The sequence below is a fragment of the Coturnix japonica genome, chromosome 20, assembly GCF_054131305.1.
Source record: "Coturnix japonica strain WE chromosome 20, WE-NBRP24, whole genome shotgun sequence".
NCBI lineage: Eukaryota > Metazoa > Chordata > Aves > Galliformes > Phasianidae > Coturnix > Coturnix japonica.
Window position 1 is genome coordinate 10,394,736 of NC_140682.1, and position 72,089 is coordinate 10,466,824.

Here is a 72,089-nt window from a genome sequence, read left to right on the forward strand (position 1 = left end):
CAAATGTAGGCTCCTGCCCCACAACTGCCAATTCCTGCCCCACATGTGCCAGCTCATGCTTCACAAGTGCCAACTCCTGCACCACATCATCCACTTCCTGCCCACAAGTGCCAATTCCTGCCCCACAAGTGCCAGTTCATGCCCCACAAGTGCCAGCTCCTGCCCCACAAGTGCCACATCCTGCCCCACAAGAGCCACTTCCTTCACCACAGGTACCCCATCCCACCCCACAAGTTTCAATTCCTGCAATACAAGTGACACCTCCTTCCCCACAAGTGCCACCTCCTTCCCCACAAGTGCCACCTCCTGCCCCACAACTGACACCTCCTGCCCCACAAGTGTCACCTCCTGCCCAACAAGTTCCACCTCTTGACCCACAAGTGCCACCTCCTGCCCCATAAGTTTCACCTCTCGCCCAACAAATTCCACCACCTCCCCCAAAAGCGCCACCTCCTGCCCCACAGGTGCCATTTCCTGCCCCACAACATCCACCTCCCACGCACAAGTGCAACCTACCGCCCCACAACTTCCACCTCCTGCCCCACAAGTGCCAACACCTGCCCCACAAGTGCCACCTCCCGCCCCGCCAGTGCCACCTGTCACCCTGCAAGTCCAGCTCCTGCCCCACAAGTGCCAGCTCATGCTTCACAAGTGCCAGCTCCTGCCCCACATCATCAACTACCTGCCCCGCAAGTGCCACCTCCAACCCCACAAAGACAGCCTCCTGCCCCACATCATCCACATCCCGCCCCACAAGTGCCACCTCCTGCCAAACTAGTGCAACCTCCTGCCCCACAAGTGCCATATCTCGCCAGACAATTTACAGCTCCTGCCCCACAAGTGCTACATCCTGCACCACAACTTCAACCTCCTGCCCCACAAGTGCCACGTTCTGCCCCACAAGTGTAGGCTCCTGCCCCACAAGTGCCAATTCCTGCCCCACATGTGCCAGCTCATGCTTCACAAGTGCCAGCTCCTGCACCACATCATCCACTTCCTGCCCACAAGTGCCAATTCCTGCCCCACAAGTGCCAGTTCATGCCCCACATGTGCCAGCTCCTGCCCCACAAGTGCCAGCTCCTTCACCACAGGTACCCCATCCCACCCCACAAGTTTCAATTCCTGCCATACAAGTGCCACCTCCTGCCCCACAAGTGCCACCTCCTGCCCCACAAGTCCCACCTCCTGCACCACATCATCAACTTCCTGCCCCACAAGTGCCACCTCCAACCCCACAAAGACAGCCTCCTGCCCCACATCATCTACCTCCTGCCCCACAAGTGCCAATTCCTGCCCCACAAGTGCCAATTCCTGCCCCACAAGTGCCACCTCATGCCCCACAAGTGCCACCTCTTGCCCAACAGGTGCCACCTCCTGCCCCACAAGTGCCAATTCCTGCCCCACAAGTGCCAGCACCTGCCCCACAAGTGCCACCTCTTGCCCAACAGGTGCCACCTCCTGCCCCACAAATGCCAAATCCAGCCCTGCAACTTCCACCTCCTGCCCCACAAGTGCCAATTCCTGCCTCACAAGTGCCAGCTCATGCTTCACAAGTGCCAGCTCCTGCCCCACATCATCCACTTCCTGCTCACATGTGCCACCTCCTGTCCGACAAAGACCACCTCCTGCCCCACATCATCCACCCCCTGCACCACAAGTGCCAATTCCTGCCCTACAAGTGCCAGCTCATTCCCCTGAAGTGCCAGCTCCTACCCCACAAGTGCCACAGTTTGACACACCACTGCCACCTTCCCCCCAAATAATCCACCTCCTGCCCCACAAGTGTCACTGACTGCCCAACTTCCTCCTCCTGACACACAAGTGCAACCTCCTGCCCTACAAGTGCCAGCTCCTGCCCGACAAGAGCCACTTCCTGCCCCACAAGTACCTCTTCCCTCCCAACAAGTTCCAATTTCCGCCCCACAAGTGCCACCTCCTGCCCCACAAGTGCAATCTCCTGCCCCACAAGTGCCACATTTCACCCCACAAATGCCACCTCCCGCTCCACAACTTCCACCTCCTGCCCCACAAGTGCCACCTCCCACCCCACAAGTGCCACCTCCTGCCCAACATCTACCACCTCCCACCCCACAAGTGCCACCTCCCGCCCTACAACTTCCATCTCCTGGCCCACAAGTGCCACTTCCTGCCTCAAAAGAGCCACCTCCTGCCCCACAACTTCCACGTAACGCCCCATAAGTTCCACCTCCTGCCCCACAAGTGCCACCTCCTTCCCCACAAGTGCCAGCTGCTGCTCCACATCATCCAACTCCCGCCCCACAAGTGCCATGTCCAGCCCCACAACTTCCGCCTCCTGCCCCAAAAGTGTCAACTCCTGCCCCATAAGTTCCATATCCCGCCCCACAAGTGCCACTACCTGCCCCACTAGTGCCATCTCCATTTCCACAAGTGCCACCTCCCGCCCCACAAGTTCCAACTCTCGTCTAACAAGTGCCACCTCCCGCCCAACATTTACCACCTCCCGCTCCACAAGTGTCACCTCCTGCCCAACAAGTGCCATTTCTTACCCCACAGGTTCCAACTCCTGCCCCACAGGTGCCATTTCCTGCCCCACAAGTACCACCTCCTGTCCCACATTTACCAACTCCTGCCCCACAAGTGCCATTTCCTGCCCCACATCTGGTGCATACCACCCCACAAATTCCACCTCCTGCCCCACAAGTGCCACCTCTGGCCCCACAACTTCAACCTCCCGCCACACAAGTGCCAACTCTTGCCCAACGTGTGCCACATCCTGCCCCACAAGTTCCAACTACCTCCAAACAAATTCTACCTCCTGCCCCACAAGTGCCACCTCCCGCTTCACAACTTCCACATCCTGCCATACAAGTGCCACCTCCCGCCATAAAATGCCACCTCCCGTCCCTCTATCACCACCTCCTGCCCCACAAGTTACACCGCCTGCCCCACAAGTTACACCCCCACCCCACAGGTACCACCACCTGCCCCACAAGTACCACCTCCTGCAAACAAATGCCGTTTCTTAAACCACAGGTCCAAACTCCTGCCCCACAGGTGCCATTTCCTGCCCCACAAGTGCCACCTCCTGCCCCACAACTTCAACCTCCCGTCAAACAAGTGCCAACTCCTGCCCAATGTGTGCCACATCCTGCCCCACAAGTGCCAACTCCTGCCCCACAAGTTCTACCTACCACCCAACAAATTCCACTTCCTGCCCCACAAGTGCCACCTCCCACCCCACAACTGCCATCTCCCGCTTCACAACTTCCACATCCTGCCCCAGAAGTGCCACTACCCGCCCCACAAGTGCCAATTCCTGCCCCAAAAGTGCCAGCTCATGCTTCACAATTGCCAGCTCACGTTTCACAACTGCCACCTCCCGCCCCACAAGTGCCACCTCCCGCCCCACAAGTGCCACCACCTGCCCAACAAGTGCCATTTCTTACCCCACAGGTTCCAACTCCTGCCCCACAGGTGCCATTTCCTGCCCCATAAGTGCCACCTCCTGTGCCACATGTGCCAACTCCTGCCCCACAAGTGCCATTTCCTGCCCCACATTAGCCACCTACCACCCCACAAATTCAACCTCCTGCCCCACAAGTGCCAAACCCTGACCCGCAACATCCACCTCCTGCTCCACAATTGCCACCTCCTGCCCCACATCATCCACCTCCCACCCAACAAGTGCCAACTGCTGCCCCACATCATCCACCTCCTGCCCCACAAGTGCCAATTTCTGCCCCACAAGTGCCAGTTCATGCCCCACAAGTGCCACATTTTGCCACACAACTGCCACATTTTGCCACACAACTGCCACCTCCCGCCCCAAATCATCCACCTCCCGCCCCACAAGTGTCATTAACTGCCCAACTTCCTCCTCATGACCCACAAGTGCCACCTCCTGCTCCACAAGTGCCACCTCCTGCCCCACAAGTGCCACCTCCTGCCCCACAAGTGCAACCTCCTGTTTTACAAATGCCACCTCCCGACCCACAACTTCAACCTCCAGCCCCACAAGTGCTACAACCAGCCCCACATCATCCACATCCTGCTCCACAAGTGCCACATCCCACCCCACTATTACCAGCTCCCACCCCACAAGTGCCACCTCCTGCCCCACATCATCCACCTCCCGGCCCACAAGTGCCACCTCCTGCCATACAAGTGCCACCTCCCGCTCCACAAGTGCCACCACCAGCCCCACAAGTACCATCTCCTGCCCCACCAGTTCCACATCCCGCACTGCAATGCCAATTCCTGCCCCACATCTTCCACCTCCTGCCCCTCAAGTGCCACCTCCTGCCCCACAAGTGCCACCTCCCTCCACACAAGTGTCCCACCTCCTGCCACACAAGTGCCGCCTCCCACCCCACAAGTGCTATTTCCCGCCTTACAACTTCCACCTCCCGCCCCACAACTTCCACCTCCCGCCCCACAAGTGCCACCTCATGCCCCACACGTGCCTCCTCCTTCCCCCAACTTTTACCTCCCACCTCACAACTTCCACCTCCTGACCCACAAATGCCACCTCCTGTTCCACAACTGCCATTTCCTGCTCAAGAACTTCCACATCCTACCCCACAAGTGCCACCTCCTGCTTCACAAGTGCCACCCCCTGCCCCACAACTTCCATTTTCCTCCCCACAAGTGCCACCTTGACCTGCTTCCAGAGAAGGAGACTCTACCACTTCCCTGTGCAGCCTGTTCCAGTGCTCCATCACCCTCATTCGTGTGGAACTTCCTATGCTGTACTTTCATCCCATTACCCCTAGTCCTGTCCCCATGCACTACTGAAAAGAGACCAGCCTCACCACTATGGCTCCCACACCTCAGGTATTTATAAACCTGGATCAAATCCCCTCTCAGCCTTCTTTTCTCAAGGCTAAACAGACCCAGTTCCCTAAGTCTCTCCTCATAGGGGAGATGCTCCAGGACCTTCACCATCTTTGTGGCCCTCTGCTGGACTCTTTCCAAGAGATCCCTGTCTTTTTTGTACTGGGGAGCCCAGAACTGGACACTATTCCAGATGAGGCCTCACCAGGGCAGAGTAGAGGGGGAGGATCACCTCCTTCTACCTGCTGGACACGCTCTTTTTAATACACCCCAGTATTCCATCGGCTTTTTTGGCTACAAGGGCACACTGCTGGCTCATGGTCAATCTGTCGTCCACCAGGACACCCAGGTTCCTCTCTTCAGAGCTCCTCTCCAGCAGCTCTTCCCCCAGCCTGTACTGGTGCATGCAATTACTGCTCCCTAGGTGCAAGACTCTACACTTGCTTTTGTTAAACCTCATCCGGTTTCTTGCTGCCCAGCTCTCCAGCCTGTCCAGGTCTCGCTGAATGGCAGCACAGCCTTCAGGCGTGTCAGCCAGTCCTCCCAACTTCGTGTCATCACAAACTTGCTGAGGGTGGTCACTATCTCCTCATCAAGGTCATTGATGAAGATATTGAACAAGACCGGACCCAGCACTGACCCCTGGGGGACGCTGCTAGTTACAGGTCTCCACCTGGATTCTGCACTGCCAACAACGTCTCTCTGTGCTCTGCCAGTCAGCCACTTCTCAACCCACCTCTCTGTCCACTCATCTATCCCACGCTTGCTCAGCTTGTTATAAGGATGTCCTGGGAGACAGTACCAGATGCCTTGCTGAAATCATGGTAAACTACATCCACCGCCCTATCCAAAACTATCTTGCAGGTTCTTAGTTCTTTACCACTGTTTCCTTTCCCACGCCTTACAACTACAAGCAGCTAGAACAATGTTCTCTGAAGATATCCAGGACAGAAGAGTCCCGGTAGATCAGTATCAAGCCCAGCTCACGGGAGGCCAATGCCCACTGTTTCCTGCCTGATAAACGCAGATCTCTGGCAGCATTCAATTGTCTTCCCTGTACAACCACCCAGCCCCCCTCGTCGTCATCAAAACCAGTATCATTTTAAAGTCAATGAATCTTGCCTGTAAAAGCACATCTAGCCTCCTACAGAAATTCATTGGTTTGGGGGACTGAAATTGAGAACACATCTGTAGGCAAACACTCCCATCAACTTCCATATGTCTGAATGTGCAGCCCCTCCTCATGCAGTGACCCTCCTTCCACAATTGCAGACGGTTTCATTCCCCACAGCAACTTCACAGTGGCAGAAGGGACGGACACCTCCCTGTAACCAGAAGGAAACAACAAAGGAAAATAAAGGGACGCCCGCAACCTCTCCAGCCTGTCCCGGTCCCTCTGGTTGGCTTCCCTCCCCTACAATATATTGACTGCACTGCTCAGTTTGTATCGTCTGCAAACCTGCCATCATCTATGTCACTGACGAAGGAAGATGCTGAAGAGCAACGGTTTATATGGGTTAATACCTTGGGAGCCCCTCTCTTCAAGGAGCTAGTTCTGCAAGTCTGAGTCCCACAAAGGGTGGTCTCCATAGACGTTCAAATTCGTGCTGCACAACCCTACTTAATTTTCTGTATTCATTTCTGTATTGATCTCATGTGGATCAAAATAACACAGTCAGTATCTGCAACGAGTCTAGGCCGAGCAAAACTTTTGATGGAGGGAGCAAAGAGATCAAGACAAGATGATGTAGTGCAATGCAGTCAAAGCAGCTGGCCAAGCAAAAGCTATGTGCATGCATTTCCAAGCTGAGCACGCACCTGGAGCTGGGACTGTATCACTCATTGTCAGAAGAATTCCTGAGTACCCTCATAAAGAAAGCTATACACCAGTGTGACTGGAGTCCATTTACACCAATTAGACCTCTTTACATTTTAATAAGCACCATTTACTACTCCAAAGTTGCACTTCCCTTTGCCTTTCAAGTACAAGTACAAGCACAAGTGCCAACACCTGCCCCACAAGTGCCACCTCCTGCCCCACAAGTGCCAACACCTGCCCCACAAGTGACACCTACTGCCTCACAAGTGTCAACTCATGCTCCACAAATGCCACCTCTTGCCCCACAAGTGCCAAATACTTCCCCACAACTTCCACCTTCTGTCCCACTAGTGCCAACTCCAATTCCACAAGTGCCACCTCCAGCCCTACAACTGCCACTTCCAGCCCCACAAGTGCCACCTCCCGCCCAACAACTTCAACATCCCACCACACAAGTGCCAACTCCTGCCCGTGTGCCACATCCTGCCCCACAAGTGCCAACTCCTGCTGCCCAACTGACAATTCCTGCCCCAAAAGTGACAGCTCATGCTTCACAATTGCCAGCTCCTGCCCCACATCATCCACCTTCTGCCCCACAAGTGCCACCTCTCGCCCAACAAGTGCCACATCCCGCCCGACAAGTGCCACCTCCTTCCAAACTAGTGCAACCTCCTGCGCCACAAGTGCCATATCTCGCCAGACAATTTACAGCTCCTGCCCCACAAGTGCTACATCCTGCACCACAACTTCAACCTCCTGCCCCACAAGTGCCAATTCCTGCCCCACATGTGCCAGCTCATGCTTCACAAGTGCCAGCTCCTGCACCACATCATCCACTTCCTGCCCACAAGTGCCAGTTCATGCCCCACAAGTGCCAGTTCATGCCCCACAAGTGCCAGCTCCTGCCCCACAAGAGCCACTTCCTTCACCACAGGTACCCCATCCCACCCCACAAGTTTCAATTCCTGCCATACAAGTGCCACCTCCTTCCCCACAAGTGCCACCTCCGGCCCCACAAGTGCCACCTCCTGCTCCACAAGTTCCACCTCTTGCCCCACAAGTGCCAAATACTTCCCCACAACTTCCACATTCTGCCCCACTAGTGCCAACTCCAATTCCACAAGTGCCACCTCCAGCCCTACAACTGCCACTTCCAGCCCCACAAGTGCCACCTCCCGCCCAACAACTTCAACATCCCACCACACAAGTGCCAACTCCTGCCCGTGTGCCACATCCTGCCCCACAAGTGCCAACTCCTGCTGCACAACTGACAATTCCTGCCCCAAAAGTGACAGCTCATGCTTCACAATTGCCAGCTCCTGCCCCACATCATCCACCTTCTGCCCCACAAGTGCCACCTCTCGCCCAACAAGTGCCACATCCCGCCCCACAAGTGCCACCTCCTTCCAAACTAGTGCAACCTCCTGCCCCACAAGTGCCATATCTCGCCAGACAATTTACAGCTCCTGCCCCACAAGTGCTACATCCTGCACCACAACTTCAACCTCCTGCCCCACAAGTGCCAATTCCTGCCCCACATGTGCCAGCTCATGCTTCACAAGTGCCAGCTCCTGCACCACATCATCCACTTCCTGCCCACAAGTGCCAGTTCATGCCCCACAAGTGCCAGTTCATGCCCCACAAGTGCCAGCTCCTGCCCCACAAGAGCCACTTCCTTCACCACAGGTACCCCATCCCACCCCACAAGTTTCAATTCCTGCCATACAAGTGCCACCTCCTTCCCCACAAGTGCCACCTCCTTCCCCACAAGTGCCACCTCCTGCCCCACAAGTGCCACCTCCTGCTCCACAAGTTCCACCTCTTGCCCCACAAGTGCCAAATACTTCCCCACAACTTCCACCTTCTGCCCCACTAGTGCCAACTCCAATTCCACAAGTGCCACCTCCAGCCCTACAGCTGCCACTTCCAGCCCCACAAGTGCCACCTCCCGCCCAACAACTTCAACATCCCACCACACAAGTGCCAACTCCTGCCCGTGTGCCACATCCTGCCCCACAAGTGCCAACTCCTGCCGCACAACTGACAATTCCTGCCCCAAAAGTGACAGCTCATGCTTCACAATTGCCAGCTCCTGCCCCACATCATCCACCTTCTGCCCCACAAGTGCCACCTCCTGCCCCACATCATCCACCATCTGCTCCACAAGTGCCACTTCCTGCCCCACAAGTGCCTTATCTCGCCAGACAATTTACAGCTCCTGCCCCACAAGTGCTATATCCTGCACCACAACTTCAACCTACTGCCCAACAAGTGCCACGTTCTGCCCCACAAGTGTAGGCTCCTGCCCCACAAGTGCCAATTCCTGCCCCACATGTGCCAGCTCATGCTTCACAAGTGCCAGCTCCTGCACCACATCATCCACTTCCTGCCCACAAGTGCCAATTCCTGCCCCACAAGTGCCAGTTCATGCCCCACAAGTGCCAGCTCCTGCCCCACAAGTGCCACATCCTGCCCCACAAGTGCCACATCCTGCCCCACAGGTACCCCATCCCACCCCACAAGTTTCAATTCCTGCCCCACAAGTGCCACCTCCTTCCCCACAAGTGCCACCTCCTGCCCCACAAGTGCCACCTCCCGACCAACAAATGCCACCTCCCGCCAAACAACTGACACTTCCTGCCCCACAAGTGCCACCTCCTGCCCTACAAGTGCCACCTCCCGCTAAACAACTGACACGTCCTGCCCCACAAGTGTCACCTCCTGCCCCACAAGTTCCACCTCTTGACCTACAAGTGCCACTTCCTGCCTCAAAAGAGCCACCTCCCGCCCCACAACTTCCACGTAACGCCCCATAAGTTCGTCCTCCCGCCCAACAAGGGCCACCTCTCGTCCCACAAGGACCACCTCCTGCCCCACAAGTGCCACCTCCTGCCCCACAAGTGCCACCTCCTGCCCCACAAGTGTCAACTCATGCTCCACAAATGCCACCTCCTGCCCCACAAGTTCCACCTCTTGCCCCACAAGTGCCAAATACTTCCCCACAACTTCCACCTTCTGCCCCACTAGTGCCAACTCCAATTCCACAAGTGCCACCTCCAGCCCTACAACTGCCACTTCCAGCCCCACAAGTGCCACCTCCCGCCCAACAACTTCAACATCCCACCACACAAGTGCCAACTCCTGCCCGTGTGCCACATCCTGCCCCACAAGTGCCAACTCCTGCCGCACAACTGACAATTCCTGCCCCAAAAGTGACAGCTCATGCTTCACAATTGCCAGCTCCTGCCCCACATCATCCACCTTCTGCCCCACAAGTGCCACCTCCTGCCCCACAAGTGCCACATCCCGCCCCACAAGTGCCACCTCCTTCCAAACTAGTGCAACCTCCTGCCCCACAAGTGCCATATCTCGCCAGACAATTTACAGCTCCTGCCCCACAAGTGCTACATCCTGCACCACAACTTCAACCTCCTGCCCAACAAGTGCCACGTTCTGCCCCACAAGTGTAGGCTCCTGCCCCACAAGTGCCAATTCCTGCCCCACATGTGCCAGCTCATGCTTCACAAGTGCCAGCTCCTGCACCACATCATCCACTTCCTGCCCACAAGTGCCAGTTCATGCCCCACAAGTGCCAGCTCCTTCCCCACAAGTGCCAGCTCCTGCCCCACAAGAGCCACTTCATTCATCACAGATACCCCATCCCACCCCACAAGTTTCAATTCCTGCCATACAAGTGCCACCTCCTTCCCCACAAGTGCCACCTCCTGCCCAACAAGTGCCAGTTCATGCCCCACAAGTGCAAGGTCATGTCCCATATCATCCATCTTCTGCCCCACAAGTGCCACCTCCTGCCCCAAAACGACCACCTCCTGCCCCACAACGACCAACCCCTGCACCACAAGTGCCAATTCCTGCCCTACAAGTGCCAGCTCCTGCCCCACAAGTGCCACATTTTGCCACACCACTGCCACCTCCCCCCCAAAATAATCCACCTCCTGCCCCACAAGTGTCACTGACCGCCCAGCTTCCTCCTCCTGACACACAACTGCAACCTCCTGCCCCACAAGTGCCAGATCCTGCCCGACAAGAGCCACTTCCTGCCCCACAAGTACCTCTTCCCTCCCAACAAGTTCCAATTTCCGCCCCACAAGTGCCACCTCCTGCCCCACAAGTGCAACCTCCTGCCACACAAGTGTCACCTTTCGCCCCACAAATTCCACCTCCCGACCCACAAGTGCCACCTCACGCCCAACATATACCACCTCCCACCCCACAAGTGCCACCTCCCACCCTACAACTTCCATCTCCTGGCCCACAAGTGCCACCTCCTGCCTCAAAAGAGCCACCTCCTGCCCCACAACTTCCACGTAACGCCCCATAAGTTCCACCTCCTGCCCCACAAGTGCCACCTCTCGTCCCACAAGGACCACCTCCTGCCCAACAAGTGCCACCACCCTCCCCAAAATGCCAGCTCCCGCCCCACAAGTGCCACGTCCAGCCCCACAACTTCCACCTCCTGCCCCAAAAGTGTCAACTCCTGCCCCATAAGTTCCATATCCCGCCCCACAAGTGCCACTACCTGCCCCACTAGTGCCATCTCCATTTCCACAGGTGCCACCTCCCGCCCCACAACTTCCACGTAACGCCCCATAAGTTCCACCTCCTGCCCAACAACTGCCACCTCTCGTCCCACAAGGACCACCTCCTGCCCCACAAGTTCCACCTCTTGCCCCACAAGTGCCAAATACTTCCCCACAACTTCCACCTTCTGCCGCACTAGTGCCAACTCCAATTCCACAAGTGCCACCTCCCACACCACAAGTGCCACCACCTGACCCACAAGTGCCATTTCTTGCCCCACAAGTGCCACCTCCTGCCCCACAAGTGCCATTTCCTGCCCTACAACTTCCGCCTCCTGCCCTCAAGAGCCAGTTCCAGCCCCACAAATGCCACCTCCCGCCCCACAACTTCAACATCCCTCCATACAAGTGCCACATCATGCCCCACAAGTACCACATCCCTCCCCAAAAGTGCCACCTCCTGCCCCACAAGTGCCACCTCCCGCCCAACAATTCTGGCCACATGACAAACAAGTTCCACTTCCTGCCCCACAAATTCCACCTCCTGCCCAGCAAGTGCCATTTCCTGTCCCACATGTGCCAACTCCTGCCCCACAGGTGCCATTTCCTACCCCACAACTTCCACCTCCCACCCTACAAGTGCCAATTCCTGCCCCACAAGTGCCAGCTCATGCTTCACAAGTGCCAGCTCCTGCCCCTCATCATCCACCTCCTGCCCCACAAGTGCCACTTCCTGCCAAACAAGTGTTACCTCCCGCCCCAAAAGTGCCACTTCCTGCCCCTCTATCGCCACCTCCTGCCCCAGAAGTTCCACTTCCTGCACCACAAGTTACACCTACAGCCCCACAATTTCCACTTCCTGTTTTACAAGTTCCACTTCCGCCCCACAAGTGCCACCTCCTGCCCAACAAGTGCCAGTTCATGCCCCACAAGTGCAAGGTCCTGTCCTTCAACTTCCACCTCCTGCCCCACAAGTGCCACCTCCTGCCCCACAACGACCACCTCCTGCCCCACATCATCCACCTCCCGCCCCACAATTGCCACCTCCTGCCCCACAAGTGCCACCTTCCGCCTAACAATTGTGGCCACATGACAAACAAGTTCCACTTCCACCCCACAAGTGCCACCTCCTGCCCCACAAGTGCCATTTCTTACCCCACAGGTTCCAAATCCTACCCCACTGGTGCCATTTCCTGCCCCACAAGTGCCATTTCCCCCCCCACATGTGCCAACTCCTGCCTTACAAGTTTCACCTCCCACCCCGCAAATTCCACCTCCCACCGCACAAGTTCCACCTCCTGCCCCAAAAGTGCCAATTCCTGCTTCACAAGTGCCAGCTCATGCTTCACAAATGCCAGCTCCTGCCCCACATCATCAACTTCCTGCCCCACAAGTGCCACCTCTAACCCCACAAAGACAGCCTCCTGCCCCACATCATCCACCTCCTGCCCCACAAGTGCCAATTCCTGCCCCACAAGTGCCAGCTCATGCCCCACAGGTGCCACCTCCTACCCCACATCATCCACCTCCTCCCCCACAAGTGACAATACCTGTTCCACAAGTGCCACCTCCCGCCCCACAACTTCAACATCCCGCCACACAAGTGCCGACTCCTGGCAACGTGTGCCACATCCTGCCCCACAAGTGCCAGCTCCTGCCCCACATGTTCCACCTACCACCCCACAAATTCCACCTCATGCCCCACAAGTGCCAACTCCCAACCCACAAATGCCAAATCCTGCAATGCAACTTCCACCTCCTGCTCCACAAGTGCCACCTCCTGCCCCACATCGTCCACCTCCCACCCAACAAGTGCCACCACCTGCCCCATAAGTGCCAATTCCTGCCCCACAAGTGCCAGTTCATGCCCCACAAGTGCCACATTTGTCCACACCACTGCCTCCTCCCCCCCAAATAATCCACCTCCTGCCCCACAAGTGTAACTGACTGACCAACGTCCTCCTCCTGACCCACAAGTGCAACCTCCTGCCCCACAAGAGCCACTTCCTGCCCCACAAGTACCTCTTCCCTCCCAACAAGTTCCAATTTCCGCCCAACAAGTACCACGTCCTTCTGCACAAGTTCCACCTCCTGCCCTAAAAGCTCCATTTCCTGCCCCACAAGTGCCACCTCCCGCCCCACAAGTGCCATCTCCCGCCCTACAACTTCCACCTCCTGCCCCACAAGTGCCACCTCCAGCCCTACAACTGCCAAACCCTGCCCCAAAACTTCCACCTCCTGCCCAACAATTTCCAACTCGTGCCCCACAATTGCCACCTCCTGCCACACAAATGCCACCTTCTGCCTCAAAATGCCACCTCCTGCCCAACAACTCCAACCTCCCGCCCCACAAGTACCACCTCCTGCTCCAAAAGTTCCACCTCCTGCCCCATAAGTTCCACCTTACGCCCCACAAGTGCCATCTCCTGCCCCAAAAGCTCAATTTCCTGCCCCATCAGTGCCACCTCCCGCACCACAAGTGCCACCTCCTGCCCCATAAGTGCAAATTTCTGCCCCACAAGTGCCACTTCCCGCCTTACAAATGCCACCTCCTGCCCCACAACTTTCACCTCCTGCCCCACAAGTGAAAACCTCCCTGCCCACGAGTGACACAATCTGCCCAAGTGCCACCTCCTGCCTCACAACTTCCACCTCCCGCCCCACAAGTGCCACCTCCTGCTCCACAAGTGCCAACTCCTGCCCCACATCGTTCACCTCCCACCCAACAAGTGCCACCACCTGCCCCACAAATGCCAATTCCTGCCCCACAAGTGCCACTTCCTGCCCCACAAGTGCCACCTCCTGACCGACAAAGACATCCTCCTGCCCCATAAGTGCCAATTTCTGCCCCACAAGTGCCAGCTCATTCCCCTGAAGTGCCACATTTGTCCACACCACTGCCTCCTCCCCCCCAAATAATCTACCTCCTGCCCCACAAGTGTCACTGACTGACCAACTTCCTCCTCCTGACCCACAAGTGCCAGCTCCTGCCCCACAAGAGCCACCTCCTGCCCCACAAGTACCTCTTCCCTCCCAACAAGTTCCAATTTCTGCCCCACAAGTGCAACCTCCTGCCCCACAAGTGCAACCTCCTGCCCCACATCGTCCACCTCCCACCCAACAAGTGCCACCACCTGCCCCACAAGTGCCAATTCCTGCCCCACATATTCCAGCTCATGCTTTACAAGTGCCAGCTCCTGCACTACGTCATCCACTTCCTGCCCCACAAGTGCCACCTCCTGACCGACAAAGACATCCTCCTGCCCCATAAGTGCCAATTTCTGCCCCACAAGTGCCAGTTCATTCCCCTGAAGTGCCACATTTGTCCACACCACTGCCTCCTCCCCCCCAAATAATCCACCTCCTGCCCCACAAGTGTCACTGACTGACCAACTTCCTCCTCCTGACCCACAAGTGCCAGCTCCTGCCCCACAAGAGCCACCTCCTGCCCCACAAGTACCTATTCCCTCCCAACAAGTTCCAATTTCTGCCCCACAAGTGCCACCTCCTGCCCCACAAGTGCCACCTCCTGCCCCACAAGTGCAACCTCCTGCCCCACAAGTGCAACCTCCTTCCCCACATCGTCCACCTCCCACCCAACAAGTGCCACCACCTGCCCCACAAGTGCCAATTCCTGCCCCACATGTTCCAGCTCATGCTTCACAAGTGCCAGCTCCTGCACTACGCCATCCACTTCCTGCCCCACAAGTGCCACCTCCTGACCGACAAAGACATCCTCCTGCCCCATAAGTGCCAATTTCTGCCCCACAAGTGCCAGCTCATTCCCCTGAAGTGCCACATTTGTCCACACCACTGCCTCCTCCCCCCCAAATAATCTACCTCCTGCCCCACAAGTGTCACTGACTGACCAACTTCCTCCTCCTGCCCCACAAGTGCCAGCTCATGCCCCACAAGTGCCACCTCCTGTCCCACATGTGCCACCTCCTGCCCCACAAGTGCCACCTCCCGCCAAACATCTGACACCTCCTGCCCCACAAGAGCCACCTCCTGCCCAACTAGTTCCACCTCTTGACCTACAAGTGCCACCTCCTGCCCCATAAGTTTCACCTCCCGCCCCACAAGTGCCACCTCCTGCTCCACAAGTGCCAACTCCTGCCCCACATCGTTCACCTCCCACCCAACAAGTGCCTCCACCTGCCCCACAAATGCCAATTCCTGCCCCACAAGTGCCAGTTCATGCCCCACAAGTGCCACATTTGTCCACACCACTGCCACCTCCCCCTCCAAATAATCCACCTCCTGCCCCACAAGTGTCACTGACTGACCAACTTCCTCCTCCTGACCCACAAGTGCCAGCTCCTGCCCCACAAGAGCCACCTCCTGCCCCACAAGTACCTCTTCCCTCCCAACAAGTTCCAATTTCTGCCCCACAAGTGCCACCTCCTGCCCCACAAGTGCAACCTCCTGCCCCACAAGTGCAACCTCCTGCCCCACATCGTCCACCTCCCACCCAACAAGTGCCACCACCTGCCCCACAAGTGCCAATTCCTGCCCCACATGTGCCAGCTCATGCTTCACAAGTGCCAGCTCCTGCACTACGTCATCCACTTCCTGCCCCACAAGTGCCACCTCCTGACCGACAAAGACATCCTCCTGCCCCATAAGTGCCAATTTCTGCCCCACAAGTGCCAGCTCATTCCCCTGAAGTGCCACATTTGTCCACACCACTGCCTCCTCCCCCCCAAATAATCTACCTCCTGCCCCACAAGTGTCACTGACTGACCAACTTCCTCCTCCTGCCCCACAAGTGCCAGCTCATGCCCCACAAGTGCCAGCTCCTGCCCCACAAGAGCCACTTCCTTCACCACAGGCACCCCATCCCACCCCACAAGTTTCAATTCCTGCCCCACAAGTGCCACCTCCTTCCCCACAAGTGCCACCTCCTGTCCCACATGTGCCACCTCCTGCCCCACAAGTGCCACCTCCTGCCCCACAAGTGCCACCTCCCGCCAAACATCTGACACCTCCTGCCCCACAAGAGCCACCTCCTGCCCAACTAGTTCCACCTCTTGACCTACAAGTGCCACCTCCTGCCCCATAAGTTTCACCTCTCACCCAACAAATTCCACCACCTCCCACAAAATCGCCACCTCCTGCCCCACAAGTGCCATTTCCTGCCCCACAACATCCACCTCCCACGCACAAGTGCAACCTACCGCCCCACAACTTCCACCTCCTGCCCCACAAGCGCCAACACCTGCCCCACAAGTGCCAGCTCCTGCCCCACAAGTGCCAACACCTGCCCCACAAGTGCCACCTCCTGCCCCGCAAGTTCCACCTGTCACCCTGCAAGTCCAGCTCCTGCCCCACAAGTCCCAGCTCATGCTTCACAAGTGCCAGCTCCTGCCCCACAAAGACAGCCTCCTGCCCCACATCATCCACCTCCTGCCCCACAAAGACCACCTCCTGCCCCACATCATCCACCTCCTCCCCCACAAGTGACAATACTTGTTCCACAAGTGCCACCTCCCGCCCCACAAATGACAAATCCTGCCCTGCAACTTCCACCTCCTGCCCCACAAGTGCCAATTCCTGCCCCACAAGTTCCAGCTCATGCTTCACAAGTGCCAGCTCCTGCCCCACATCATCCACTTCCTGCTCACATGTGCCACCTCCTGTCCGACAAAGACCACCTCCTGCCCCACATCATCCACTCCCTGCCCCACAAGTGCCACCTCCTGCCCCACATCATCCACCCCTGCCCCACAAGTGCCACCTCCTGCCCCACAACGACCACCCCCTGCACCACAAGTGCCAATTCCTGCCCTACAAGTGCCACCTCCTGCCCCACAAGTGCCAGCTCCTGCCCCACAAGTGCCACAGTTTGACACACCACTGCCACCTCCCCCCCAAATAATCCACCTCCTGCCCCACAAGTGTCACTGACCGCCCAACTTCATCCTCCTGACACACAACTGCAACCTCCTCCCCCACAAGAGCCAGCTCCTGCCCGACAAGTGCCACCTCCTGACCCACAAGTGCCACCTCCTGCCCCACAAGTGCCAGCTCCTGCCCGACAAGAGCCACTTCCTGCCCCACAAGTACCTCTTCCCTCCCAACAAGTTCCAATTTCCGCCCCACAAGTGCCACCTCCTGCCCCACAAATGCCACCTTTCGCCCCACAAATGCCACCTCCCGCTCCACAACTTCCACCTCCTGCCCCACAAGTGCCACCTCCTGACCCACAAGTGCCACCTAACGCCCAACATCTACCAACTCCTGCCCCACAAGTGCCACCTCCCGCCCTACAACTTCCACCTCCTGCCCCACAAGTGTCAACTCATGCTCCACAAATGCCACCTCCTGCTCCACAAGTTCCACCTCTTGCCCCACAAGTGCCAAATACTTCCCCACAACTTCCACCTTCTGCCCCACTAGTGCCAACTCCAATTCCACAAGTGCCACCTCCAGCCCTACAGCTGCCACTTCCAGCCCCACAAGTGCCACCTCCCGCCCAACAACTTCAACATCCCACCACACAAGTGCCAACTCCTGCCCGTGTGCCACATCCTGCCCCACAAGTGCCAACTCCTGCCGCACAACTGACAATTCCTGCCCCAAAAGTGACAGCTCATGCTTCACAATTGCCAGCTCCTGCCCCACATCATCCACCTTCTGCCCCACAAGTGCCACCTCTCGCCCAACAAGTGCCACATCCCGCCCCACAAGTGCCACCTCCTTCCAAACTAGTGCAACCTCCTGCCCCACAAGTGCCATATCTCGCCAGACAATTTACAGCTCCTGCCCCACAAGTGCTACATCCTGCACCACAACTTCAACCTCCTGCCCAACAAGTGCCACGTTCTGCCCCACAAGTGTAGGCTCCTGCCCCACAAGTGCCAACTCCTGCCGCACAACTGACAATTCCTGCCCCAAAAGTGACAGCTCATGCTTCACAATTGCCACCTCCTGCCCCACAAGTGCCACCTTCTGCCCCACAAGTGCCACCTCCTGCCCCACAACTTTCACCTCCCGCCCCACAATTGCCACCTCCTGCCCCACAACTTCCACCTCCCGCCCCACAATTGTGGCCACATGACAAACAAGTTCCACTTCCGCCCCACAAGTGCCACCTCCTGCCCAACAAGTGCCATTTCTTACCCCACAGGTTCCAAATCCTACCCCACTGGTGCCATTTCCTGCCCCACAAGTGCCATTTCCCCCCCCACATGTGCCAACTCCTGCCTTACAAGTTTCACCTACCACCCCACAAATTCCACCTCCCACCCACAAGTTCCACCTCCTGCCCCAAAAGTGCCAATTCCTGCTTCACAAGTGCCAGCTCATGCTTCACAAATGCCAGCTCATGCCCCACATCATCAACTTCCTGCCCCACAAGTGCCAGCTCATGCCCCACAAGTGCCACCTCTTGCCCCACAGGTGCCACCTCCTACCCCACAAAGACCACCTCCTGCCCCACATCATCCACCTCCTCCCCCACAAGTGACAATACCTGTTCCACAAGTGCCACCTCCCGCCCCACAACTTCAACATCCCGCCACACAAGTGCCGACTCCTGGCAACGTGTGCCACATCCTGCCCCACAAGTGCCAGCTCCTGCCCCACATGTTCCACCTACCACCCCACAAATTCCACCTCATGCCCCACAAGTGCCAACTCCCAACCCACAAATGCCAAATCCTGCAATGCAACTTCCACCTCCTGCTCCACAAGTGCCACCTCCTGCCCCACATCGTCCACCTCCCACCCAACAAGTGCCACCACCTGCCCCACAAGTGCCATTTCCTGCCCCACATGTGCCAGCTCATTCCCCTGAAGTGCCACATTTGTCCACACCACTGCCTCCTCCCCCCCAAATAATCCACCTCCTGCCCCACAAGTGTCACTTGTGACTTGTGACTGACCAACTTCCTCCTCCTGCCCCACAAGTGCCAGCTCATGCCCCACAAGTGCCAGCTCCTGCCCCACAAGAGCCACTTCCCTCCCAACAAGTTCCAATTTCCGCCCAACAAGTACCACCTCCTGCCCTAAAAGCTCCATTTCCTGCCCCATCAGTGCCACCTCCCGCACCACAAGTGCCACCTCCTGCCCCATAAGTGCCAATTTCTGCCCCACAAGTGCCACTTCCCGCCTTACAAATTCCACCTCCCACCCCACAAGTTCCACCTCCTGCCCCAAAAGTGCCAATTCCTGCTTCACAAGTGCCAGCTCATGCTTCACAAATGCCAGCTCATGCCCCACATCATCAACTTCCTGCCCCACAAGTGCCACCTCTAACCCCACAAAGACAGCCTCCTGCCCCACATCATCCACCTCCTGCCCCACAAGTGCCAATTCCTGCCCCACAAGTGCCAGCTCATGCCCCACAAGTGCCACCTCCTACCCCACAAAGACCACCTCCTGCCCCACATCATCCACCTCCTCCCCCACAAGTGACAATACCTGTTAGACAAGTGCAACCTCCAGCCCCACAACTTCAACATCCCGCCACACAAGTGACGACTCCTGGCAACGTGTGCCACATCCTGCCCCACAAGTGTCAACTCCTGCCCCACATCGTCCACCACCCATCCAACAAGTGCCACATCCTGCCCCACAAGTGTCACCTACTGCCCACACGTGCCACCTCGAACCGCACAATTGCCACCTCCTTCCCCATATCAATCACCTCCTGCCCACAAGTGCCACCTTCCGCCCCACAACTTCCACATCCCGCCCGACAAGTGCCCCACCTGACCCACAAGTGCCAACTCCTGCCCCACTAATGCAACTACCTGCCCCACAAGTGCCAACTCGCGCCCCACAAGTGCCAACTCCTGCCCCACAAGTTCTACCTCCTGCCTTACAAGTGCCACCCCCTGCCTCACAACTTCCACCTCCCGCCCCACAAATGCCACCTCCTGCCCTACAAGTGCCACCTCCTGCCCCACAAGTGCCCCCTCCCGCTCCACAAGTGCCACGTCCTGCCCCACAAGTGCCACCTCCCGCCCCTCTATGGCCACCTCCTGCCCCACAAGTTACACATCTTGCCCCACAACGTCGACCCCCGCCCCACATGTGCCACCACCTGACCCACAAGTGCCAACTCCTGCCTTACAAGTGCCATTTCCTGCACCACATTTGTCGCGTCCTGCCCCACAAGTGCCGGCTCCTGCCCCACAAGTGCCAACTCCTGCCCCACAAGTGTTACCTCTCGCCCCACAGCTTCAACCTCCCGCCCCACAAGTGCCACCTCCTGCCCCACAAGTGCCACCTCCCGCCCCACTACTTCCACGTCACACCCCAAATCTTCTTACCTTCCACCCCACAAGTGCCACCTCCTGCCCCAAACCTTCAACCTACTGCCCCACAACTGCCACTTCCCACCCTGCAATTGCCACCCCCCGCCCCACAAGTGCCTCCTCCCACCCCACAAGTGCCAACCCTTACCCCACAAGTGCTAACTCCTGCCCCACATCATCCACCAACCGCCCCACTATTGTCACCTCCTGCCCCACAACTTCCATCTCCCACTCCACAAGTGCCACCTACTGCACAACAAATACCATCTCCTGCCCCATAAGTGCCACCTCCTGCCCCACAACCGCTACCTCCTGCCTCATATCATTCACCTCCCGCCCCACAATTTCCACCTCCTGCTCAAGTAGTGCCACGTGCTGCCCCACAAGTTCCATTTCCCGCCCCACAAGTGCCACCTCCCGCCCCACAAGAGCCGCCTCCAGCCACACAAGTGCTAAATCGTGCCGCACAACTTCCACCTCCCGCCCCACAACTGCCACCTCCCGCCTTAAAAGTGCCACCTCCCGACCCACAAGTGCCTCCTCCTGTCCCACAGTTGTCACCTCCCACTCCACAAGTTACACCTCACCCCCCACAAGTTCTACCACCCACCCCACAAGTGCCACCTGCAGCCCCAGAAGTGTCAAATCCTGCCACACAACTTCCACATCCAGCCTCACAAGTGCCACCTCCCACCCCACAACTTCCACTTCCCGCTGAACAACGGCCTCCTCCTGCCCCACAAGTGCCACCTCCTGCCCCACAAGTGCCACTTCCTGCTCCACAAGTGCCTTCTCCTGCCCCACAAGTGCCTCCTCCTGCCACACAAGTGCCTCCTCCTGCCCCACAAGTGCCTCCTCCTGCCCCACAAGTGCCACCTCCTGCCGCACAAGTGCCACCTCCTGCCCCACATCATCCACCTCCTGCCTCACAAATGCCTCCTCCTGACCCACAATTGCCACCTGCCGCCCCACAACTTCCACCTCACGCCCCACAAGTGCCACCTCCCGCCCCACAAGTGCCACAACCCGCCCCACAAATCCAACTCCTGACCCACAAGTGCCACCTCCCGCACCACAAGTTCCACCTCCCGCCCCACAAGTTTCACCTCCTGCCCCACAAGTGCCACCTCCCGACCCACATGTGCCAACTTCTGCCCCACAAGTGCCAGCTCCTGCCCCTCAAGTGTCACCTCTTCCCCACAAGTGCCACCTTCTGCTCCACAAGTGCCACTTCCTGCCGCACAAGTGATACCTCCAGCCCCACAACTGCCGCCACCCGCCCCACAACTTCCACCTCCCGCCTCACAAGTGCAACCTCCAGGCCCACAAGTGCCACCTCCTGTTCCACAAGAATTAACTCCTGCCCCACAAGTGCCACCTCCTGCCCTTCAAGAGCCACTTCTTGCCCCACAAGTAACATTTCCAGCCCTAAAAGTGCCAGCTCATGCTTCACAATTGCCAGCTCCTGCCCCACATCATCCACCTCCTGCCCCACAAGTGCCACCTCCTATCCCACATGTGCCAACTCCTGCCCCACAAGTGCCATTTCCTGCACCATATTTGCCACCTCCTGCCCCACATTTGCCACCTCCCACCCCACAAGTTTAACCTCCAGACACACAAGTGCCATCTCCCGCCCCAGAAGTGCCAGCTCCTGCCCCACAAGAGCCACTTCCTGCCCCACAAGTACCTCTTCCCTCCCAACAAGTTCCAATTTCCGCCCAACAAGTGCCACCTCCTGCCCTTCAAGAGCCACTTCTTGCCCCACAAGTAACATTTCCTGCCCCACAAGTGCCAACCCCTGCCCAACAAGTGCGATGACCCAGCCCACAAGTGCCAACTCTTGCCCCACTAGTGCCACCTCCCGCCCCACAAGTGCCACCACCCTCCCCACAACTTCAACCTCCTTCCCCAAAACATTCACCTCCCGCCCCACAGGTGTCATCATCTGCCCCACAACTGCCACATCCCGCCCCACAAGTGCCACCTCCTGCCCCACAAGTGCCACCTCCCGCCCCTCAAGTGCCACACACTGCCCCACAAGTGCCGCCCCCAGCCCCGCAACTGCCACCCCTTGCCCCACAAGTGCCACATCCCACCCCACAATTTCCACCTCTTGTTACACAAGTCCCACCTCCCGCCCAACAACAGCCACCCCCTGCACCACAAGTGCCAATTCCTGCCCTACAAGTGCCAGCTCATTCCCCTGAAGTGCCAGCTCCTGCCCCACAAGTTCCACATTTGTCCACACCACTGCCACCTCCCCGCCAAAATAATCCACCTCCTGCCCCACAAGTGTCACTGACCGCCCAACTTCCTCCTCCTGACACACAACTGCAACCTCCTGCCCCACAAGTGCCAGCTCCTGCCCGACAAGAGCCACTTCCTGCCCCACAAGTACCTCTTCCCTCCCAACAAGTTCCAATTTCCGCCCCACAAGTGCCACCTCCCGCTCCACAACTTCCACCTCCCACTCCACAACTTCCACCTCCTGCCCCAGTAGTGCCACTTCCCGTTCCACAAGTGCCACCTCCCGCCCCACAAGAGCCACCTCCTGGCTCAAAAGAGCCACCTCCCGCCCCACAACTTCCACGTAACGCCCCATAATTTCCACCTCCTGCCCAACAAGTGCCACCTCTCATCCCACAAGGACCACCTCCTGCCCCACAAGTGCCACCTCCTGCCCAACAAGTGCCACCACCCTCCCCAAAATGCCAACTCCCGCCCCACAAGAGCCACGTCCAGCCCCACAACTTCCACCTCCTGCCCCAAAAGTATCAACTCCTGCCCCATAAGTTCCATATCCCGCCCCACAAGTGCCACTACCTGCCCCACTAGTGACATCTCCATTTCCACAGGTGCCACCTCCCGCCCCACAACTTCCACGTAACGCCCCATAAGTTCCACCTCCTGCCCAACAAGTGCCACCTCTCGTCCCACAAGGACCACCTCCTGCCCCACAAGTGCCAAATACTTCCCCACAACTTCCACCTTCTGCCGCACTAGTGCCAACTCCAATTCCACAAGTGCCACCTCCCACACCACAAGTGCCACCACCTGACCCACAAGTGCCAACTCCTGCCCCACAAGTGCCATTTCTTGCCCCACAAGTGCCACCTCCTGCCCCACAAGTGCCATTTCCTGCCCTACAACTTCCACCTCCTGCCCCACAAGAGCCAGTTCCAGCCCCACAAAGGCCACCTCCTGCCCCACAACTTCAACATCCCGCCATACAAGTGGCACCTCCTGCCCAACGTGTGCCACATCCTGCCCCACAAGTGTCAAATCCTGCCCCGCAACTTTTACCTCCTGCTCCACAAGTGCCAACTCCTGCCCCACATCATCCACCTCCTGCCCCACAAGTGCCACCTCCAGCCCCACAAGTGCCACATCCCTCCCCACAAGTGCCACCTCCTGCCCCACAAGTGCCACCTCCCGCCCCACAACTTCCACCCCCTCCCCTCAAGTTACATCTCCTGCCCCACAAGTGCCAACACCTGACCCACAAGTGCCACCTCCTGCCCCACAACTTTACATTCCGCCCCACAATTTCCACCTCCTGTCTTACAAGTTCCACTTCCTGCCCCACAAGTGCCAGCTCAGGCTTCACAAGTGCCAGCTCCTGCACCACATCATCCACTTCCCGCCCCACAAGTGCCACCTCCTGCCCAACAATTGCCATTTCTTACCCCACAGGTTCCAACTCCTGCCCCACAGGTGCCATTTCCTGCCCCACAAGTGCCACCTCCTGTCCCACATGTGCCAACTCCTGCCCCACAACTGCCATTTCCTGCCCCACAACTTCCACCTCCCGCCCCAGAAGTGCCAGTTCCTGTCCCACAAGTGCCACCTACCACGCCACAAATTCCACCTCCTGCCCCACAAGTGCCACCTCCTGCCCCACAACGACCACCCCCTGCACCACAAGTGCCAATTCCTGCCCTACAAATGCCAGCTCATTCCCCTGAAGTGCCAGCTCCTGCCCGACAAGTGCCACATTTTGCCACACCACTGCCACCTCCCCCCCAAATAATCCACCTCCTGCCCCACAAGTGTCACTGACCGCCCAACTTCCTCCTCCTGACCCACAAGTGCAACCTCCCGCCCCACAACTTCAACATCCCGCCACACAAGGGCCGACTCCTGCCCAACGTGTGCCACATCCTGCTTCACAAGTGCCAACTCCTGCCCCACATCGTCCACCTCCCACCCAACAAGTGCCACCTCCTGCCCCACAAGTGCCAATTCCTGCCCCACAAGTGCCATCTCCTGTCCCACATGTGCTAACTCCTGCCCCACAAGTGCCATTTTCTGCCCCACAACTTCTACCTCACGGCCCACAAGAGCCAGTTCCAGCCCCACAAGTGCCACCTCCCGCCCCACAACTTCCACCTCCCGCCCCACAATTGCCACCTCCTGCCCCATAAGTGCCACCTCCCGCCCAACAATTGTGGCCACATGACAAACAAGTTCCACTTCCGCCCCACAAGTGTCACCTCCTGCCCAACAAGTGCCATTTCTTACCCCACAGGTTCCAAATCCTACCCCACTGGTGCAATTTCCTGCCCCACAAGTGCCATTTCCCCCCCCACAAGTGCCACCGCCTGCCCCACATCATCCACCTCCTCCCACACAATTGACAATACCTGTTCCACAAGTGCTACCTCCCGCCCCACAACTTCAACATCCCGCCACACAAGCGCTGACTCCTGGCAACGTGTGCCACATCCTGCCCCACAAGTGCCAGCTCCTGCCCAACAAGAGCCACTTCCTGCCCCACAAGTACCTCTTCCCTCCCAACAAGTTCCAATTTCCACCCCACAAGTGCCACCTCCTGCCCCACAAGTGCAACCTTCTGCCCCACATCGTCCACCTCCCACCCAACAATTGCCACCACCTGCCCCACAAGTGCCACCACCTGCCCCACAAGTGCCACCACCTGCCCCACAAGTGCCACATTTGTCCACACCACTGCCACCTCCCCCCCCAAATAATCCACCTCCTGACCCACAAGTGTCACTGACTGACCAACTTCCTCTACCTGACCCACAAGTGACATTTCCCCCCCCACATGTGCCAACTCCTGCCTTACAAGTTTCACCTACCACCCCACAAATTCCACCTCCCACCCCACAAGTTCCACCTCCTGCCCCAAAAGTGCCAATTCCTGCTTCACAAGTGCCAGCTCATGCTTCACAAATGCCAGCTCATGCCCCACATCATCAACTTCCTGCCCCACAAGTGCCACCTCTAACCCCACAAAGACAGCCTCCTGCCCCACATCATCCACCTCCTGCCCCACAAGTGCCAATTCCTGCCCCACAAGTGCCAGCTCATGCCCCACAAGTGCCACCTCTTGCCCCACAGGTGCCACCTCCTACCCCACATCATCCACCTCCTCCCCCACAAGTGACAATACCTGTTCCACAAGTGCCACCTCCCGCCCCACAACTTCAACATCCCGCCACACAAGCGCTGACTCCTGGCAACGTGTGCCACATCCTGCCCCACAAGTGCCAGCTCCTGCCCCACATGTTCCACCTACCACCCCACAAATTCCACCTCATGCCCCACAAGTGCCAACTCCCAACCCACAAATGCCAAATCCTGCAATGCAACTTCCACCTCCTGCTCCACAAGTGCCACCTCCTGCCCCACATCGTCCACCTCCCACCCAACAAGTGCCACCACCTGCCCCACAAGTGCCACCTCCTGCCCCACAAGTGCCACCTCCCGCCCCACATAATCCACCTCCCGCCCCACAATTGCCACCTCCTGCACCACAAGTGCCACCTCCCGCCCAACAATTGTGGCCACATGTCAAACAAGTTCCACTTCCGCCCCACAAGTGCCACCTCCTGCCCAACAAGTGCCATTTCTTACCCCACAGGTTCCAAATCCTACCCCACTGGTGCCATTTCCTGCCCCACAAGTGCCATTTCCCCCCCCACATGTGCCAACTCCTGCCTTACAAGTTTCACCTACCACCCCACAAATTCCACCTCCCACCCACAAGTTCCACCTCCTGCCCCAAAAGTGCCAATTCCTGCTTCACAAGTGCCAGCTCATGCTTCACAAATGCCAGCTCATGCCCCACATCATCAACTTCCTGCCCCACAAGTGCCACCTCTAACCCCACAAAGACAGCCTCCTGCCCCACATCATCCACCTCCTGCCCCACAAGTGCCAATTCCTGCCCCACAAGTGCCAGCTCATGCCCCACAAGTGCCACCTCCTACCCCACATCATCCACCTCCTCCCCCACAAGTGACAATACCTGTTAGAAAAGCGCAGCCTCCAGCCCCACAACTTCAACATCCCGCCACACAAGTACCGACTCCTGGCAACGTGTGCCACATCCTGCCCCACAAGTGTCAACTCCTGCCCCACATCGTCCACCTCCCATCCAACAAGTGCCACCTCCTGCCCCACAAGTGCCAGCTCATGCTTCAGAAGTGCCAGTTCCTGCCCCTCATCATCCACCTCCTGCCCCACAAGTGCCACCTCCTGACCCACAACATCAATCTCCAGCCCCACAAGAGCCGCCTCCTGCCCGACAAGTTACACCTGCTACAAGTTCCACAAGTGCCACCTCCCTGCTCACGAGTGCCACATCCCGCCCCACATGTACCACCTCCTGCATCACAACTTCCACCTCCCGCCCCACATGTAGAACCTCCTGCATCACAACTTCCACCTCCCGCCCCACATCTACCACCTCCTGCATCACAACTTCCACCTCCCGCCCCACATGTACCACCTCCTGCATCACAACTTCCACCTCCCGCCCCACATGTACCACCTCCTGCATCACAACTTCCACCTCCCGCCCCACAAGTTCCACCTCCTCCCCACAAGTGCCACCTCCCGCCCCACAAGTGCCACCGCCCCACACAAGTGCCACCTCCCGCCCCACAAGTGCCACCTCCCACGCACAAGTGCCACATCCTGCCCCACAAGTGCCACCTCCCACGCACAAGTGCCACATCCTGCCCCACAAGTGCCACCTCCCACGCACAAGTGCCACTACCTGCCCCACAAGTGCCAACTCGTGCCCCACAAGTTCTATGTGCCTCTGTGGGGTCTCTTATGGGTATCTCTGGACCCAAATGTATTTCCATGGGTACCTATGGGTTTCAATGTGGTACCTATGTGCCTCTATGGGGTCTCTTATGGGTCTCAGCAGTTTCCCTATGTGTCTCTATGGGTCTCACTGTCCCCCACTGTAATCCATGGGATCCCTATGTGTCCCAATGTCCCCCTATGGGTTGCTATGTGCCACTATGGGGTCTCTATGGGGTCTCATGGATATCTCTGGGCCCAAATGTCTTCCTATGGGTATCTATGGGCTTCAATGCAGTCCCTATGTGCCTCTATGGGGTCTCTTATGGGTCTCACCGAGGTCCCTATGTGTCTCTATGGGTCTCACTGTCCCTCACTGAAATCCATGGGGTCCCTATGTGTCCCAATGTCCCCCTATTTGTCCCAGTGTCAGCCTATGGGTCACAATGTGTCCCTATGTGTCCCAATGTCCCTCCTATGTGTTGCTAAGTGTCTCCATGGGGTCTCTTATGAGTATCTCTGGGCCAAAATATCTACCTATTGGTATCCATGGGTTACATTAGGTCCCTATGTGCCTCTATGGGGTCTCTTAAAAGTTACAGCGGAGTCCCTATGTGTTTCTATGGGTCTCACTGTCCCCCACTATGTTCCATGGGGTCCCTAGGTGTCCCAATATACCCCTATGGGTCCCAGTGTCTCCCAATTGGTCACTATGTGTTCCTAAGTGCCGAATGTCCCCCCTATGTGTCCCAATCGCCCCCTTTGGGGTTTCTATGGGGACTCTTATTGGTATCTCTTGGCCCAAATGTCTTCCTATGGGTATCTATGGGTTTCAATGAGGTCCCTATGTGCCTCTATGGGGTCTCTTATGGGTATCAGTGGAACCCCTATGTTTGTCTACGGGTCTCACTGTTCCCCACTGTAATCCATGGGGTCCCTCTGTGTCCCAATGTCCACACTATGGGTTGCTATGTACCTCTATGGGGTCTCTATGTGGTCTCTTATTTGTATCTATGGGCTTAAATGTCCTCCTATGGGTATCTATGGGTTTCAATGTGGTCCCTATGTGCCTCTATGGGGTCTCTTATGGGTCTCAGCAGAGTCTCTATGTGTCTCTACGGGTATCACTGTCTTCCACTGTAATCCATGGTGTCCCTATGTGTCCCAGTGTCACCCTATGGGTCACTATGTGTCCCTATGTGTCCCAATGTCCCCCCTATGGGTTGCTATGTGCCTCTATGGGTTCTCTATGGGGCTCTATGGGGTGCCTATGGAGCTCTATGAGGTTCTATGGGGCGTTCTGAGGTTTCTATGGGGTGTCTATGGAACGCTATGGTGTGTCTATGTGGCAAAATGAGTTTCTATGGGTGGCTATGGGAGCTCTATGGGGCACAATGGGTTGCCTACGGGGCTCTATGGGATGTCTATGTGGCTCTATGGCGCGGCTATATGTCCTTATGTGGTGTCTATGTGGCAGTATGTTGTGCTATGGGGTGCTGTGAGGCACTATGGGGTGCTATGAGCCTCTATGGAGCAGTATAGGGTGTCTATGGGTCCCTATGGGGTGCAATGGGGCGCTGTGGGGCACAAGGGAGTGTCTATGAGGCTCCATGGGCTGCTATGTTGCACTATGGAGTAGCTATGGGGTGCTATGGGGTCTCTTTGGGCCCCTATGAGTCACTATGGGGTGTCTATGGGGCTCTATGGGGTATCTTTGTGTTCCTATGGGGCGCTATGGGTGACTATGGGGTCGCTATGGATTTCTTTGAGGCACTATGGGTCTCAATGGGGTCTCTATGGGTCTCAATTTATCCTTATGGCTCCCAATGTCTGTCTATGGGTCTCTATGTGTCCCTATGGGTCCCAGTGTCTCTCTATGTGTCCCTATGGGTCCCAATGTCTTCCTCTGGATCTCTATGGGTCCCTATGGGTCCCAGCGTCTCTCTATGTCCCCCTGTCTAGGTGGTAACTATACAGATGGTAACAAAGATGGTAACAAATGTACAGAGGTTCTAAGCGAGAGAGAAACTCACCAGTGGTGATGCCTTCGCTGAGGAAGCTGGGGCGGTCTTCACTGCAGAGCGATGTCCAAGAGATGCTGCCTCACAGAATCACAGAATTCTCAAGGTTGGAAAAGGGCTGCCAGCTTTTGTAGGAGAATAGCATGGGAGACAGTTGTGAAGGCTTTGCTGAAGTCCAAGTAGAGCACATCAACAGCCTTTCTTTCCTTCATCCATCAGATGGGTCACAGGATCGTAGAAGGAGATCAGATTGGTCAAGCAGGAGCTGCCCTTCACGAACCCATGCTGGCTAGGTCTGATCTCCTGCTCATCCCACACCTGCCGCATCTGTCATCTCCCTCAAGACAATTTGTTCCATTCCCTTCCCTGGCACCGAGGTCAGGCTAACAAGCCTGGAGTTGCCCGGATCCTCCTGACAACCTTGCTTGGAAATGGGAGTCACGTTGGCAAGCCTCCAGTCTTCTGGGACCTCACCCGGTAACAGGGAGCTCGGAAAGATAATGGAAAGCGGCTCGAGTGAGGGTCAGCCTTTAAATGAGGTCTCAGAGGAGGTGGAGTCGAGCTCCAGCCCTCCCAGGAGCACAGCTCCATGACTCTCACCTGTGCTCCCGCAGCTGACCCCACACTTGCCTCAGCTGATTAATCAGAGGTTCAGGCTGTGATTACCAATCTCCCATACAGCCCCTATGGGTCCCAATGTTTCCCTATGGGTCTCTAGATGTCCCTATAGGTCTCTATGGGGTTATTATGCCTCTAAATGGGTCCCTATGTGTCTCTATGTCTCTCTATGGGGTCCCTATGTGTGCCAATGCCCCTCTATGGAAATCTATGTATCCATATGGGTCCCAGTGACTCCCTTTGGGTCACTAATGAGTCACTATGTGTCCCAACGTCTCCCCTATGGGTTGCTATGTGCCTCTGTGGGGTCTCTTATGGGTATCTCTGGACCAAAATGTATTCCTATGGGTACCTATGGGTTTCAATGTGGTCCCTATGTGCCTCTATGGGGTCTCTTATGGGTCTCAGCAGTGTCCCTATGTGTCTCTATGGGTCTCACTGTCCCCCACTGTAATCCGTGGGATCCCTATGTGTCCCAATGTCCCCCTATGGGTCCCAGTGTCTCCCTATGGGTCACTATGTGTCCCTATGTGTCCCAATATCCCCCCTATGGGTAGCTATGTGCCTCTATGGGGTCTCTTATTTGTATCTATGGGCTTAAATGTCCTCCTATGGGTATCTATGGGCTTCAATGTGGTCCCTATGTGCCTCTATGGGGTCTCTTATGGGTCTCAGCAGAGTCTCTATGTGTCTCTACGGGTATCACTGTCCCCCACTGTAATCCAGGGTGTCCCTATGTGTCCCAGTGTCTCCCTATGGGTCACTATGTGTCCCTATGTTTCCCAATGTCCCCCCTATGGGTTACTATGTGCCACTATGGGGTCTCTATGGGGTCTCATGGAAATCTCTGGGCCCAAATGTCTTCCTATGGGTATCTATGGGCTTCAATGCAGTCCCTATGTGCCTCTATGGGGTCTCTTATGGGTCTCAGCAGAGTCTCTATGTGTCTCTACGGGTATCACTGTCCCCCACTGTAATCCAGGGTGTCCCTATGTGTCCCAGTGTCTCCCTATGGGTCACTATGTGTCCCTATGTTTCCCAATGTCCCCCCTATGGGTTACTATGTGCCACTACGCGGTCTCTATGGGGTCTCATGGAAATCTCTGGGCCCAAATGTCTTCCTATGGGTATCTATGTTTAAATGAGGTCTCAGAGGAGGTGGAGTCGAGCTCCAGCCCTCCCAGGAGCACAGCTCCATGACTCTCACCTGTGCTCCCGCAGCTGACCCCACACTTGCCTCAGCTGATTAATCAGAGGTTCAGGCTGTGATTACCAATCTCCCATACAGCCCCTATGGGTCCCAATGTTTCCCTATGGGTCTCTAGATGTCCCTATAGGTCTCTATGGGGTTATTATGCCTCTAAATGGGTCCCTATGTGTCTCTATGTCTCTCTATGGGGTCCCTATGTGTGCCAATGCCCCTCTATGGAAATCTATGTATCCATATGGGTCCCAGTGACTCCCTTTGGGTCACTAATGAGTCACTATGTGTCCCAACGTCTCCCCTATGGGTTGCTATGTGCCTCTGTGGGGTCTCTTATGGGTATCTCTGGACCAATAGATACCCATAGATGGGTATCTATGGGCTTCAATGTGGTCCCTATGTGCCTCTATGGGGTCTCTTATGGGTCTCAGCAGAGTCTCTATGTTTCTCTACGGGTATCACTGTCCCCCACTGTAATCCAGGGTGTCCCTATGTGTCCCAGTGTCTCCCTATGGGTCACTATGTGTCCCTATGTTTCCCAATGTCCCCCCTATGGGTTACTATGTGCCACTATGGGGTCTCTATGGGGTCTCATGGAAATCTCTGGGCCCAAATGTCTTCCTATGGGTATCTATGGGCTTCAATGCAGTCCCTATGTGCCTCTATGGGGTCTCTTATGGGTCTCAGCAGAGTCTCTATGTGTCTCTACGGGTATCACTGTCATCCACTGTAATCCATGGTGTCCCTATGTGTCCAAATGTCACCCTATGGGTCCCAGTGTCTCCCTATGGGTCACTATGTGTCACTATGTGTGACACATAGTGAGGGTCAGCCTTTAAATGAGGTCTCAGAGGAGGTGGAGTCGAGCTCCAGCCCTCCCAGGAGCACAGCTCCATGACTCTCACCTGTGCTCCCGCAGCTGACCCCACACTTGCCTCAGCTGATTAATCAGAGGTTCAGGCTGTGATTACCAATCTCCCATACAGCCCCTATGGGTCCCAATGTTTCCCTATGGGTCTCTAGATGTCCCTATAGGTCTCTATGGGGTTATTATGCCTCTAAATGGGTCCCTATGTGTCTCTATGTCTCTCTATGGGGTCCCTATGTGTGCCAATGCCCCTCTATGGAAATCTATGTATCCATATGGGTCCCAGTGACTCCCTTTGGGTCACTAATGAGTCACTATGTGTCCCAACGTCTCCCCTATGGGTTGCTATGTGCCTCTGTGGGGTCTCTTATGGGTATCTCTGGACCAAAATGTATTCCTATGGGTACCTATGGGTTTCAATGTGGTCCCTATGTGCCTCTATGGGGTCTCTTATGGGTCTCAGCAGTGTCCCTATGTGTCTCTATGGGTCTCACTGTCCCCCACTGTAATCCGTGGGATCCCTATGTGTCCCAATGTCCCCCTATGGGTCCCAGTGTCTCCCTATGGGTCACTATGTGTCCCTATGTGTCCCAATATCCCCCCTATGGGTAGCTATGTGCCTCTATGGGGTCTCTTATTTGTATCTATGGGCTTAAATGTCCTCCTATGGGTATCTATGGGCTTCAATGTGGTCCCTATGTGCCTCTATGGGGTCTCCTATGGGTCTCAGCAGAGTCTCTATGTGTCTCTACGGGTATCACTGTCATCCACTGTAATCCATGGTGTCCCTATGTGTCCCAGTGTCTCCCTATGGGTCACTATGTGTCCCTATGTTTCCCAATGTCCCCCCTATGGGTTACTATGTGCCACTATGCGGTCTCTATGGGGTCTCATGGAAATCTCTGGGCCCAAATGTCTTCCTATGGGTATCTATGTGTTTCAATGCAGTCCCTATGTGCCTCTATGGGGTCTCTTATGGGTCTCAGCAGAGTCTCTATGTGTCTCTACGGGTATCACTGTCATCCACTGTAATCCATGGTGTCCCTATGTGTCCAAATGTCACCCTATGGGTCCCAGTGTCTCCCTATGGGTCACTATGTGTCACTATGTGTCCCAATATCCCACCTATGTGTAGCTATGTGCCTCTATGGGGTCTCTATGATGCTCTATGGGGTGCCTATGGAGCTCTATGAGGTTCTATGGGGCTTTCTGAGGTTTCTTAGGGGTTGTCTATGGAACGCTATGGTGTGTCTATGTGGCAAAATGAGTTTCTATGGGTGGCTATGGGAGCTCTATTGGGCACAATGGGTTGCCTACGGGGCTCTATGGGATGTCTATGTGGCTCTATGGCGCGACTAAATGTCCTTATGTGGTGTCTATGTGGCACTATGTTGTGCTATGGGGTGCTGTGAGGCACTATGGGGTGCTATGGGGCTCTATGGAGCAGTATAGGGTGTCTATGGGTCCCTATGGGGTGCAATGGGGCGCTGTGGGGCACAAGGGAGTGTCTATGAGGCTCCATGGGCTGCTATGGGGCACTGTGGAGTAGCTATGGGATGATTTGGGGTCTCTTTGTGCCCCTATGGGGCGCTATGTGTCACTATGTGGTGTCTATGGGGCTCTATGGGGTGGCTATGCGGTGCTGTAGGGTGGCTATTGGGTGCATTGGGGTATCCTTGGGTTCCTATGGGGCGCTATGGGTGACTATGGGGTGCTATGGTTTGCTATGGGGCTCTATGCGGAAGAATGGGGTCTCTATGGGGCGCTATGGGGTCCCTATGGGGCTCTATGGGGAGTCTATGGGGTGTCTTTGGGGATCTATGGGGTGTCTGTGGGGCTCTATGAGGTCTGCATGGGGTCTGTATGGGGTTCAGTGGGTCTCTATGGGGCTCTATGGGGTGTCTACAGGCACTATGGGGCGATATGGGGTGTCTATGTGGTTCAAATGGGCTCTATGGTGTGGCTGTAGGGCCTTATGTGGTGTCTATGGGGCACTGTGGGCTGCTATGGGGTGCTGTGGGGAACTATGGGGTGTCTATGGGGCTCTATGGGGTATCTTTGTGTTCCTATAGGGCGCTATGGGTGACTATGGGGTCGCTATGGGTGACTATGGGGTCGCTATGGGTTTCTTTGAGGCACTATGGGTCTCAATGGGGTCTCTATGGGTCTCAATTTATCCTTATGGCTCCCAATGTCTGTCTATGGGTCTCTATGTGTCCCTATGGGTCCCAGTGTCTCTCTATGTGTCCCTAAGTGTACCACTGTCTCTCTATGGGTCCCAATGTCTTCCTCTGGATCTCTATGGGTCCCTATGGGTCCCAGCGTCTCTCTATGTCCCCCTGTCTAGGTGGTAACTATACAGATGGTAACAAAGATGGTAACAAATGTACAGAGGTTCTAAGCGAGAGAGAAACTCACCAGTGGTGATGCCTTCGCTGAGGAAGCTGGGGCGGTCTTCACTGCAGAGCGATGTCCAAGAGATGCTGCCTCACAGAATCACAGAATTCTCAAGGTTGGAAAAGGGCTGCCAGCTTTTGTAGGAGAATAGCATGGGAGACAGTTGTGAAGGCTTTGCTGAAGTCCAAGTAGAGCACATCAACAGCCTTTCTTTCCTTCATCCATCAGATGGGTCACAGGATCGTAGAAGGAGATCAGATTGGTCAAGCAGGAGCTGCCCTTCACGAACCCATGCTGGCTAGGTCTGATCTCCTGCTCATCCCACACCTGCCGCATCTGTCATCTCCCTCAAGACAATTTGTTCCATTCCCTTCCCTGGCACCGAGGTCAGGCTAACAGGCCTGGAGTTGCCCGGATCCTCCTGACAACCTTGCTTGGAAATGGGAGTCACGTTGGCAAGCCTCCAGTCTTCTGGGACCTCACCCGGTAACAGGGAGCTCGGAAAGATAATGGAAAGCGGCTCGAGTGAGGGTCAGCCCTTAAATGAGGTCTCAGAGGAGGTGGAGTCGAGCTCCAGCCCTCCCGGGAGCACAGCTCCATTACTCTCACCTGTGCTCCCGCAGCTGACCCCACACTTGCCTCAGCTGATTAATCAGAGGTTCAGGCTGTGATTACCAATCTCCCATACAGCCCCTGTGGGTCCCAATGTTTCCCTATGGATCTCTGGGTGTCCCTATAGGACTCTATGGGGTTATTATGCCTCTAAATGGGTCCCTATATGTCTCTATGTCTCTCTATGGGGTCCCTATGTGTCCCAATGTCCCCCTATGGATCTGTATGTATCCATATGGGTCCCAGTGACTCCCTTTGGGTCACTAATGAGTCACTATGTGTCCCAACGTCTCCCCTATGGGTTGCTATGTGCCTCTGTGGGGTCTCTTATGGGTATCTCTGGACCCAAATGTATTCCTATGGGTACCTATGGGTTTCAATGTGGTCCCTATGTGCCTCTATGGGTCTCAGCAGTGTCCCTATGTGTCTCTATGGGTCTCACTGTCCCCCACTGAAATCCATGGGATCCCTATGTGTCCCAATGTCCCCCTATGGGTCACTATGTGTCCCTATGTGTCACAATGTCCCCCCTATGTGTTGCTATGTGCCACTATGGGGTCTCTATGGGGTCTCATGGATATCTCTGGGCCCAAATGTCTTCCTATGGGTATCTATGGGTTTCAATGCAGTCCCTATGTGCTTTTATGGGGTCTCTTATGGGTCTCAGCAGTGTCCCTATGTGTCTCTATGGGTCTCACTGTCCCTCACTGAAATCCATGGGGTCCCTATGTGTCCCAATGTCCCCCTATTGGTCCCAGTGTCAACCTATGGGTTACAAGGTGTCCCTATGTTTCCCAGTGTCCCTCTTATGTGTTGCTAAGTGTCTCCATGGGGTCTCTTATGAGTATCTCTGGGCAAAAATATCTACCTATTGGTATCCATAGGTTACATTAGGTCCCTATGTGCCTCTATGGGGTCTCTTAAGGGTTACAGCGGAGTCCCTATGTGTCTCTATGGGTCTCACTGTTCCCCACTGTAATCCATGGGGTCCCTCTGTGTCCCAGTGTCCACACTATGGGTTGCTATGTACCACTATGGGGTCTCTATGTGGTCTCTTATGGGTATCTCTGGGCCCAAATGTCCTCATATGGGTATCTATGGGTTTCAATGTGGTCCCTATGTGCCTCTATGGGTCCCACTGTCCCCCACCATAATCCATGGGGTCTCTATGTGTCCCAATGTCCCCCTATGGGTCCCAGAGTCTCCCTACGGGTCACTATGTGTCCCTATGTGTCCCAATATCCCCCCTATGGGTAGCTATGTGCCTCTATGGGGTCTCTTATTTGTATCTATGGGCTTAAATGTCCTCCTATGGGTATCTATGGGTTTCAATGTGGTCCCTATGTGCCTCTATGGGGTCTCTTATGGGTCTCAGCAGAGTCTCTATGTGGCTCTACGGGTATCACTGTCCCCCACTGTAATCCATGGTGTCCCTATGTGTCCCAATGTCACCCTATGGGTCCCAGTGTCTCCCAATGGGTCACTATGTGTCCATATGTGTCCCAATGTCCCCCCTATGGGTTGCTATGTGCCTCTATGGGTTCTCTATGGGGCTCTATGTGGTGCCTATGGAGCTCTATGGGGTTCTACGGGGCGTACTGAGGTTTCTATGGGGTGTCTATGGAACGCTATGGTGTGTCTATGTGGCAAAATGAGTTTCTATGGGCGGCTATGGGAGCTCTATGGGGCACAATGGGTTGCCTACGGGGCTCTATGGGATGTCTATGGGGCTCTATGGCGCGGCTATATGTCCTTATGTGGTGTCTATGTGGCACTATGTTGTGCTATGGGGTGCTGTGAGGCACTATGGGGTGCTATGGGGCTCTATGGAGCAGTATAGGGTGTCTATGGGTCCCTATGGGGTGCAATGGGGCGCTGTGGGGCACAAGGGAGTGTCTATGAGGCTCCATGGGCTGCTATGGGGCACTGTGGAGTAGCTATGGGATGATTTGGGGTCTCTTTGTGCCCCTATGGGGCGCTATGGGTCACTATGTGGTGTCTATGGGGCTCTATGGGGTGGCTATGCGGTGCTGTAGGGTGGCTATGGGGTGCTTTGGGGTATCCTTGGGTTCCTATGGGGCGCTATGGGTGACTATGGGGTGCTATGGTTTGCTATGGGGCTCTATGCAGAAGAATGGGGTCTCTATGGGGCGCTATGAGGTCCCTATGGGGCTCTATGGGGAGTCTGTGGGGTGTCTTTGGGGATCTATGGGTTGTCTGTGGGGCTCTATGGGGTCTGCATGGGGTCTGTATGGGGTTCAGTGGGTCTCTATGGGGCTCTATGGGGTGTCTACAGGCACTATGGGGCGATATGGGGTGTCTATGTGGTTCAAATGGGCTCTATGGTGTGGCTGTAGGGCCTTATGTGGTGTCTATGGGGCACTGTGGGCTGCTATGGGGTGCTGTGGGGAACTATGGCGTGTCTATGGGGCTCTATGGAGCAGTATGCTGTGTCTATGGGTCCCTATGGGGTGCAATGGGGTGCTGTGGGGCACAAGGGAGTGTCTATGTGGCTCCATGGGCTGCTATGGGGCACTATGGAGTAGCTATGGGGTGCTATGGGGTCTCTTTGGGCCCCTATGGGTCACTATGGGGTGTCTATGGGGCTCTATGGGGTATCTTTGTGTTCCTATGGGGCGCTATGGGTGACTATGGGGTCGCTATGGGTTTCTTTGAGGCACTATGGGTCTCAATGGGGTCTCTATGGGTCTCAATTTATCCTTATGGCTCCCAATGACTGTCTATGGGTCTCTATGTGTCCCTATGGGTCCCAGTGTCTCTCTATGTGTCCCTATGGGTCCCAGTGTCTCTCTATGGGTCCCAATGTCTTCCTCTGGATCTCTATGGGTCCCTATGGGTCCCAGTGTCTCTCTATGTCCCCCTGTCTAGGTGGTAACTATACAGATGGTAACAAAGATGGTAACAAATGTACAGAGGTTCTAAGCGAGAGAGAAACTCACCAGTGGTGATGCCTTTTCTGAGGAAGCTGGGGCGGTCTTCACTGCAGAGCGATGTCCAAGAGATGCTGCCTCACAGAATCACAGAATTCTCAAGGTTGGAAAAGGGCTGCCAGCTTTTGTAGGAGAATAGCATGGGAGACAGTTGTGAAGGCTTTGCTGAAGTCCAAGTAGAGCACATCAACAGCCTTTCTTTCCTTCATCCATCAGATGGGTCACAGGATCGTAGAAGGAGATCAGATTGGTCAAGCAGGAGCTGCCCTTCACGAACCCATGCTGGCTAGGTCTGATCTCCTGCTCATCCCACACCTGCCGCATCTGTCATCTCCCTCAAGACAATTTGTTCCATTCCCTTCCCTGGCACCGAGGTCAGGCTAACAGGCCTGGAGTTGCCCGGATCCTCCTGACAACCTTGCTTGGAAATGGGAGTCACGTTGGCAAGCCTCCAGTCTTCTGGGACCTCACCCGGTAACAGGGAGCTCGGAAAGATAATGGAAAGCGGCTCGAGTGAGGGTCAGCCCTTAAATGAGGTCTCAGAGGAGGTGGAGTCGAGCTCCAGCCCTCCCGGGAGCACAGCTCCATGACTCTCACCTGTGCTCCCGCAGCTGACCCCACACTTGCCTCAGCTGATTAATCAGAGGTTCAGGCTGTGATTACCAATCTCCCATACAGCCCCTATGGGTCCCAATGTTTCCCTATGGGTCTCTAGATGTCCCTATAGGTCTCTATGGGGTTATTATGCCTCTAAATGGGTCGCTATGTGTCTCTATGTCTCTCTATGGGGTCCCTATGTGTCCCAATGTCCCCCTATGGATCTGTATGTATCCATATGGGTCCCAGTGACTCCCTTTGGGTCACTAATGAGTCACTATGTGTCCCAACGTCTCCCCTATGGGTTGCTATGTGCCTCTGTGGGGTCTCTTATGGCTATCTCTGGACCAAAATGTATTCCTATGGGTACCTATGGGTTTCAATGCAGTCCCTATGTGCCTTTATGGGGTCTCTTATGGGTCTCAGCAGTGTCCCTATGTGTCTCTATGGGTCTCACTGTCCCCCACTGTAATCCATGGGATCCCTATGTGTCCCAATGTCCCCCTATGGGTCCCAGTGTCTCCCTATGGGTCACTATGTGTCCCTATGTGTCCTAATATCCCACCTATGGGTAGCTATGTGCCTCTATGGGGTCTCTTATTTGTATCTATGGGCTTAAATGTCCTCCTATGGGTATCTATGGGTTTCACTGTGGTCCCTATGTGCCTCTATGGGGTCTCTTATGGGTCTCAGCAGAGTCTCTATGTGTCTCTACGGGTATCACTGTCCCGCACTGTAATCCATGGTGTCCCTATGTGTCCCAATGTCACCCTATGGGTCCCAGTGTCTCCCTATGGGTCACTATGTGTCCCTATGTGTCCCAATGTCCAGCCTATGGGTTGCTATGTGCCACTATGGGGTCTCTATGGGGTCTCTATTGGGTCTCATGGATATCTCTGGGCACAAATTTCTTCCTATGGGTATCTATGTGTTTCAATGCAGTCCCTATGTGCCTCTATGGGGTCTCTTATGGGTCTCAGCGAGGTCCCTATGTGTCTCTATGGGTCTCACTGTCCCCCACTGAAATCCATGGGGTCCCTCTGTGTCCCAATGTCCCCCTATTTGTCCCAGTGTCAGCCTATGGGTCACAATGTGTCCCTATGTGTCCCAATGTCCCTCCTATGTGTTGCTAAGTGTCTCCATGGGGTCTCTTATGAGTATCTCTGGGCCAAAATATCTACCTATTGGTATCCATAGGTTACATTAGGTCCCTATGTGCCTCTATGGGGTCTCTTAAGGGTTACAGCGGAGTCCCTATGTGTCTCTATGGGTCTCACTGTCCCCCACTATGTTCCATGGGGTCCCTATGTGTCCCAATATACCCCTATGGGACCCAGTGTCTCCCTTTGGGTCACTATGTGTCCCTATGTGTCCCAATATCCCCCCTATGGGTAGCTATGTGCCTCTATGGGATCTCTTATTCGTATCTATGGGCTTAAATGTTCTCCTATGGGTATCTATGGGTTTCAGTGTGGTCCCTATGTGCCTCTATGGGGTCTCTTATGGGTCTCAGCAGAGTCTCTGTGTGTCTCTACAGGTATCACTGTCCCCCACTGTAATCCATGGTGTCCCTATGTGTCCCAATGTCACCCTATGGGTCACTATGTGTCCATATGTGTCCCAATGTCCCCCCTATGGGTTGCTATGTGCCTCTATGGGGTCTCTATGATGCTCTATGGGGTGCCTATGGAGCTCTATGGGGTTCTATGGGGCGTTCTGAGGTTTCTATGGGGTGTCTATGGAACGCTATGGTGTGTCTATGTGGCAAAATGAGTTTCTATGGGTGGCTATGGGAGCTGTATGGGGCACAATGGGTTGCCTACGGGGCTCTATGGGATGTCTATGGGGCTCTATGGTGCGGCTATATGTCCTTATGTGGTGTCTATGTGGCACTATGTTGTGCTATGGGGTGCTGTGAGGCACTATGTGGTGCTATGGGGCTCTATGGAGCAGTATAGGGTGTCTATGGGTCCCTATGTGGTGCAATGGGGCGCTGTGGGGCACAAGGGAGTGTCTATGAGGCTCCATGGGCTGCTATGGGGCACTGTGGAGTAGCTATGGGATGATTTGGGGTCTCTTTGTGCCCCTATGGGGCGCTATGTGTCACTATGTGGTGTCTCTGGGGCTCTATGGGGTGGCTATGCGGTGCTGTAGGGTGGCTATTGGGTGCTTTGGGGTATCCTTGGGTTCCTATGGGGCGCTATGTGTGACTATGGGGTGCTATGGTTTGCTATGGGGCTCTATGCGGAAGAATGGGGTCTCTATGGGGCGCTATGGGGCTCTATGGGGAGTCTACGGGGTGTCTTTGGGGATCTATGGGTTGTCTGTGGGGCTCTATGGGGTCTGCATGGGGTCTGTATGGGGTTCAGTGGGTCTCTATGGGGCTCTATGGGGTGTCTACAGGCACTATGGGGCGATATGGGGTGTCTATGTGGTTCAATTGGGCTCTATGGTGTGGCTGTAGGGTTTTATGTGGTGTCTATGGGGCACTGTGGGCTTCTATGGGGTGCTGTGGGGAACTATGGGGTGTCTATGGGGCTCTATGGAGCAGTATGCTGTGTCTATGGGTCCCTATGGGGTGCAATGGGGTGCTGTGGGGCACAAGGGAGTGTCTATGAGGCTCCATGGGCTACTCTGGGGCACTATGGAGTAGCTATGGGGTGCTATGGGTTCTCTTTGGGCCCCTATGGGTCACTATGGGGTGTCTATGGGGCTCCATGGGGTATCTTTGTGTTCCTATGGGGCACTATGTGTGACTATGGGGTCGCTATGGGTTTCTTTGAGGAAGTGCCAACTCCTGCCCAACGTGTGATATCTCCTGCACCACAAGTTCCAAGTCTTGCCCCACAAGTTCCACCTACCATCCCACAAGTGCCACCACCTGCCCCACAAGTGCCACCTCCTGCCCCACAAGTGCCACCTCCCGACCCACAAGTGCCACCTCCTGCCGTGCAAGTGCCAGCTCCTGCCCCAAAAGTGCCAGCTCCTGCTCCACATGTGCCACCTCTCGCCCCACAAGTTCCAGCTCCCGCCCCATAAGTGCCACCTCCCTCTCCACAAATTCCACCTCCCGCCCACAAGTGCCACATCGCTCCCTACAAGTGCCACCTCCTGCCCCACTAGTGCCACCTCCTGCCCCACAAGTGCCAACTCCAGCCCCACAAGTGCAACCTCCCACCCCACAAGTACCAAATCCTGCCCCACAACTTCCACCTCCTGCCCCAGAAGTGCCATTTCCTGCCCCACATGTGTCACCTCCTGCCCCACATCATCCACCTCCAAACCTATAAGTACCACCTCCTGCACAACAAGTGCCATTTCCTGCCCCACAAGTGCCATTTCCCCCCCCACATGTGCCAACTCCTGCCTTACAAGTTTCACCTCCCACCCCACAAATTCCACCTCCCACCCCACAAGTTCCACCTCCTGCCCCAAAAGTGCCAATTCCTGCTTCACAAGTGCCAGCTCATGCTTCACAAATGCCAGCTCATGCCCCACATCATCAACTTCCTGCCCCACAAGTGCCAGCTCATGCCCCACAAGTGCCACCTCTTGCCCCACAGGTGCCACCTCCTACCCCACAAAGACCACCTCCTGCCCCACATCATCCACCTCCTCCCCCACAAGTGACAATACCTGTTCCACAAGTGCCACCTCCCGCCCCACAACTTCAACATCCCGCCACACAAGTGCCGACTCCTGGCAACGTGTGCCACATCCTGCCCCACAAGTGCCAGCTCCTGCCCCACATGTTCCACCTACCACCCCACAAATTCCACCTCATGCCCCACAAGTGCCAACTCCCAACCCACAAATGCCAAATCCTGCAATGCAACTTCCACCTCCTGCTCCACAAGTGCCACCTCCTGCCCCAGATCGTCCACCTCCCACCCAACAAGTGCCACCACCTGCCCCACAAGTGCCAATTCCTGCCCCACATGTGCCAGCTCATGCTTCACAAGTGCCAGCTCCTGCACTACGTCATCCACTTCCTGCTCACAAGTGCCACCTCCTGACCGACAAAGACATCCTCCTGCCCCACAAGTGCCAATTCCTGCCCCACAAGTGCCAGTTCATGCCCCACAAGTGCCACATTATTCCACACCACTGCCTCCTCCCCCCCAAATAATCCACCTCCTGCCCCACAAGTGTCACTGACTGACCAACTTCCTCCTCCTGCCCCACAAGTGCCACCTCCTGACCCACAAGTGCCAGCTCCTGCCCGACAAGAGCCACTTCCTGCCCCACAAGTACCTCTTCCCTCCCAACAATTTCCAATTTCCGCCCAACAAGTACCACCTCCTTCTGCACAAGTTCCACCTCCCGCCCCACAAGTTCCACCTCCTGCCCCAAAAGCTCCATTTCCTGCCCCAGAAGTGCCACCTCCCGCCCCACAAGTGCCACCTCCCGCCCTACAACTGCCAAACCCTGCCCCAAAACTTCCACCTCCTGCCCAACAATTTCCAACTTGTGCCCCACAATTGCCACCTCCTGCCACACAAATGCCACCTTCTGCCTCAAAATGCCACCTCCTGCCCAACAACTCCAACCTCCCGCCCCACAAGTACAACCTCCTGCTCCACAAGTTCCACCTCCTGCCCCATAAGTTCCACCTTACACCCCACAAGTGCCATCTCCTGCCCCAAAAGCTCAATTTCCTGCCCCATCAGTGCCACCTCCCGCACCACAAGTGCCACCTCCTGCCCCATAAGTGCCAATTTCTGCCCCACAAGTGCCACTTCCCGCCTTACAAATGCCACCTCCTGCCCCACAACTTTCACCTCCTGCCCCACAAGTGCAACCTCCCTGCCCACGAGTGACACAATCTGCCCAAGTGCCACCTCCTGCCTCACAACTTCCACCTCCCGCCCCACAAGTGCCACCTCCTGTCTCACAAGTGCAACCTCCCGCCCCACAACTTCCACAACCTGCCCCACAAGTGCCACCTCCCGTCACTCAACTTCCAACTCCCGCCCCACAAGTGCCACCTCCCGCCCTACAACTTCCACCTCCCACACCACAACTTCCACCTCCTGCCTCACAAGTTCCACATCCCGCCCCACAACTTCCAACTCCTGGCCCACAAGTTATAACTCCTGCCCCACAAGTGTTGCATTTTGCCCCACAAGTGCCAACTCCCGCCTCACAAGTGCCACCTCCCGACCCACAAGTGCCAACTCCTGCCCCACATCATTCACCTCCTGCCCCACAAGTGCCACGTCCCACCCCACAAGTGCCAACTCCTGCCCCGCAACTTCCACCTCCTTCTCCACAAGTGCCACCTCGAACCGCACAATTGCCACCTCCTTCCCCATATCAACCTCCCATCCAACAAGTGCCACCTCCTGCCCCACAAGTGCCAATTCCTGCCCCACAAGTGCCAGCTCATGCTTCACAAGTGCCAGCTCCTGCCCCTCATCATCCACCTCCTGCCCCACAAGTGCCAATTCCTGCCCCACAAGTGCCAGCTCATGCTCCACAAGTACCAGCTCCTGCACCACATCATCCACCTCCTGCCCCACAAGTGCCACCTCCTGACCCACAACATCAATCTCCAGCCCCACAAGAGCCGCCTCCTGCCCGACAAGTTACACCTGCTACAAGTTCCACAAGTGCCACCTCCCTGCTCACGAGTGCCACATCCCGCCCCACATGTACCACCTCCTGCATCACAACTTCCACCTCCCGCCCCACATGTACCACCTCCTGCATCACAACTTCCACCTCCCGCCCCACATCTACCACCTCCTGCATCACAACTTCCACCTCCCGCCCCACATGTACCACCTCCTGCATCACAACTTCCACCTCCCGCCCCACAAATGCCACCTCCTGCCCTACAAGTGCCACCTCAGGCCCCACAAGTGCCCCCTCCCGCTCCACAAGTGCCACGTCCTGCCCCACAAGTGCCATCTCCCGCCCCACAAGGGCCAAATCCTGCCACGCAACATCCACCTCCTGCCCCACATCATCCACCTCCCACCCCACAATTGCCACCTCCTGTGGCACAAGTGCCAATTCCAGCCCTAAAAGTGCCAGCTCATGCTTCACAATTGCGAACTCCTGCTCCACATCATCCACCTCCTGCCCCACAAGTGCCACCTCCTATCCCACATGTGCCAACTCCTGCCCCACAAGTGCCATTTCCTGCCCCACATTTGCCACCTCCCACCCCTCAAGTTTAACCTCCAGACACACAAGTGCCATCTCCCGCCCCACAAGTGCCAATTCCTGCCCCACAAGAGCCACTTCCTGCCCCACAAGTACCTCTTCCCTCCCAACAAGTTCCAATTTCCGCCCAACAAGTGCCACCACCTGCCCCACAAGTGCCAATTTCTGCCCCACAAGTGCCAGTTCATGTCCCACAAGTGCCACATTTGTGCACACCACTGCCACCTCCCCCACCAAATAATCCACCTCCTGCCCCACAAGTGTCACTGAGTGACCAACTTCCTCCTCCTGACCCACAAGTGCAACCTCCTGCCGCACAAGTGCCAGCTCCTGCCCCACAAGAGCCACTTCCTGCCCCACAAGTACCTCTTCCCCCCCAAAAAGTTCCAATTTCCGCCCAACAAGTACCACCTCCTTCTGCACAAGTTCCACCTCCTGCCCTAAAAGCTCCATTTCCTGCCCCAGAAGTGCCACCTCTCGCCCCACAAGTGCCACCTCCTGCCCTACAACTTCCACCTCCTGGCCCACATGTGCCACCTCCTGCCCTACAACTGCCAAACCCTGCCCCAAAACTTCCACCTCCTGCCCAACAATTTCCAACTCGTGCCCCACAATTGCCACCTCCTGCCACACAAATGCCACCTTCTGCCTCAAAATGCCACCTCCTGCCAACAACTTATACCTCCCGCCCCACAAGTGCCACCTCCTGCTTCACAAGATCCACCTCCTGCCACATAAGTTCCACCATACGCCCCACAAGTGCCATCTCCTGCCCCAAAAGCTCAATTTCCTGCCCCATCAGTGCCACCTCCCGCACCACAAGTGCCACCTCCTGCCCCATAAGTGCCAATTTCTGCCCCACAAGTGCCATTTCCCGCCTTACAAATGCCACCTCCTGCCCCACAACTTTCACCTCCTGCCCCACAAATGCCACCTCCCGCCCCACTACTTCCACAACTTGCCCCACAAGTGCCACCTCCCGTCACTCAACTTCCAACTCCTGGCCCACAAGTGCCACCTCCTGCCCCACAATTTCCACCTCCTGCCCCACAAGTGCCACAACCTGCTCCACAATTTCAACGTCCTGCCTTACAAGTGCCACATTCTGCCCCACAAGTGTAGGCTCCTGCTCTACAAGTGCCACCTCCCGAACCACAACCTCAACCTCTGGCCCCACAAGTCCCACCTCCCGCCCCACAAGTGCCACATCCCGCCCCACAAGTGCCACCACCCGCCCCACAAGTGCCACCTTCTGTTCCACAACTTCCACCTCCTGCCCCACAAGTTATAACTCCTGCCCCACAAGTGTTGCATTTTGCCCCACAAGTGCCACCTCCCGACCCACAAGTGCCAACTCCTGCCCCGCAACTTCCATCTCCTACTCCACAAGTGCCACCTCGAACCGCACAATTGCCACCTCCTTCCCCATATCAACCACCTCCCATCCAACAAGTGCCACCTCCTGCCCCACAAGTGCCAATTCCTGCCCCACAAGTGCCAGCTCATGCTAAAAAGTGCCAGCTCCTGCCCCTCATCATCCACCTCCTGCCCCCCAAGTGCCACCTCCTGACCCACAACATCAATCTCCAGCCCCACGAGCCGCCTCCTGCCCGACAAGTTACACCTGCTACAAGTTCCACAAGTGCCACCTCCCTGCTCACAAGTGCCACATCCCGCCCCACATGTACCACCTCCTGCATCACAACTTCCACCTCCCGCCCCACATGTACCACCTCCTGCATCACAACTTACACCTCCCGCCCCACATGTACCACCTCCTGCATCACAACTTCCACCTCCCGCCCCACATGTACCACCTCCTGCATCACAACTTACACCTCCCGCCCCACAAGTTCCACCTCCTCCCCACAAGTGCCACCTCCCGCCCCACAAGCGCCACCTCCCTCTCCACAAACTCCACCTCCCACACACAAGTGCCACATCCTGCCCCACAAGTGTCACCTCCTGCCCACAAGTGCCACCTTCCGCCCCACAAGTGCCACCTCATACCCCAACAGTGTCAACTTCCGCCCAACAAGTGCCACCTCACGCCCCACAACTTCCACATCCCGCCCCACAAATGCCACCTCCTGCCCTACAAGTGCCACCTCAGGCCCCACAAGTGCCCCCTCCCGCTCCACAAGTGCCACGTCCTGCCCCACAAGTGCCATCTCCCGCCCCACAAGGGCCAAATCCTGACACGCAACTTCCACCTCCTGCCCCACATCATCCACCTCCCACCCCACAAGTGCCACCTCCTGCCGCACAAGTGCCAATTCCAGCCCTAAAAGTGCCAGCTCATGCTTCACAATTGCCAGCTCCTACCCCACATCATCCACCTCCTGCCCCACAAGTGCCACCTCCTATCCCACATATGCCAACTCCTGCCCCACAAGTGCCATTTCCTGAACCACATTTGCCACCTTCTGCCCCACAAGTGCCACCTCCTTCCCCACAAGTGCTACCCCCCACCCACAAGTTTAACATACAGACACACAAGTGCCATCTCGCGCCCCACAAGTGCCAAATCCTGACGTGCAACTTCCACCTCCTGCTCCACAATTGCCATCTCCTGCCCCACAAGTGCCACCTCCCGCCACACAAGTGCCACCTCCCGCCCCTCTATAGCCACCTCCTGCCCCACAAGTTACACCTCTTGCCCCACAAGTTACACCTCTTGCCCCACAACATCGACCCCCGCCCCACATGTGCCACCACCTGACCCACAAGTGCCAACTCCTGCCCCACAAGTGCCATTTCCTGCACCACATTTGCCGCGTCCTGCCCCACAAGTGCTACCTCTCGCCCCACAACCTCAACCTCCAGCCACACAAGTGCCACCTCCCGCCCCACAAGTGCCACCTCCCGCCCCACTACTTCCACGTCACACCCCAAATCTTCTTACCTTCCACACCACAAGTGCCACCTCCTGCCCCAAACCTTCAACCTACTGCCCCACAACTGCCACTTCCCACCCAGCAATTGCCACCCCCCGCCCCACAAGTGCCTCCTCCCACTCCACAAGTGCCAACCCTTACCCCACAAGTGCCAACTCCTGCCCCACATCACCCACCAACCGCCCCACAAGTGCCACCTCCTGCACCACAAGTGCCACCTCCCGACCCACAACTTCCAGCTCCTGCCCCAATAGTGCCAGCTCCCGGCCCACAATTGCCACCTCCTGCCCCACAACTTCCATCTCCCACTCCACAAGTGCCACCTACTGCACAACAAATACCATCTCCTGCCCCATAAGTGCCACCTCCTGCCCCACAGGTGCCACCTACTGTTCCACATCATCCACCTCCTTCCCCAAACATCCACCTCCTGTTCCACAAATGTCACCTCCTGACCCACAACTTCCACATCCTGTCCCACAAGTGCCACCTCCTGCCCCACATAATCCACGTCCTGTTCCAAAATTGCCACCTCCTGCCCCACAAGTGCCACCTCCCACCCAATAAGTGCCACCTCCAGCCCCACCAGTTCCACCGCCCGCCCCACAAGTACCACCTCCTGCCACACAAGTGCCACCTCCCACCCCACAAGTGCCACCTCCAGCCCCACCAGTTCCACCGCCCGCCCCACAAGTACCACCTCCTGACCCACAAGTGCCACTACGTGACCCACAATTGCCACCTCCCGTCTCACAATTGCAACTCTCGCCCAACAAGTGCCACCTCCTGCCCCACAATTGCCACCACCCCCCCAACAAGTGCCACCTCCCGCCCCACAAGTACCACATCCCACCCCACAAGTGCAACCTCCTGCCCCACAAGTGCCAACTCTCGCCCCACAAGTGCCAACTCCTGCCCCACAACATCCACCTCACGCTCCAAAAGTGCCACCTCCTGCCCCACAAGTGCTACTTCCTGCCTTACAAGTGCCACTTCCCGCTGCACAAGTGACACCTCCAGCCCCACAGCTGCCACAACCCGCCCCACAACTTCCACATCCCGCCTCACAACTGCAAGCTCCTGCCCCACAATTGCCACCTCCTACCACACAAGTGCCAACTCCTGCCCCACAAGTGCCACCTCATGTCCCTCAATTTTCAACTTATGACCCAAAAGTGCCACCTCCCGCCCAACAAGTGCAACATCTCGCCCCACTAGTGCCACGTCCCGGCCCAAAATTGCTACCTCCTGCCCCACATCATCCACCTCCTGTTCCACAAATGTCACCTCCTGACCCACAACTTCCACCTCCTGCCCCACAAGTGCCACCTTCTGCCTCACAAGTGCCACCCCTTGCCCCACAAGTGCCACATCCCACCGCACAATTTCCACCTCTTGTTACACAAGTCCCACCTCCCGCCCAACAACAGCCTCCTCCTGCCCCACAAGTGCCACCTCCTGCCCCACAAGTGCCACCTCCCACCCCACAAGTGTCACGTCCTTCCCAATTGCCACGTCCTGTCCCACAAGTGCCACCTCCTGCCGTACAAGTGCCACCCTCTGCCCCACAATTGCCACTTCTTGCCCCACAATTGCCAATTCTTGCCCCACAACTTCCACCTCCCACCCCATAACTTCCACCTCCCGTCCCACAGCTTCCACATCCTGCCCCACAAGTGCCCGATCCTGCCCCAGAAGTACCACCACCTGACCCACAAGTGCCAACTCCTGCCCCACAAGTGCCACCTCGCATCCCGCAAGTGCCACATCCCGCCCCACAAGTTCCACCTCCTGCCTCACAAGTGCCCATTCCTGCTTCACAAGTGCCAGCTCATGTTTCACAAATGCCAGCTCCTGCCCCACATCATCAACTTCCTGCCCCACAAGTGTCACCTCCAACCCCACAAAGACAGCCTCCTGCCCCACATCATCCACCTCCTGCCCCACAAGTGCCAATTCCTGCCCCACAAGTGCCAGCTCATGCCCCACAAGTGCCAGCTCCTGCCCTACAAGTGCCAGCTCCTGCCTGACAAGAGCCACTTCCTGCCCCACAAAGACCACCTCCTGCCCCACAAGTGCCAACTCCTGCCCCACGAGTGCCACCTCGCATCCCACCCCACAAGTGCTACCTCCTGCCTTACAAGTGCCAATTCCTGCTTCACAAGTGCCAGCTCATGCTTCACAAATGCCAGCTCCTGCCCCACATCATCAACTTCCTGCCCCACAAGTGTCGCCTCCAACCCCACAAAGACAGCCTCCTGCCCCACATCATCCACCTCCTGCCCCACAAGTGCCAGCTGCTGCTCCACATCATCCAACTCCCGCCCCACAAGTGCCATGTCCAGCCCCACAACATCTGCCTCCTGCCCCAAAAGTGTCAACTCCTGCCCCATAAGTTCCATATCCCGCCCCACAAGTGCCACCTCCCACCCCACAAGTGCCACCTCCTGCCCCACAAGTTCCAACTCTCGTCTAACAAGTGCCACCTCCTGCCCAACATTTACCACGTCCCGCCCCACAAGTGCCACCTCCTGCCCAAGAAGTGCCATTCCTTACCCCACAGGTTCAAACGCCTGCCCCACAGGTGCCATTTCCTGCCCCACAAGTGCCACCTCCTGCCCTACAATTGCCACCTCCCGCCAAACAACTGACACCTCCTGCCCCACAAGAGCCACCTCCTGCCCAACAAGTTCCACCTCTTGACCTACAAGTGCCACCTCCTGCCCCATAAGTTTCACCTCTCGCCCAACAAATGCCACCACCTCCCCCAAAAGCGCCACCTCCTGCCCCACAGGTGCCATTTCCTGCCCCACAACATCCACCTCCCACGCACAAGTGCAACCTACCGCCCCACAACTTCCACCTCCTGCCCCACAACTGCCATCACCTGCCCCACAAGTGCCACCTCCTGCCCCACAAGTGCCAACACCTGCCCCACAAGTGCCACTTCTTGCCCCACAATTGCCAATTCTTGCCCCACAACTTCCACCTCCCACCCCATAACTACCACCTCCCGTCCCACAGCTTCCACATCCTGCCCCACAAGTGCCCGATCCTGCCCCAGAAGTACCACCACCTGACCCACAAGTGCCAACTCCTGCCCCACAAGTGCCACCTCGCATCCCGCAAGTGCCACATCCCGCCCCACAAGTGCTACCTCCTGCCTTACAAGTGCCAATTCCTGCCCTACAAGTGCCAGCTCATTCCCCTGAAGTGCCAGCTCCTGCCCCACAAGTGCCACAGTTTGCCACACCACTGCCACCTCCCCCCCCAAATAATCCACCTTTTGCCCCACAAGTGTCACTGACCGCCCAGCTTCCTCCTCCTGACACACAAGTGCAACCTCCTGCCCTAAAAGTGCCAGCTCCTGCCCGACAAGAGCCACTTCCTGCCCCACAAGTGCTACCTCCTGCCTTACAAGTGCCCATTCCTGCTTCACAAGTGCCAGCTCATGCTTCACAAATGCCAGCTCCTGCCCCATATCATCAACTTCCTGCCCCACAAGTGCCACCTCCAACCCCACAAAGACAGCCTCCTGCCCCACATCATCCACCTCCTGCCCCACAAGTGCCAATTCCTGCCCCACAAGTGCCAGCTCATGCCCCACAAGTGCCAGCCCTTGCCTCACAGGTGCCACCTCCTGCCCCACAAATGCCAACTCCTGCCCCACAAGTGCCACCTCCCGACAAACAACTGACACCTCCTGCCCCACAAGTGTCACCTCCTGCCCAACAAGTTCCACCTCTTGACATACAAGTGTCACCTCCTGCCCCATAAGTTTCACCTCTCGCCCAACAAATGCCACCACCTCCCCCAAAAGCGCCACCTCCTGCCCCACAGGTGCCATTTCCTGCCCCAAAACATCCACCTCCCACGCACAAGTGCAACCTACTGCCCCACTTCTTCCACCTCCTGCCCCACAAGTGCCAACACCTGCCCCACAAGTGCCACCTCCCGCCCCACAAGTGCCACCTGTCACCCTGCAAGTCCAGCTCCTGTCGCCCCACAAATGCCAGCTCATGCTTCACAAGTGCCAGCTCCTGCCCCACATCATCAACTTCCTGCCCCACAAGTGCCACCTCCAACCCCACAAAGACAGCCTCCTGCCCCACATCATCCACCTCCTGCCCCACAAGTGCCAATTCCTGCCCCACAATTGCCAGCTCATGCCCCACAAGTGCCAGCACCTGCCCCACAAGTGCCACCTCTTGCCCAACAGGTGCCACCTCCTGCCCCACAAATGCCAAATCCTGCCCTGCAACTTCCACCTCCTGCCCCACAAGTGCCAACTCCTGCCCCACATCATCCACCAACCGCCCCACAAGTGTCACCTCCTGCCCCACAACCGCTACCTCCTGCCTCATATCATTCACCTCCCGCCCCACAATTTCCACCTCCTGCTCAACTAGTGCCACGTGCTGCCCCACAAGTTCCATTTCCCGCCCCACAAGTGCCACCTCCCGCCCCACAAGTGCCGCCTCCAGCCACACAAGTGCTAAATCGTGCCGCACAACTTCCACCTCCCGCCCCACAACTGCCACCTCCCGCCTTAAAAGTGCCACCTCCCGACCCACAAGTGCCTCCTCCTGTCCCACAGTTGTCACCTCCCGCTCCACAAGTTACACCTCACCCCCCACAAGTTCTACCACCCACCCCACAAGTGCCACCTGCAGCCCCAGAAGTGTCAAATCCTGCCACACAACTTCCACATCCAGCCCCATAAGTGCCACCTCCCGCCCCACAACTTCCACTTCCCGCCCAACAACAGCCTCCTCCTGCCCCACATGTGCCACCTCCTGCCCCACAAGTGCCACCTCCTGCCCCACAAGTGCCACTTCCTGCCCCACAAGTGCTACCTACTTCCCCACAAGTGCCACCTCCTGCCGCACAAGGGCCACCTCCTGCCCCACAAGTGCCACTTCCTGCCCCACAAGTGCTACCTACTTCCCCACAAGTGCCACCTCCTGCCCCACATCATCCACCTCCTGCCTCACAAATGCCTCCTCCTGACCCACAATTGCCACCTGCCGCCCCACAACTTCCACCTCACGCCCCACAAGTGCCACCTCCCGCCCCACAAATCCAACTCCTGACCCACAAGTGCCACCTCCCGCACCACAAGTTCCACCTCCCGCCCCACAAGTTCCACCTCCTGCCCCACAAGTGCCAGCTCCTGCCCCTCAAGTGTCACTTCTTCCCCACAAGTGCCACCTTCTGCTCCACAAGTGCCACTTCCTGCCGCACAAGTGATACCTCCAGCCCCACAACTGCCACCACCCGCCCCACAACTTCCACCTCCCGCCTCACAAGTGCAACCTCCAGGCCCACAAGTGCCACCTCCAGATCCACAAGAATTAACTCCTGCCCCACAAGTGCCACCTCCTGCCCTTCAAGAGCCACTTCTTGCCCCACAAGTAACATTTCCTGCCCCACAAGTACCAACCCCTGCCCAACAAGTGCTATGACCCAGCCCAAAAGTGCCAACTCCTGCCCCACTAGTGCCACCTCCCGCCCCACAAGTGCCACCACCCTCCCCAAAATGCCAACTCCCGCCCCACAAGAGCCACGTCCAGCCCCACAACTTCCACCTCCTGCCCCAAAAGTGTCAACTCCTGCCCCATAAGTTCCATATCCCGCCCCACAAGTGCCACTACCTGCCCCACTAATGCCATCTCCATTTCCACAGGTGCCACCTCCCGCCCCACAACTCCCACGTAACGCCCTATAAGTTCCACCTCCTGCCCAACAAGTGCCACCTCTCGTCCCACAAGTTCCACCTCTTGCCCCACAAGTGCCACCTCTTGCCCCACAAGTGCCAAATACTTCCCCACAGCTTCCACCTTCTGCCGCACTAGTGCCAACTCCAATTCCACAAGTGCCACCTCCCACACCACAAGTGCCACCACCTGACCCACAAGTCCCAACTCCTGCCCCACAAGTGCCATTTCTTGCCCCACAAGTGCCACCTCCTGCCCCACAAGTGCCATTTCCTGCCCTACAACTTCTACCTCCTGCCCCACAACAGCCAGTTCCAGCCCCACAAAGGCCACCTCCCGCCCCACAACTTCAACAACCCGCCATACAAGTGCCAACTCCTGCCCAACGTGTGCCACATCCTGCCCCACAAGTTCCAAATCCTGCCCCACAAGTGCAACCTCCTGCCCCACAAGTGCCAAATCCTGCCACGCAACGTCCACATCCTGCTCCACAAGTGCCACCTCGAACCGCACAATTGCCACCTCCTTCCCCATATCAACCACCTCCCATCCAACAAGTGCCACCTCCTGCCGCACAAGTGCCACATCATAACATTATGTGCAGTGTGGATCATTAGAAGCTTCATACTCCAGTTCCATGGAATAACAACGTTCCAAATACTCATCTCTCAGAAGAAAACTACATATCGCAGAGGACTTCGCGGCCAAAGGTAAGTCATGGGAGGAGGACATATGTATAATCTCCTCCCAGGCTGGAGCTCTCTTTTTTGGGCTGGGGACCCTGCAGGGCAGCTGCCCCCTGTCATTCGCAAAGGTAAATCTAGGTAACCTGTGACAGATTTTGGTGGAGATGGCGGGCATAAGCTGCTGCTTTTTAGCTTTTAGAACAAATCTCTCTTTGCTCTCAGAGAGCTTCGTTAGGGTTGTGATATCTTTTCATAGCTGCTCACTGAGAACGTGACCTTGAAAGTCCAGGCAAACTGTCAAAATTCAGGGGTAGCTGTAAACTCTGAGCATTGTTATCTTGCTTTTGTAAAGAAAACAAAGGGATTTCTTTCTCTCCCAGAGCACAGCTAGCTAGCTCTGACTTTTACAGTGCCTGCCAGCTACTGCCAGCTATGAGTCTGCTCTTTATTTTAGGAGCACTGCATAGGGGATTCAAAGCCATCATGTTCTTTGAAACTTACTGGCCCTTCTTAATTTATTGATTTCTTGTTATAGAATATATGCATTATACAACCAAGTAAGGGCCTGGTACTTCTACGCAATGTGGTATGATGTGAATTTTGACACTTGCATCCCAGATGAAATAGTTAATATTACAATGACTAATTTCACAATTGCTAATTTCACAGCAGCTAGTTTTACAAACACCACGATGTTCAATCCGGTTTCCAGGCTGCCTTATCAGATTGCCGCACAGTTTTTGAAAACCGAGTTAGTGTTCATCCTTGTGTTCATACTCATGTTCATGTTATCAGTATCAATATATATGAATGTACTCCTCTCCATTCGTTCTATGCGGAAGTCCCCTCCAAAACCAGAAAATGCTGACTGGCAGGGAATATGGAAAGGTTTAGGAAAAATCTTAGAAGCGTGGGGACCCGCAGTGTCATGGGATTTCACTCTTGAACACCTGAGGGACCCTGAGAAATTGAGTATTTGAGTCAGAGATCTAAGGAGGTAAACCACACTTGGGGTTTGGCTTATGCTTACCGTGCTCTATATACTACTACCCTGGAGAGGGAGAGTTTCCGATCTGAGGTTCAAGCCTCAAAAAAAAAATAAATCCCCAAGTCAACTCTGATCAGTCACAGGAGGCACCAGTAACAATATCAGTTGCCCCTGTGGAAGGAAGAAATGGAAACAGGTGTCCTTGTGTCTAGGATGAGAAGAAGGAGAAGCAGAGGAGGAGGCAGCAGAAGATCCAGGTAGGGGGTCTGGATTGGCACTGAGAAATGCAAAAAAAAAAAAACAAAAAAAAAACAAAAAAAAACAAAACTAAGAGGCATGAAGAAGAGAGTGATGAGGAGGAAATCTCTATTACCATTCATCAATCTCTGAAGATGGATGAATTCCAAGGCTCAAGAAAGGAGTTTACATGGCATCAAAATGAAGGTCTCTTGCCTGATTGATTTGCTGCTGGGACAACGGGGCCAACAGCCTGTCTCTAGCTGGTAATGAATCTCACCAACTAGGAAGCATTGCCAGAGACCCAGCTATCGACAGAGAGATTAGCAGATGTTTGGATGGAGCTGGCACCCTCTGGACTGTTAACAGCCGTGAGGGAAATGTAACCCTTCAAGGATGCTTTGAAGCCTCAGACTATTAAGTGGGATACCATCGAAAAAGGTATCCAGTACCTGAGGGAAATGACCGTGGTGGAAATGTTGTATGACCCTGATCCACAAGACCGTGATCCTGAGAGAGTGAGGACCAAGCCTAGCATGTGGCAGAAACTCACAAGTACAGCACCAGAAAGATATGCACACACACTGGCAACAACATTTGGAAGATCTGAGGAACAAGAGAGAAGACCCCGAGTTTTTGAACTGATTATGACACTTCAAAACTATGAAGAGCAGCTCCCCCCAGTACGCACCGCAGTTTCTGCCATCTCACGAGTAGAAGACTGATAGATGAAATGCACAAGAAACTATTTCCATCGACTAATTGTGATGGTCGAGTAGTAGTATCAGAAACGACTGATGAAGGTCAGTCTCCATACGGGTCACCAGGTCTAGTGAAGGACCTGATCAAAATATTCCAATCCTACTCTTCACCTGTATCATCAAAAGTTTCAGCTATTAGACACACGTGCTTTCCAGCTCAAGCAAGGAACAACAGTAAGATTGCACAGCGTGTTTCCATGTGGTGCTACCTACGGGACCACAGAGAAGACATGAGGAAGTGGCACGACCAGCCTACTCCTGTACTGTGAGCACGGGTGAGAGAACTACAAAACAGACCAACCACCAGTGGAGTTGCTCCATTCATCACAGGTAACCCATAGAGGGGCCCTGCCCTCAGTCTTGGCGGGGAGAGGGATAATAAGAGTTTATTGGACTGTGTGGATTAAATGGTCTGGCCCAACAGAACCACAGAACCACTGCTGGATACCGGTGCAAAGTGCACTCTAATGCCCTCGAATCACAAAGGGACAGAATCAATCAAACAGAATCAATGGAGTGACTGGGGGCTCTCAAGAATTGACTGTGTTGGAGGCCGAAATAAGCCTCACTGGTAAAGACTGGCAAAAACATCCTATTGTGACTGGCCCAGTGGCTCCGTGTGTCCACAAGTGCCACCTCCCGCCCCACAAGTGCCAAATCCTGACCTTCAACTTCCACCTCCTGCTCCACAAGTGCCACCTCCTGCCCCACAATGACCACCTCCTGCCCCACATCATCCACCCCCTGCGCCACAAGTGCCAATTCCTGCCCTACAAGTGCCAGCTCATTCCCCTGAAGTGCCAGCTCCTACCCCACAAGTGTCACTGACCGCCCAACTTCCTCCTCCTGACACATAAGTGCAACCTCCTGCCCCACAAGTGCCACCTCCCGCCCTACAACTTCCACCTCCCGCTCCACAACTTCCACCTCCTGCCCCACAAGTGCCACCTCCCGCCCTACAACTTCCATCTCCTGGCTCACAAGTTCCACCTCCTGCCTAAAAAGAGCCACGTCCCGCCCCACAACTTCCACGTAACGTCCCGTAAGTTCCACCTCCTGCCCAACAAGTGCCACCTCTCGTCCCACAAGGACCACCTCCTGCCCCACAAGTGCCAACTCCTGCCCCACAAGTGCCACCTCCTGCCCAACAAGTGCCACCACCCTCCCCAAAATGCCAACTCCCGCCCCACAAGTGCCACGTCCAGCCCCACAACTTCCACCTCCTGCCCCAAAAGTGTCAACTCCTGCCCCATAAGTTCCATATCCCGCCCCACAAGTGCCACTACCTGCCCCACTAGTGCCATCTCCATTTCCATAGGTGCCACCTCCCGCCCCACAACTTCCACGTAACGCCCCATAAGTTCCACCTCCTGCCCAACAAGTGCCACCTCTCGTCCCACAAGGACCACCTCCTGCCCCACAAGTTCCACCTCTTGCCCCACAAGTGCCAAATACTTCACCACAACTTCCACCTTCTGCCGCACTAGTGCCAACTCCAATTCCACAAGTGCCACCTCCCACACCACAAGTGCCACAACCTGACCCACAAGTACCAACTCCTGACCCACAAGTGCCATTTCTTGCCCCACAAGTGCCACCTCCTGCCCCACAAGTGCCATTTCCTGCCCTACAACTTCCACCTCCTGCCCCACAAGAGCCAGTTCCAGCCCCACAAATGCCACCTCCTGCCCCACAACTTCAACATCCCGCCATACAAGTGGCACCTCCTGCCCAACGTGTGCCACATCCTGCCCCACAAGTGCCAAATCCTGCCCCGCAACTTTTACCTCCTGCTCCACAAGTGCCAACTCCTGCCCCACATCATCCACCTCCTGCCCCACAAGTGCCACCTCCAGCCCCACAAGTGCCACATCGCTCCCCACAAGTGCCACCTCCTGCCCCACAAGTGCCACCTCCCGCCCCACAACTTCCACCCCCTCCCCTCAAGTTACATCTCCTGCCCCACAAGTGCCAACACCTGCCCCACAACTTTACATTCCGCCCCACAATTTCCACCTCCTGTCTTACAAGTTCCACTTCCTGCCCCACAAGTGCCAGCTCAGGCTTCACAAGTGCCAGCTCCTGCACCACATCATCCACTTCCCGCCCCACAAGTGCCACCTCCTGCCCAACAATTGCCATTTCTTACCCCACAGGTTCCAACTCCTGCCCCACAGGTGCCATTTCCTGCCCCACAAGTGCCACCTCCTGTCCCACATGTGCCAACTCCTGCCCCACAAGTGTCATTTCCTGCCCCACAACTTCCACCTCCCGCCCTAGAAGTGCCAGTTCCTGTCCCACAAGTGCCACCTACCACGCCACAAATTCCACCTCCTGCCCCACAAGTTCCACCTCCTGCCCCACAATGACCACCTCCTGCCCCACAATGACCACCTCCTGCCCCACAATGACCACCTCCTGCCCCACATCATCCACCTCCTGCCCCACAATGACCACCTCCTGCCCCACAAGTGCCAATTCCTGCCCTACAAGTGCCAGCTCATTCCCCTGAAGTGCCAGCTCCTGCCCCACAAGTGCCACATTTTGCCACACCACTGCCACCTCCCCCCCCAAATAATCCACCTCCTGCCCCACAAGTGTCACTGACCGCCCAACTTCCTCCTCCTGACCACAAGTGCAACCTCCTGCCCCACAACTTCAACATCCCGCCACACAAGTGCCGACTCCTGCCCAACGTGTGCCACATCCTGCCCCACAAGTGCCAACTCCTGCCCCACATCGTCCACCTCCCACCCAACAAGTGCCACCTCCTGCCCCACAAGTGCCAATTCCTGCCCCACATGTGCCAGCTCATGCTTCACAAGTGCCAGCTCCTGCACTACGTCATCCACTTCCTGCCCCACAAGTGCCACCTCCTGACCGACAAAGACATCCTCCTGCCCCATAAGTGCCAATTTCTGCCCCACAAGTGCCAGTTCATGCCCCACAAGTGCCACATTTTGCCACACCACTGCCACCTCCCCCCCCAAATAATCCACCTCCTGCCCCACAAGTGTCACTGACTGACCAACTTCCTCCTCCTGACCCACAAGTGCAACCTCCTGCCCCACAAGTGCCAGCTCCTGCCCTACAAGAGCCACTTCCTGCCCCACAAGTACCTATTCCCTCCCAACAAATTCCAATTTCCACCCGACAAGTGCCACCTCCTGCCCCACAAGTGCAACCTCCTGCCCCACATCGTCCACCTCCCACCCAACAAGTGCCACCACCTGCCCCACAAGTGCCAATTCCTGACCCACAAGTGCCACATTTGTCCACACCACTGCCACCTCCCCCCCCAGATAATCCACCTCCTGACCCACAAGCGTCACTGACTGACCAACTTCCTCCTCCTGCCCCACAAGTGCCAGCTGCTGCCCGACAAGAGCCACTTCCTGCCCCACAAGTACCTCTTCCCTCCCAACAAGTTCCAATTTCCGCCCAACAAGTACCACCTCCTTCTGCACAAGTTCCACCTCCTGCCCTAAAAGCTCCATTTCCTGCCCCACAAGTGCCACCTCCCGCCCTACAACTTCCACCTCCTGGCCCACAAGTGCCACCTCCCGCCCTACAACTGCCAAACCCTGCCCCAAAACTTCCACCTCCTGCCCAACAATTTCCAACTCGTGCCCCACAATTGCCACCTCCTGCCACACAAATGCCACCTTCTGCCTCAAAATGCCACCTCCTGCCCAACAACTCCAACCTCCCGCCCCACAAGTACCACCTCCTGCTCCACAAGTTCCACCTCCTGCCACATAAGTTCCACCTTACGCCCCACAAGTGCCATCTGCTGCCCGAAAAGCTCAATTTCCTGCCCCATCAGTGCCACCTCCCGCACCACAAGTGCCACCTCCTGCCCCATAAGTGCCAATTTCTGCCCCACAAGTGCCACTTCCCGCCTTACAAATTCCACCTCCCACCCCACAAGTTCCACCTCCTGCCCCACAAGTGCCAATTCCTGCCCCACAAGTGCCAGCTCATGCCCCACAAGTGCCACCTCCTACCCCACAAAGACCACCTCCTGCCCCACATCATCCACCTCCTCCCCCACAAGTGGCAATACCTGTTGGACAAGTGCAACCTCCAGCCCCACAACTTCAACATCCCGCCACACAAGTGCCAACTCCTGGCAACGTGTGCCACATCCTGCCTCACAAGTGCAACCTCCTGCCCCACATCGTCCACCTCCCATCCAACAAGTGCCACCTCCTGCCCCACAAGTGCCAATTCCTGCCCCACAAGTGCCAGCTCCTGCCCCACAAGAGCCACTTCCTTCACCACAGGTACCCCATCCCACCCCACAAGTTTCAATTCCTGCAATACAAGTGCCACCTCCTTCCCCACAAGTGCCACCTCCTTCCCCACAAGTGCCACCTCCTGCCCCACAAGTGCCACCTCCTGCCCCACAAGTGCCACCTCCCGCCAAACAACTGACACCTCCTGCCCCACAAGAGCCACCTCCTGTTCAACTAGTTCCACCTCTTGACCTACAAGTGCCACCTCCTGCCCCATAAGTTTCACCTCTCGCCCAACAAATTCCACCACCTCCCCCAAAAGCGCCACCTCCTGCCCCACAGGTGCCATTTCCTGCCCCACAACATCCACCTCCCACGCACAAGTGCAACCTACCGCCCCACAACTTCCACCTCCTGCCCCACAAGTGCCAACACCTGCCCCACAAGTGCCAGCTCCTGCCCCACAAGTGCCAACACCTGCCCCACAAGTGCCACCTCCTTCCCCGCCAGTTCCACCTGTCACCCTGCAAGTCCCGCTCCTGCCCCACAAGTGCCAGCTCATGCTTCACAAGTGCCAGCTCCTGCCCCACAAAGACAGCCTCCTGCCCCACATCATCCACCTCCTGCCCCACAAAGACCACCTCCTGCCCCACATCATCCACCTCCTCCCCCTCAAGTGACAATACTTGTTCCACAAGTGCCACCTCCCGCCCCACAAATGCCAAATCCTGCCCTGCAACTTCCACCTCCTGCCCCACAAGTGCCAATTCCTGCACCACAATTTCCAGCTCATGCTTCACAAGTGCCAGCTCCTGCACCACATCATCCACTTCCTGCTCACATGTGCCACCTCCTGTCTGACAAAGACCACCTCCTGCCCCACATCATCCACCCCTGCCCCACAAGTGCCACCTCCTGCCCCACAACGACCACCCCCTGCACCACAAGAGCCAATTCCTGCCCTACAAGTGCCAGCTCATTCCCCTGAAATGCCAGCTCCTGCCCCACAAGTGCCACAGTTTGCCACACCACTGCCACCTCCCCCCAAAATAATCCACCTCCTGCCCCACAAGTGTCACTGACCGCCCAACATCATCCTCCTGACACACAACTGCAACCTCCTGCCCTACAAGTGCCACCTCCTGCCCCACAAGTGCCAGCTCCTGCCCGACAAGAGCCACTTCCTGCCCCACAAGTACCTCTTCCCTCCCAACAAGTTCCAATTTCCGCCCTGCAAGTGCCACCTCCTGCCCCACAAGTGCAACCTCCTGCCCCACAAATGCCACCTTTCGCCCCACAAATGCCACCTCCCGCTCCACAACTTCCACCTCCTGCCCCACAAGTGCCACCTCCTGACCCACAAGTGTCAACTCATGCTCCACAAATGCCACCTCCTGCCCCACAAGTTCCACCTCTTGCCCCACAAGTGCCAAATACTTCCCCACAACTTCCACCTTCTGCCCCACTAGTGCCAACTCCAATTCCACAAGTGCCACCTCCAGCCCTACAACTGCCACTTCCAGCCCCACAAGTGCCACCTCCCGCCCAACAACTTCAACATCCCACCACACAAGTGCCAACTCCTGCCCGTGTGCCACATCCTGCCCCACAAGTGCCAACTCCTGCCACACAACTGACAATTCCTGCCCCAAAAGTGACAGCTCATGCTTCACAATTGCCAGCTCCTGCCCCACATCATCCACCTTCTGCCCCACAAGTGCCAGCTCCTGCCCCACAGGTGCCACCTCCCGCCCAACAATTGTGGCCACATGACAAACAAGTTCCACTTCCGCCCCACAAGTGCCACCTCCTGCCCAACAAGTGCCATTTCTTACCCCACAGGTTCCAAATCCTACCCCACTGGTGCCATTTCCTGCCCCACAAGTGCCATTTCCCCCCCCACATGTGCCAACTCCTGCCTTACAAGTTTCACCTACCACCCCACAAATTCCACCTCCCACCCCACAAGTTCCACCTCCTGCCCCAAAAGTGCCAATTCCTGCCCCAAAAGTGCCAGCTCATGCTTCACAATTGCCAGCTCCTGCCCCACATCATCCACCTTCTGCCCCACAAGTGCCACCTCTCGTCCCACAAGTGCCATATCCCGCCCCACAAGTGCCACCTCCTTCCAAACTAGTGCAACCTCCTGCCCCACAAGTGCCATATCTCGCCAGACAATTTACAGCTCCTGCCCCACAAGTGCTACATCCTGAACCACAACTTCAACCTCCTGCCCCACAACTGCCAATTCCTGCCCCACATGTGCCAGCTCATGCTTCACAAGAGCCACTTCCTTCACCACAGGTACCCCATCCCACCCCACAAGTTTCAATTCCTGCCACACAAGTGCCACCTCCTTCCTCACAAGTGCCACCCCCTTCCCCACAAGTGCCACCTCCTGCCCCACAAGTGCCACCTCCTGCCCCACAAGTGCCATCTCCCGCCAAACAACTGACACCTCCTGCCCCACAAGAGCCACCTCCTGCCCAACTAGTTCCACCTCTTGACCTACAAGTGCCACCTCTCGCCCCACAAGTGCCACCTGCTGCCCCACAAGTGCCACCTCCCGCCAAACAACTGACACCTCCTGCCCCACAAGTGTCACCTCCTGCCCAACTAGTTCCACCTCTTGACCTACAAGTGCCACTTCCTGCCCCATAAATTTCACCTCTCGCCCAACAAATGCTACCACCTCCCCCAAAAGCGCCACCTCCTGCCCCACAGGTGCCACCTCCTGCCCCACAAGTGCCACATCCCGCCCCACAAGTGCCACCTCCTTCCAAACTAGTGCAACCTCCTGCCCCACAAGTGCCATATCTCGCCAGACAATTTACAGCTCCTGCCCCACAAGTGCTACATCCTGCACCACAACTTCAACCTCCTGCCCAACAAGTGCCACATTCTGCCCCACAAGTGTAGGCTCCTGCCCCAAAAGTGCCAATTCCTGCCCCACATGTGCCAGCTCATGCTTCACAAGTGCCAGCTCCTGCACCACATCATCCACTTCCTGCCACACAAGTGCCAGTTCATGCCCCACAAGTGCCAGCTCCTGCCCCACAAGTGCCAGCTCCTGCCCCACAAGTGCCAGCTCCTGCCCCACAAGAGCCACTTCATTCACCACAGGTACCCCATCCCACCCCACAAGTTTCAATTCCTGCCATACAAGTGCCACCTCCTTCCCCACAAGTGCCACCTCCTGCCCAACAAGTGCCAGTTCATGCCCCATAAGTGCAAGGTCGTGTCCCACATCATCCATCTTCTGCCCCACAAGTGCCACCTCCTGCCCCACAACGACCACCTCCTGCCCTACAACGACCACCTCCTGCCCCACATCATACACCCCCTGCCCCACAAGTGCCACCTCCTGCCCCACATCATCCACCCCTGCCCCACAAGTGCCACCTCCTGCCCCACAACGACCACCCCCTGCACCACAAGTGCCAATTCCTGCCCTACAAGTGCCAGCTCATTCCCCTGAAGTGCCAGCTCTTGCCCCACAAGTGCCACATTTTGCCTCACCACTGCCAACTCCCCCCCCAAATAATCCACCTCCTGCCCCACAAGTGTCACTGACCGCCCAACTTCCTCCTCCTGACACACAACTGCAACCTCCTGCCCCACAAGTGCCAGCTCCTGCCCGACAAGAGCCAGTTCCTGCCCCACAAGTACCTCTTCCCTCCCAATAAGTTCCAATTTCCACCCCACAAGTGCCACCTCCTGCCCCACAAGTGCAACCTCCTGCCACACAAGTGTCACCTTTCGCCCCACAAATGCCACCTCCCACTCCACAACTTCCACCTCCTGCCCCACAACTTCCACCTCCTGACCCACAAGTGCCACCTCACGCCCAACATCTACCACCTCCCACCCCACAAGTGCCACCTCCCGCCCTACAACTTCCATCTCCTGGCCCACAAGTGCCACCTCCTGCCGCAAAAGAGCCACCTCCCGCCCCACAACTTCCACGTAACGCCCCATAAGTTCCACCTCCTGCCCAACAAGTGCCACCTCTCGTCCCACAAGGACCACCTCCTGCCCCACTAGTGCCACCTCTCGTCCCACAAGTGCCACCTCCTGCCCAACAAGTGCCACCACCCTCCCCAAAATGCCAACTCCCACCCCACAAGTGCCACGTCCAGCCCCACAACTTCCACCTCCTGCCCCAAAAGTGTCAACTCCTGCTCCATAAGTTCCATATCCCGCCCCACAAGTGCCACTACCTGCCCCACTAGTGCCATCTCCATTTCCACAGGTGCCACCTCCCGCCCCACAACTTCCACGTAACGCCCCGTAAGTTCCACCTCCTGCCCAACAAGTGCCACCTCTCGTCCCACAAGGACCACCTCCTGCCCCACAAGTGCCACCTCTTGCCCCACAAGTGTCAAATACTTCCCCACAACTTCCACCTTCTGCCCCACTAGTGCCAACTCCAATTCCACAAGTGCCACATCCCGCACCTCAAGTGCCACCACCTGACCCACAAGTGCCAACTCCTGCCCCACAAGTGCCATTTCTTACCCCACAAGTGCCACCTCCTGCCCCACAAGTGCCACTTCCCGCCCTACAACTTCCACCTCCTGCCCCACAAGAGCCAGTTCCAGCCCCACAAATGCCACCTCCCGCCCCACAACTTCAACATCCCGCCACACAAGTGCCAACTCCTGCCCAACGTGTGCCACATCCTGCCCCACAAGTGCCAACTCCTGCCCCACATCATCCACCTCCTGCCCCACAAGTGACACCTCCAGCCCCACAAGTGCCAACTCCTGCCCCACAAGTGCCACATCCCTCCCCACCAGTGCCACCTCATGCACCACAAGTGCCACCTACCACGCCACAAATTCCACCTCCTGCCCCACAAGTTCCACCTCCCACCCCACAAGTGCCAAATCCTGCCACGCAACGTCCACATCCTGCTCCACAATTGCCACCTCCTGCCCCACATCATCCACCTCCCATCCAACAAGTGCCACCACCTGCCGCACAACTGCCAATTCCTGCCCCACAAGTGCCAGCTCATGCTTCACAAGCGGCAGCTCCAGCCTAACATCATCCACCTCCTGCCCCACAAGTGCCACATCCCGCCCCACAAGAGCCACTTCCTTCCCCACAAGTACCCCATCCCACACCACAAGTTCCAATTCCTGCCATACAAGTTCTTCCTCCTTCCCCACAAGTGCCACCTCCTGCTTCACAACTTCCACCTCCCGACCCACAAGTGCCACCTCCTGCCCCACAACTTCCACCTTGCGACCCACAAGTGCGAACTCCCGCCAAACAATTGACACCTCCTGCCTCACAAGTGCCAACTCCTGCCCAACAAGTGCCACCTCCCGCCCCATAAGTGCCACCTCCCTCTCCACAAATTCAGCCTCCCGCCCACAAGTGCCACATCGCTCCCCACAAGTGCCAGCTCCCACCCCACAAGTTCTAACTCCCGCCCCACAAGTGCCAACTCCCGCCCCACAAGTGCCAACTCCTGCCGCACAACTGCCAATTCCAGCCCCACAAGTGCCAGCTCATGCTTCACAAGTGCCAGCTCCTGCCCCTCATCATCCACCTCCTGCCCCACAAGTGCCACCTCCTGCCCAAAACCTGCCACCTCCCTCCCCACAATGCCACCTCCTGCCATATTAGTGCAGCCTCCTGCCCCACAAGTGCCAACTCCCGCCCCAAAAGTCCCACCTCCTTCCAAACAAGTGTTACCTCCCGCCCCAAAAGTGCCACTTCCTGCCTTTCTACCGCCACCTCCTGCCCCAGAAGTTCCACTTCCTGCACCACAAGTTATACCTACAGCCCCACAATTTCCACCTCCTGTTTTACAAGTTCCACTTCCGCCCCACAAGTGCCACCTCCTGCCCAACAAGTGCCAGTTCATGCCCCACAAGTGCAAGGTCCTGTCCTTCAACTTCCACCTCCTGCCCCACAAGTGCCACCTCCTGCCCCACATCATCCACCTCCTTCCCCACAAGTTCCAATTCCTGCCCTACAAGTGCCAGCTCATTCCTCTGAAGTGCCAGCTCCTGCCCCACAAGTGCAACTTCCTGCCCCACAAGTGCCACCTCCTGCCCCACAAGTGCCACCGCCTGCCCCACAAGTGCCACCTCCTGCCCCACATGTGCCAGCCCATGCTTCACAAGTGCCAGCTCCTGCATTACGTCATCCACTTCCTGCCCCACAATTGCCACCTCCTGCCCCACAAGTGCCACCTCCTGCCCCACAAGTGCCACCTCCTGCCCGACATCATCCACCTCCCGCCCCACAATTGCCACCTCCTGCCCCACAGGTGCCACCTCCCGCCCAACAATTGTGGCCACATGACAAACAAGTTCCACTTCCGCCCCACAAGTGCCACCTCCTGCCCAACAAGTGCCATTTCTTACCCCACAGGTTCCAAATCCTACCCCACTGGTGCCATTTCCTGCCCCACAAGTGCCATTTCTCCCCCCACATGTGCCAACTCCTGCCTTACAAGTTTCACCTACCACCCCACAAATTCCACCTCCCACCCCACAAGTTCCACCTCCTGCCCCAAAAGTGCCAATTCCTGCTTCACAAGTGCCAGCTCATGCTTCACAAATGCCAGCTCATGCCCCACATCATCAACTTCCTGCCCCACAAGTGCCAGCTCATGCCCCACAAGTGCCACCTCTTGCCCCACAGGTGCCACCTCCTGCCCCACATCATCCACCTCCTCCCCCACAAGTGACAATACCTGTTCCACAAGTGCCACCTCCCGCCCCACAACTTCAACATCCCGCCACACAAGTGCCGACTCCTGGCAACGTGTGCCACATCCTGCCCCACAGTGCCAGCTCACGCCCCACATGTTCCACCTACCACCCCACAAATTCCACCTCATGCCCCACAAGTGCCACCTCCCGCCCCACAAGTGCCACCTCCCGCCCCACAAGTGCCACCTCCCGCCCCACTACTTCCACGTCACACCCCAAATCTTCTTACCTTCCACCCCACAAGTGCCACCTCCTGCCCCAAACCTTCAACCTACTGCCCCACAACTGCCACTTCCCACCCAGCAATTGCCACCCCCCGCCCCACAAGTGCCTCCTCCCACCCCACAAGTGCCAACCCTTACCCCACAAGTGCCAACTCCTGCCCCACATCATCCACCAACCGCCCCACAACTGTCACCTCCTGCCCCACAACTTCCATCTCCCACTCCACAAGTGCCACCTACTGCACAACAAATACCATCTCCTGCCCCATAAGTGCCACCTCCTGCCCCACAACCGCTACCTCCTGCCTCATATCATTCACCTCCCGCCCCACAATTTCCACCTCCTGCTCAACTAGTGCCACGTGCTGCCCCACAAGTTCCATTTCCCGCCCCACAAGTGCCACCTCCCGCCCCACAAGTGCCGCCTCCAGCCACACAAGTGCTAAATCGTGCCGCACAACTTCCACCTCCCGCCCCACAACTGCCACCTCCCGCCTTAAAAGTGCCACCTCCCGCCTTAAAAGTGCCACCTCCCGACCCACAAGTGCCTCCTCCTGTCCCACAGTTGTCACCTCCCGCTCCACAAGTTACACCACACCCCCCACAAGTTCTACCACCCACCCCACAAGTGCCACCTGCAGCCCCAGAAGTGTCAAATCCTGCCACACAACTTCCACATCCAGCCCCACAAGTGCCACCTCCCACCCCACAACTTCCACTTCCCGCCCAACAACGGCCTCCTCCTGCCCCACAAGTGCCTCCTCCTGCCACACAAGTGACACCTCCTGCCCCACAAGTGCCACTTCCTGCCCCACAAGTGCCTCCTCCTGCCCCACAAGTGCTACCTACTTCCCCACAAGTGCTACCTACTTCCCCACAAGTGCCACCTCCTGCCCCACATCATCCACCTCCTGCCTCACAAATGCCTCCTCCTGACCCACAATTGCCACCTGCCGCCCCACAACTTCCACCTCACGCCCCACAAGTGCCACCTCCCGCCCCACAAGTGCCACAACCCGCCCCACAAATCCAACTCCTGACCCACAAGTGCCACCTCCCGCCCCACAAGTTCCACCTCCCGCACCACAAGTGCCACCTCCCGACCCACATGTGCCAACTTCTGCCCCACAAGTGCCAGCTCCTGCCCCTCAAGTGTCACCTCTTCCCCACAAGTGCCACCTTCTGCTCCACAAGTGCCACTTCCTGCCGCACAAGTGATACCTCCAGCCCCACAACTGCCACCACCCGCCCCACAACTTCCACCTCCCGCCTCACAAGTGCAACCTCCAGGCCCACAAGTGCCACCTCCAGTTCCACAAGAATTAACCCCTTGCCCCACAAGTGCCACCTCCTGCCCTTCAAGAGCCACTTCTTGCCCCACAAGTAACATTTCCTGCCCCACAAGTGCCAACCCCTGCCCAACAAGTGCTATGACCCAGCCCACAAGTGCCAACTCCTGCCCCACTAGTGCCACCTCCTGCCCCACAAGTGCCACCACCCTCCCCACAACTTCAACCTCATTCCCCAAAACATCCACCTCCCGCCCCACAGGTGTCATCATCTGCCCCACAACTGCCACATCCCGCCCCACAAGTGCCACCTCCTGCCCCACAAGTGCCACCTCCCGCCCCTCAAGTGCCAGACACTGCCCCACAAGTGCCGCCCCCAGCCCCGCAACTGCCACCCCTTGCCCCACAATTTCCACCTCCCACCCCACAATTTTTACCTCCCGCCCCACAAGTGCCATCTCCTGCCCCACAGGTGCCACCTACTGCTCCACATCATCCACCTCCTTCCCCACATCATCCACCTACTGTTCCACAAGTGCCACCTCCTGCTCCACATCATCCACCTCCCGCCCCACAAGTGCCACCTCCTGCCCCACATAATCCACGTCCTGCTCCAAAATTGCCACCTCTTGCCCCACAAGTGCCACCTCCAGCCCCACCAGTTCCACCGCCCGCCCCACAAGTACCACCTCCTGACCCACAAGTGCCACTACGTGACCCACAATTGCCACCTCCCGTCTCACAATCGCAACTCTCGCCCAACAAGTGCCACCTCCTGCCCCACAATTGCCACCACCCCCCCAACAAGTGCCACCTCCCGCCCCACAAGTACCACATCCCGCCCCACAAGTGCAACCTCCTGCCCCACAAGTGCCAACTCTCGCCCCACAAGTGCCAACTCCTGCCCCACAACATCCACCTCACGCTCCAAAAGTGCCACCTCCTGCCCCACAAGTGCTACTTCCTGCCTTACAAGTGCCACTTCCCGCTGCACAAGTGACACCTCCAGCCCCACAGCTGCCACAACCCGCCCCACAACTTCCACATCCCGCCTCACAACTGCAAGCTCCTGCCCCACAATTGCCACCTCCTACCACACAAGTGCCAACTCCTGCCCCACAAGTGCCACCTCATGTCCCTCAATTTTCAACTTATGACCCAAAAGTGCCACCTCCCGCCCAACAAGTGCAACATCTCGCCCCACTAGTGCCACGTCCCGGCCCAAAATTGCTACCTCCTGCCCCACATCATCCACCTCCTGTTCCACAAATGTCACCTCCTGACCCACAACTTCCACCTCCTGCCCCACAAGTGCCACCTTCTGCCTCACAAGTGCCACCCCTTGCCCCACAAGTGCCACATCCCACCGCACAATTTCCACCTCTTGTTACACAAGTCCCACCTCCCGCCCAACAACAGCCTCCTCCTGCCCCACAAGTGCCACCTCCTGCCCCACAAGTGCCACCTCCCACCCCACAAGTGCCACGTCCTTCCCAATTGCCACGTCCTGTCCCACAAGTGCCACCTCCTGCCGTACAAGTGCCACCCTCTGCCCCACAATTGCCACTTCTTGCCCCACAATTGCCAATTCTTGCCCCACAACTTCCACCTCCCACCCCATAACTACCACCTCCCGTCCCACAGCTTCCACATCCTGCCCCACAAGTGCCCGATCCTGCCCCAGAAGTACCACCACCTGACCCACAAGTGCCAACTCCTGCCCCACAAGTGCCACATCCCGCCCCACAAGTGCTACCTCCTGCCTTACAAGTACCCATTCCTGCTTCACAAGTGCCAGCTCATGCTTCACAAATGCCAGCTCATGCCCCACATCATCAACTTCCTGCCCCACAAGTGCCACCTCCAACCCCACAAAGACAGCCTCCTGCCCCACATCATCCAACTCCTGCCCCACAAGTGCCAATTCCTGCCCCACAAGTGCCAGCTCCTGCCACACAATCCAGCTCCTGCCCCACAAAGACCACCTCCTGCCCCACATTTTCCACCTACCACCCCACAAGTGCCACCTCCCACCCCACAAATGCCACCTCCTGCCCTGCAACTTCCACCTCCTGCTCCACAAGGGCCATCTCCTGCCCCACATCGTCCACCTCCCACCCAACAAGTGCCAATTCCTGCCCCACAAGTGCCAGTTCATGCCCCACATCATCCACCTTCTGCCCCACAAGTGCCACCTCCTGCCCCACAACGACCACCTCCTGCCCCACAACGACCACCTCCTGCCCCACAAGTGCCAATTCCTGCCCTACAAGTGCCAGCTCATTCCCCTGAAGTGCCAGCTCCTGCCCCTCAAGTCCCAGATTTTGCCACACCACTGCCACCTCCCCCCCCAAATAATCCACCTCCTGCCCCACATGTGTCACTGACCGCCCAACTTCCTCCTCCTGACGCACAAGTGCAACCTCCTGCCCCACAAGTGCAACCTCCTGCCCGACAAGAGCCACTTCCTGCCCCACAAGTACCTCTTCCCTCCCAACAAGTTCCAATTTCCGCCCCACAAGTGCCACCTCCTGCCCCACAAGTGCAATTTCCTGCCCCACAAATGCCACCTTTCGCCCCACAAATGCCACCTCCCGCTCCACAACTTCCACCTCCTGCCCCACAAGTGCCACCTCCCGACCCACAAGTGCCACCTCACGCCCAACATCTACCACCTCCCACCCCACAAGTGCCACCTCCCGCCCTACAACTTCCATCTCCCGGCCCACAAGTGCCTCCTCCTGCCTCAAAAGAGCCACCTCCCGCCCCACAACTTCCACGTAACGCCCCATAAGTTCCACCTCCCGCCCAACAAGTGCCACCTCTCGTCCCACAAGGACCACCTCCTGCCCCACAAGTGCCACCTCCTGCCCAACAAGTGTTACCTCCGTCCCCACAAATGCCACCTCCTGCCCCACAAGTGCCACCTCACGCCCCACAAGTGTCAACTCATGCTCCACAAATGCCACCTCCTGCCCCACAAGTGCCAAATACTTCCCCACAACTTCCACCTTCTGCCCCACTAGTGCCAACTCCAATTCCACAAGTGCCACCTCCAGCCCTACAACTGCCACTTCCAGCCCCACAAGTGCCACCTCCCGCCCAACAACTTCAACATCCCACCACACAAGTGCCAACTCCTGCCCGTGTGCCACATCCTGCCCCACAAGTGCCAACTCCTGCCGCACAACTGACAATTCCTGCCCCAAAAGTGACAGCTCATGCTTCACAATTGCCAGCTCCTGCCCCACATCATCCACCTTCTGCCCAACAAGTGCCACCTCTCGCCCCACAAGTGCCACCTCCTGCCAAACTAGTGCAACCTCCTGCCCCACAAGTGCCTTATCTCGCCAGACAATTTACAGCTCCTGCCCCACAA